The sequence below is a fragment of the Uloborus diversus genome, chromosome 3 (genome assembly GCF_026930045.1).
Source record: "Uloborus diversus isolate 005 chromosome 3, Udiv.v.3.1, whole genome shotgun sequence".
NCBI classification, from domain to species: Eukaryota; Metazoa; Arthropoda; class Arachnida; order Araneae; family Uloboridae; genus Uloborus; species Uloborus diversus.
The window spans coordinates 91,545,461-91,617,549 of NC_072733.1; positions in this window are offsets into that span (position 1 = coordinate 91,545,461).

Sequence of the window (72,089 nt, forward strand, 5' to 3'; positions counted from 1 at the left end):
TTCTCCTTTTTCATCACAGCTACTTCCATTAGAACCTCCTCCCACCTTCAATTCCTCAGAAATATTGGATAGATCTTTTAAATTGTTTATCTTGTTCGGCGGGAAGCTTTTTGCTCACCAAGCAACCACTTCACTTTGAAAAGCTTCCCGCCAAATAAGATAAACAATTTAAGAGATCTATCCATATTTCTGAGGAATTGAAGGTGGGAGGAGGTTCTAATGGAAGTTAGCTGTGATGAAAAAGGAGAAGAGGGAGGATGATAGTTTGGCAGATACTTGGCGGGCAAACTAGATATCATAACTTTTTATGGCTCAGGGTTTTTGGGTTTAGGATGCAGGTTTTCTTTTTTGTGCGGAAAAGTTAAAGGTTTTCTTGGCGGGGAAATTTTTACAACAGGGTTGTTTTTGATGAGATATCACATCTTTTTGCATTGATATTATTACTTTGTCTGTATTTTTAGAATTGAGAACTTCAAGTCAGAAAATTTTCAGTTGAAACAACGCTGTTTTGAGTTTTTAAAGAACAATAATGGCTAGCCTAATTTTACGTCAAGTTATTTTCTGACTATTAAGATTCTATGTTAATTTTGCGAGAACTGGACGGTTCAAATTTTATTGCAATCCTTGTATCCTCTCTGTTGCAAAGAAAACTTGTTGGATAATAAAATACTATATTTTAAATTATATTGTTTTCAAGTATTTTACAACTTCGCAATAAATTCTACTACAGTTTCTTTATTTGACAGATTATTCAAAATTTTCATGAAGGTTTCTTTAAATGTGTTACAGCTTGAGCGCTATTTTAATCTAGCTTTTCACTTTTTTGTTTAATTACATTTTTTCATAAATCGTGGATTATTTTACGTTTTATGGGATAATTTTAATTGTTTGGTGATTTATCTTTTTCTTGATAGAAGTCTTTGTCTTGTTTAATACATAGTTTTATTGAAAAGTTCATTTAAATAACGAAATAACGCATGTTATCACAAGCAAAAAAAAAAATAAGCCATTAAATATTTTAAATTTGAATGTGTCAGAAGATCTATACAACTTTACTCGATGTCAAATCGCGGATATCCCAAATTTGCCATAGCGAAAGCGCATGTTGTGCGCGGACTAAGCTCATTGAAAGTCTTGCTTAAATTAATTGCAAAAATTTTTTCAGCTAACAAATTACTGCAAAGCACGGATATCCACACACGTATTTCATATATTTTCAATTCATTATGTGTTATTTGTGAAAAATTCATTAATTTAGAAAATAAGCAAACCAATAAAAAAGTGCTATTTTTCGCTTTCAATTAAAAAGTTATATGTGCCGTATAAATATGCGTACAGTTTCATATAATTTGTCACGTAAAATATTGTAATGGTTTAACCCCAGTTTCGCGCCGACATTTAAAATTTCTTCCCTTCATAAATATATAAAAACTGAAAAACAGGGGGAAGGAAAATTCGTATCGGCAAAACTTTTTTTTTTGGGGGGGGGGGGTACAGCATTCTAATCTCATTCATTAATTTGTTTCTCTGCTTAAGTATAAACAAACAACATAGAATCTGAAAACAGAAAGCCCAAAGAGCTAAGTCTGCGAGCATGCGCAGTCGCTGTGGCAAATTTGTGATATCCGCGATTTAACGTCTAGTTGCAACTATTGGATATGTTTTAGTCTTGATTGAATTTCATTTCCTAAGACAACTTTGGAATAACTGTTAGATCTGTTCTAACCTTGCAATTGCAGTCCGAGATAAACAAACCCTATGAGCTGAGAGTAAGTACATGATAATTTAGGGAAAATTAGTGATTTTCAAACTTCAGTTACTCCGGCCCATGATGTCCCGGGATATTGAATTTTTGTATATGTACTCAATGGCCCCCCAAGAATATGTATAGAAAAAATCATTACCGTAGCCCCCCGGGGGCTGTGATAGAACCCCTGGAAGGTAAAATTTGGGGGTAAAAACGAGGGGGGAAGGGGAGGGGTGTCAAATGGCACAAAAGGCACATCAGTAGGGCACAAGGAATGTGTGTGCGAAATTTCAGCTTTTTTCCTTTTTTCGTCTGGGCTGTAGCCCTGTCAAAGAAAGCGAAAACTTTTTTGAACAGCGATTTTATAACTTTAATACCTCCTCCCCCTGAAGGTTCAGGGGATTGTATTTTGGTTTACGGCGTCAGGGGCCACTAGAGATTGAGTGTACCAAAAATCAACTCCGGGGGGTCCTAATGGGGCTGAGATACAGAGGGGTGAAAAACCCAAAAAACCTGAATTCGTTCTGTCGTGTAATCTTGTCTTGGTCGCTTTTATTTCCTTTCGTCTTTGGCGGTGGATTTGCTTCTGTTGGCTGCTGACGTTTGGTTTCCTTGGCGGGGCGGGGCGCTCCCGCGCCCCGTAATTCTCTGGTAGCATATATAAGTATTTCTGCCTTAGCCCTGGCTTTAGTGCGGTAACTTACTACAAAATACCTTAGCTTTGCCATCAATCTTTGAGTTGAACCGCACCATTGCTGCGGTCACTCATCTGGTTTGCTAATTTTGCATTAGCTACTAGTTCGTTTGGCTCTCTTGGCTCCCATAAGAGATGTTTCGCCTCCAGCTCATGTGATTCCTATTCCGGGCTGATGAGTGCTAAAAAGCACGAAGCTGCATTCCTCGGATGGAATAACTGAACTGGCAGTGTATTTTAAGTATTTCCTATTCCTATTCCTATTCAGAGTCACAACTGACTACAACTGTATTTATGTCGAGGACTGCATACTAAGTGCCTTGCCTCCATTATTTTATATATCGATAGATGGAGCACCATCACCGGATCGAACAGTTAATGAGAATTTAGAACTACCCCAGGAGCTAATAGCTACCTAGTACTAGCACCCCCAGAGGTATAGTTTCACTAGGAGGACATTGAGACCACGAGCATATTTAACGTCGCCCAGTCCCCTTTAATGACGACGATGGGTCTTCGACCGTCGAGGTTCGAACCCAGGACACTCCGGCCCCGAATCCGACACTCTACCGATCGGGCTACCACGGCCCCTTTTAGTATTTCTGCCTTAGCCCTGGCTTTAGGGCGGTAACTTACTACAAATTACCTTAGCTTTGCCATCAATCTTTGAGTTGAACCGCACCATTGCTGCGGTCGCTCATCTGATTTGCTAATTTTGCATTAGCTACCAGTTTGTTTGGCTCTCTTGGCTCCCTTAAGAGATTTTTCGCCTCCAGCTCATGTGATTCCTATTCCGGGCTGATGAGTGCTAAAAAGCACGAAACTACAGTCCTCGGATGGAATAACTGAGCTGGCGGTGTATTTTAAGTATTTCTGCCTTAGTTCTGGCTTTAGGGCGGTAACTTGCTACAAAATACCTTAGCTTTGCCATCCATCTTTAAGTTGAGCCGCACCATTGCTGCGGTCGCTCATCTGGTTTGCTAATTCTGCATTAGCTACCAGTTTGTTTGGCTCTCTTGGCTCCCTTAAGAGATTTTTTGCCTCCAGCTCATGTGATTCCTATTCCGGGCTGATGAGTGCTAAAAAGCACGAAACTGCAGTCCTCGGATGGAATAACTGAGCTGGCGGTGTATTTTAAGTATAGTGACATCTTGTTGTTATTAAACACAACATCTAAATGTCAACCTATGCATGCCGAAAAAAGTCTTCAAATTTCATTGATATGCTAGATTTAAAGTATTTCAAGAGAAAAACGTTAAAACTAGTTGCAGTAGCTCAAAACTGTTGATGTTATGGATGCGATCAGCTGTGTAAGAGCCCCGCTTGGAGGGGAGTTAAAAAGGAAGTAATAGCAAGTTGCTTTCATCGCGTTGAATTCAAAAAAGGATATGTCAAGAGTGAAATTTTGAGACAATGATGAATCCAAAAGTTTGCAGTCGTTAGCAGGGGTCAAGCAAGGTTCAGCAATGCAACTTGATGCATCATAACCTGATAAAATATATATATAATGTTGATTATCACATTTATATTTAGAAAACTAGTAACTTTAAAATTTATAACGCTGTTAAAGTGTATATTATAAAAATGTTGAAAGTGAAAAATAAATAATTTCAAATAAAATTGTAAAATTCCTCTCTTGCGGATACCCCTCTGTTACGGGTAAAAATGTTTGTCCCGTTAGTGTCCGTCCTATAAAGAAGTTTTTTGACTAATTTCTGAAATATATGTTTTCAAATTGCCCAAACAATTACTCACATCGTGCTAAATAGTCTCTTAATACTTTTACCGTCATTCACAATTTATAATGCAACAATGATAAGCAATGGGCTTGATTTGACAAGCTAAAAAAATTAAATACATTGTTAATATCTGGATATAAGAACAATTTGCTTACATGTATTTAATTTTTGAGAAAAATGTTTGTGTTTTAGCATTTTAAGCCAAATAAAGCGTTTCTTTCCTAATATATATTTATCCTAACTGGAGCATTGTTTATTTTTTCTTAAATTTTCACTTAAGAGAACAATATTTCGATATATACGTCATGTATTGTTTTCTGTTCATGCGCCATGGATGAACTAGTTGATCGGAATCGGAAGTCTTCGGGTTTGATGCCCGATAATGAAACATACCAGCCGTTAATTCCGAGAGTGGAAAATTATATGGTCAGTTGCCGGTAACTGACATGGGTGAAAAATTCCTAGAACTTGCCACCCTTTTAGAACTATGAATAAATTGCGGAAATGGGACTGCCATCAATCGAGGTCGCGTTGGTCTTCTCCCCTCTGGAGGCCTCGCTTTCTCATGAGCCGCTCCAATTCTGCCTTAATTCCTATTTTGATCTCTAAAGGGATAAGGACTCGAATCTCCCTGTGGAATCAGTAATAACAACGTTTCGCTGTGTGTGGAAATGGGAAATGCAGTTTGTCTTTGGGAGCATTTTAAGTGCCTTTCAGTTGTTTTTTCATGCTTTCAGATATTACAATCTTTGTTAAAATCGTTTCAAGCATTACGTATTTGCGAAAAAATATGCCATTGTAATTAAAAATAACATGCAGCTCTGCCTTTCTAATTTGTCAGATACAATTGATTGTTATGAGCACAAAATACTAAAATTTATTGATTTTGGTGTTATTATTCATTCACCAGAGTATACTTAAGCATTTATTTTCAATCAAACTATTAAGTCGTTTCTTATTTTTTTTTTTTTTTTTTTGGGGGGGGGGGGGGGTTACACAACACTACTTGTTCTGCTATAATTCCAAAGTACGTACGACGATTTTATTACTTACGACGATTATGAAATCGCAGCGTTTCTCAAAACTCATAAGATTCTATCAAGTTTACAATTAAAAAAATATCATATTTCTTACTGCGGTATTTGTATAACGGGGGATAATCGGCTAAAATTGAATTTCTTCTACCATTGGAAGAGTAGCATAACTTCTAAAGAAATTTCAGCTCAGCTGACGTAGCATAAAACTAAGTACCTAAGTTGACTACAGTCTAACTTGTTAACGAGCCCGGAATTAACGAGGAAATTAGAAATATTTGCTTTTAACAATGTTGAGTCTATAGGAGCAGAACTCGCTTTCAACGAGTAAAACCCTGATATAGCGATTAATACTTGTGTGATTCATTCATTTTCTGTTAAATTAATCCATTTAGCTCAGATAATCTTTTGGAAAAATTCCCTTTACATCCTGTAGACATCAGAAATGCAGGGATAAGATGTTTGTTTTTCAGCGCATGAATATTCTACAATGAATAATGACGCCAGAAAAAGACAATAAGACAGTTCGAAGCAAATTAACCAACAGCTTCGATACTGTACAAAAATTAAAAAACAAATAAACAAAAAATGAACGATTTTTTATAATTTCGTCATTAACTCGTTTTTTACGAGCCCTCGATTATAGCGAGCAAATATTGCAGTCCGTTCACGCTCGTTATAAACGAGTTCCAATGTATCAGCTACTAAAAGTTTTTTTTTTTTTTTTTTTTTAAGTAGCGATAATATCCAATCTTATAACAGAAACTATCAAAGATTATGAAGCCAAGTCGCGGTTGGCGATACGTTGGCGAGCGGTCTTTAATAGCTCGCGAACAAATTGAAGCCGAATCCAATCCGTAATAAACATATTATGCCGCTAAATACCATAAGAAAGAGAGAGAGGGGGGAAGTGATGGGCAGGCCGCACGCGGCCCGATTATCATTTCCGGTGGCCCACCCTTTGCGTGATTGCCGCACTATGAGCAGCACGAAAGGGCGCTCCTGTGGACAGGAAATTATTCATTCGGTTTCCCCCAGACCGTGCGAGAGTCATTTCCGAAGAAGGACGATTCGGCCAGACCCCAGTCGCTCCCTGAGCTACACCACCACCAATCCTCTTCTGACAGAGATCACCAAGTCAGAATCCAAAGCAAATGATTGTGGATGAGCTTGCGGATGGTTTCTGAGTCATTTAATACAAAATATCCAAGCATTGGTTGTTTTTAAATGAAAGCGTCATTTAATTGAAATCTTGAGATTTTAAGTGGTTGGAAAATCTAGCGAAGACTTATAGCAGATTTTTAGTCCGTCACATTTTTTTTTTTTTTTTTTTTGACTAATTCGTGCAATGTTTTATTCTTTTTGTGGAATGGTATTTGGAGACATCCTTAAACTGAGTGCCAGATATTTACTTTAAATTTGTTTCAGTTTCTTAATGCAAGTTTTACCATTGTCTAACATAACGCATTTGAGTCAACATATATGTACGTTAATAAATTACTGAACTTAAGTGTGTAGGGACTGGGACTAACACCCTTTCATCAGTAAGGCCCATTTCAACTCGATTGAACTCCTGTAATAAATGAACATTTCCCGATCTAAGAATCAGCTCTTTTATTAATTCAAGAAAAATGAATCATTTCTCTTTTTCTTTCTTCAACTCTTAAGCCAATTCGCATTGATTACTACACACGACTAAGTATTAAGAAATGAAGAAACCTCTTATTCCTTCAGCAGATGTAGTAGTAAAGGATAAAAGCCAATTTGTAACAATCCTTTAAAAATATCGGTTTTGGATTATACTAAATATTAAATTTTCACTTACTTTATTTTTGAGATTAAACTTGAACATTTTTCAATGCATTTATTATTTGCATTCTTATTTTGATATTATGATTTTCCAAAGTAATTGGTGTATTACGCTAAAAAAACTTATAACAGTAGTTGAAAAACATTGATACTCATTTTAAAAACACTAAATGAAAAATACAGATCAAATTTTCATTAAAATCAGTAAATTAGGGGATTAGAAAATGTACCTGGTTGCGGATGTCAATCTAAACTCAAAATACTTTCTATGACCCCTACTAAACATTTTTTGAAAAAAATTCTCCCCTCTCAAACTTTCCTACAGAAGTGCTACCAGATCCTGGATCAAAAAAAGAAAAAAAAAATTAAAAACGAGCTGATGTGTGCCTCAAATGACTTCCTTTTACTTCAATTTAATGTCATTTTCCCATCAATGGTAATTTTAATGTGATTCAATAGTTTACTCTCTAAATATCACCAACAATGGCCAAACTGAAACCAGATTTTTTTTAAAAAAAAACCGCCAAACTTGTCGCCAAGCTGGCGACAGAACTTGACGAAAGAAAGACTGGCGATATATCGCCAAGTGTCCGCTAAAATGAAACACCAATAGAGTTTACATCGAAATTAACAATGATTCCCCCCCCCCCAAAAAGGGGCAAAAGACCCCCTTAAAAACACCCGAATGCAACCAAAAGAGGAGGTGCACAACTTGATTCCACTAGGAGTCTACGTACAAATTTCAACTTTCTAGGACATACCGTTCTTGAGTTATGCGACATATATACGCACATATGCACATACGCACATACATACGTATATACAGACGTCACGAAAAAACTCGTTGTAACAAACTCGGGAATCGTCAAAATGGATATTTCGCGTGTCTACGGTCTTAGGCACTTATCCACGTGTGGTTGAGTCGAAAGAAACACTCAACATTCATTTGGGGGTGAGCAAAATGGAAATTAAGGTCGATTTTTGAGTGAATTTTTTTTTTTGGCGAATACAATATTTCCTTTTTTTGTGAAAGGAACTAAAAAAGAAGCGAAGCAATGTGAGAAATACTGTGGATACAAGTATGAAAAAAAGGCTTTTTTATGATAAATACTTTACTTCATTTAAAGCTTTATTCATTCTGTTTTTTTTTTTTTTTTTTTTTTTTCTCAATGCATAGAGGTAAAGTTTCCTAATTTTAGAACTCAATATAAGGTGGAAAACCCGAATTGTTCAGAAACTGGCGGAAAATGTGTTAGCTCCTCCTTCCCTCCGAAAAATACATAAAAGAGAAATATTAGAAATAATGAATCCGTAACTCTGTCAGGAAAAGTCACACAGACTGCTGGAGTCAATTTCTAGTGCATGTGTTATTATGAGAGACAGAGAGTAACATAGCTATACACTTACATAGACCATTACTGAAGGAAACGGTTGAAGTATATTCTTTTCAACCACCCCTGCAATGAAATTAGCCAGGGCGGATTTCCTGTGAGTGAAAATTCAAAAACGTTTTTGTTAAATGTTGTCAAAAATTATGTCGTGTTCTAATATTTAAAAAGATCGCATCTAAACTACCACTCTTACAATTCTGCAAGGAATACGTATTGAGTATATTATATATTCAAGAAATTTTCAAGACCATTTCTCAGTTTTATGTGTATGTATATATATATATATATATATATATATATATATATATATATATATATATATATATATATATATATATATATATATATATATATATATATATATATATATATATATATATATATATATATATATATGTATGTATGTATACTAAATTTTCTCGTGGTTTGTCCGTCCTCATAGTAACTGCAAATTGACCATCCCATGGAAAGCGATCCTTTTATCCCACACGTGACGACTCACATATTTCATTAAAATTAATGATTTAAAAGGACAATGGACAAAGTTTTGTTGCCTAACAAATTACAAACGTATGAATTCTGAAGCAAAACATTTTGTCATTATCATTTAAAATTATTACTTATACATGTACCGTCACGTGAAGAACAAACTGGCTACTTTTTCGTGGAATAATAGAATTCATAATGTTTTCAATGGTTTGAATTATTACTTCTCAAGATATGAAATATGTTTCCTTTACATTGGATCCTGAACTTTCAAAACTTACAATTTGTTTCTTTATTTCTACATTAATAGAGCAAAAATATTAACTACTTATATTACAAGAGGTTGACTTTGATCGACCATTATTAGAGGGCCATAGCAAGAGGTTTACTGAGGTATCCATTACAAGAAGTTGACTTTGAAAGTCCCGCACGTGACGCATACAAATGTATTGAATTTTAAATAATAAAACTATCTAATATAAATATAACTGCTTAAGGAAAACCGAGTCAAAAGTGACGATTAAAAAATGCGCTTACTACTGTTTAATTAAAATATTAAGATCTATAACAAAACGTTGGTCAAATTATCGAGTCTGATTGTCCCACACGTTATAGTAAAATTTGCCAAATTGTGTAGTGTTTTCGATTTTTCAAAGAAATAAAAACTACAAAGTCTCCATGGATATGCTTGTATATTTAAATACTCATAAATAGATAAGTGCATTTTTACTGTATGTGTTGTGTATCTGATTATTTTGCCTGTTAATTGCTCTTCTCCATTGGTTAACAAGTTTTTAATTATTTAAAACCAAAGTTTGGTAAATAAAGTATGATCAATTTAAAACTTAATCGTTTGCATTTACTGCACTCCGTAAAATAATATTTGACATTATTAATGCTTTTACTTTGGTGCATTTGTAAAATATTTCAACTCTCATTTCGAAGCATTTATTTTATTTGTTTGAGTAATTTTGATGTATTACGTTCAACTTCTTTACAACACAATAAACTGGTGGGTTTCAATTATTTTGTTGCACTTTTAAGACAATCCAGCAAGAATGACATACAAAGATAGAAACAACACAATTATGTTTCCATTGTGTGCCCCTGATAAGTTGAGCCATGACTTTGATATTGTTTACCTCTTTTTTGGGGTGATACGGAACGGTAAATAGAGCTGAGTTTAGTTGAGTTATTTTCGTGTGTTTTCGCAAAAGTATTTCAACTCAAACCCGCTGTTTCAATTTCAGGAAATTTTTATGGCAGATATTAGGGGAGACCGGGGTTAGTCGTAACAATTGTTTTTCAATATTTTTTACGCTAAACTATTTCAATTATTTACACGCGTGAAACTTTAAAATGCATTTAGATTGTTTAATATTCATAACATATTTTTTAAAAAATGATTAGAAGCCACTACTCCAAAATATTTCAAGTTTTTTGAATAGATGTAGATTGTAACAACTTACCCTACCAAGGGGCATGTTGTTACAGTAGGGTTAGTTGTTACATGAGGTATATTTTAGTAATAAAATGAATTTTACACATTTTGTAGTTTATTCTGTTAAATATTAAAAATTCTTAACCACGTTAAAAATCAAAAACTTTTTGGCTTTACAGATTTACTTCATTAATGACTTATTCTAATAAACTATCATCATCATTATCACTGTCCGCGAATTACAATTTTTCCAAGCATATAATCTATCAAACTTCGGGCACATCGGTCATGTGCCCATTTGTCACAATTACGACACTGAAGCCGTTTAGTTGGACTTATGGATTCTGAGTACGGTTTAGAGCAGTGCTTCTCAACCGGTGTGCCGCGTTATTTTTGGAGTTGTAAAATAAGGAAGAACATCTACTTTACTCGCGCATATAATGTTTTATATGTCACATATAATGTTTAAGGTTTCATCAATTATTGCTAGTTTCTTTAAATTAATACTAACGGTGTGAACATTTATTTTACCAACATGTAAAGAAATCGTACGGGACACGATAGGTTCCGATGCAATGAATGAAGTGGTCAAAGTGCTAATTCCAGATGCTGTTATCAGGCGACTAATTAATGACATGAAAGGAGACATTAAAAACAATGGTTGATAAACTATATATAAGTAGCTGTTTTATTTATTTATTTTTTTTTAATTTCAAATTGATGAATCAACTGATATAAAAGGTGCATTATTCTTGCTGATGAGGAGGCATTTAAGATCGTTTTATTTTCTGCAAAGAACTTCCTCATCATGCGACGGGTGATGAAATATTCTGCGTTACAGCTAAATTAATAAAAAGCAACGAGATTCAGTGTTACAACTGCACACGCGCATGCAGTGATGAATCAGTTGCAAAGATGTGAAATATTGAAGGGTTCATGTTGAATGTGAAAAATCAAAAATCTGGGTGTTCAAATCGGTTTCCTCCGTCATGAAACTCTTTTGGCAAACAATATGATATATGAGCTGAAGTTAGCCATGGTTGTGGCAGTAACAACCATCAACTTCATACAGTTAAGATCACTTAACTATCATATTCATTGTACTTTCGGAAGACGTGGGGTCAGATCATCACTCCCTGCTTCTTCACTCGGTGGTTCGCTATTGTTTGAAAAGCAAGTGTCTAGCTAACAATTTTTGAGTTGGGGGACGAGGTAAAAATTTCTGATGTTTTACGACGAAACGAAACATAAATAGTTTATTACAAGACAAATATTTTCTGAGAAAACAAGCGTACGCGGCTGATTTTATTTTTAGAATCTTAACGAACTGAATCGAAGAATTTATGGACGCGGTGAGTATTGTATTCGTATGTATGCACAAATAAACGGATTCAAACCAAAAATTCAGCAGTGGAGAGAGGACTTCGATCGTAGTCCACTGGACATGTTTAAACAGACCAACATAGTTGGGGCAAACCTAGCCTGACAGCATTAGGAAGGGCTAAGCAGATTCAAATTACAGCATTACGATGTTGGCATGCTAGGGTTGCCGCAACTATATATACACCTTGAAGGAAAATGTTCAGATGGTGGTAAAACATTTGGTCATGAATCAAAACAAAGTTTAAGCACTACTTCAAGTTAACTGGCATAGAACAATATGACTGGGTTAGTGATTCGTTGTCGTATCAGCAAAGAACTTTCTTCATAAGAAAAAATTATTTATCTCAGGAGTGACCGCTCCTTAAAATTGGGAATAAGTGCCTTTGGACGTATATTGACTGTCATTAAAAAGAGTATATATCAAAATTTCTGAACACCTTATTCATGAGCTGTTACTGTTACCATTATTCTTAGCATTGACACTTTTCAAGAACAAAATATTGTGGATAGATCCTCAATTTACAAACTTCCTGTAGATCTTCTCATCATAGAGCTAAGTAAGAAGCGTCACTTTCCCTCAAGACAGGCATAACTAACTTTCTCAGTCGTGTTAAGTGAAAGTTTGGGACTTGCTGGTCATAATAATCACTAAAATTCATGATGAACTTTAATGCAATTTCTAAAGAAACTGAATTATTTAAAAGATTAAATGTTAAATCCATATAGAAAAACTGCTTTTTTTCACTTCCTGACTTCGATTAGTGAATGATGAAAACATTGTCCATATTTATATATGAAATTTGGTTCAGTGTGCCGAAAGAATCGAACCAACTATCAAGTGTGCCGTAAAGTAAAAAAGGTTGAGAAGCTCTGGTTTAGAGCACTCTATGCAGAACTAGTCTTCATCATCTTCATCCGAAGAACGTACTGTTTGGACGCACCTTTTTGCTTTTTTTTTTCTTTTCTTTTTTTTTTTTTTTTTTTTTTTTTGCCTTTGTGTCTGTTGATTTCTTCTCTGTTAGACACAATTTCCTTTTCACAGATTTTTGTTTCCCAGCTTCGGCATTGCAAAACATTTTTTACTGGTGCATTTTTTAAAGTGGCGCTGACTGATAGTTTCCACTTGCGAACCGTATTCACTTCTGCACTGCCTAAAACGTTGGAGAAAGACCTACACTCGAATAATACATAATTTATTATTATTATCATTGTTGTAATTATTATTATTTATTCAACCATACATATTAACAATAAATTAAATCATAGAATCAAAGAGATCAGAATTATTATTATCATTATTATTATTATTATTATTATTATTATTATTATTATTATTATTATTATTATTATTATTATTACTATCGTCATCCAACTACAGTATTTTATATGAATTAAATCACGCAATAAAACAGATCAGAAATACTACTTACCACCACTAGCATTTTTCATCTTACTGCAGAATGTCTCTAGTGTCGTGAAATTCATCGGCTGCCTTTCGTAATGAACTACCTGCAATTACTTCTTAAGCCACATCCAGGTATGTTCCTTTAGGTGTTTTGCCTCTGTCCGTCTTGTTTTTATAGTCCCCCGCCATATCACATTTAAAAAGAAAACATAATATTAAATTAAAACTTGCATAGGGCAAGTTGTTACTCGTAACAACTAACTCCAACAAAATTGTAACAATTTGCTCCATATGACGCCACTTTAATTCTTGGCACATATTACTGGTATTATGTCTTTGTACAAAACTTTTAAATATGCTAGCACTTACCTGAAAATGTAGGCTTTCACATGGTATAGAAATAAATTCGTTATCTGCAACGACTTCGTCACAAATAGAAAAATAACAGCGAAAAGAAATAATATTTCCAGACTCAAAAAACAGTTTCCCTTGAGCACTCTTCCTGCTACTGACTGCAAGCACTCCAGTGATCGTCAGGGAATGCAGATGGGTGGGTGCTATACTGCACCCATCCATCTGCCATCGGGTGGAAAGTACTGCAAGGAAACAACTTAACTAACCCCGGTCTCCCCTACTGTAAAATGTAGTGTTTACAGTACAGAAAAAAATTACAGTAAGTTGCGCCGAAAAAATAAATGATTGCAGTGCAAATTGATACACCACGTAACTTGCAGTGCAAAGCAGATAACACTGTATTTCCATACTCGATGTACCGCGACTGGTATGGTGGCTACCAAAGCCGCCTGTCCATACGAAGGTCCTGAATTCGAACCTGTTGCTCGTAGTTTGCGTTTTTTAACTCTTGTTTCTTCTATCGTAAAATTTTACAGTAAAATATGATTTTACGGTAAAGGTTACTGGCAACATGGATGACAGTAACTTTTACCATAAAATTTCAAGATTTTATTTTAACAATGCGTGTCAATAATAACATCCCCTTTTCACTGAAATCCCAGAAAGGAATTAAAATTGTAAAATTATTCCGTCATTATTCCACCATAATAATAAAAGAGTAAAACCAACACGCTTGTATAGTCATCTAAAGTTTCGCAGATTTTCTTACGATGTATTTAAAATGTATCAGGTAATTCGCTTTTTAAGCAGTAAGTTACGGCCCCTAAGTGAGGGCTAAGGCAGAACTACAAGAAATATCCCATCCAGAGACTGCAGTATCGTCCTATGTGTTGCCACTCACAGCGTCATTTAGGTGACATCTGCCTCCAACTTAGTTATTCCCTATTCCAGACTGATGATTCCATAACGAAGACGAAACTACGATCTCCGGAAGGGATATCAGGGCTGTCGGTATATTGAATGTCATTCGTATTTTATTGTTTTTTCGTCTCTAACACATTTTCGATACCTTGATATGATGTTTTAGCTAATTTACATTATTTAATTGCTTACTTTCATTTGTAGCTTACAACTGGCACCCAGCTTAAATTCAACTATCAATCATTAATTACGCTGATTAATCTTTCCCATTTTTATTAAACATTCTCTCCCCAATTAACCCATTAAGCGCCGCAATATGAACCACATTGAAATTACTTAAGTTTTCATGTGTTTTGATATTCAATACACTCGCTAATCATATGTAGCTGAAATTTCGCAAAAATATTTATTAGGTTAGGAGATATGGTATGGTCCCAAAATGGGAGACTTGGCGTTTAATGGGGACAACATACATATCCTAGCCACTATGTTGATACTTGAATAATTTTTGGCTAAATCCAATTAGAAAGCCCTAAAATCGTTTTTATGTAATTAATATGGCTAGGTATTGGTACTTTATGTACATATTTTACATATTCAAGCTTTAAAATGTAAAACTTTTAAGTTTTCATGACACCCAAAGCTATACATTTTGGGGCCCCTTGCAACAAAGCCGTGGAGGCCAGCCGTAGAGGCTAGCAGTGTATATTTGCAACATTAATAAGTATTAGTATGCTAGTTATTTTCAATTTCTTGAGCCGTTGGGGCCTTTAAGAACGTCTCCCCCCCCCCTATGTCCTTACATCACTCCGCGTCTGGTTTTCATTCGTGTTGAATTCCTTTCTCTTATACATTTTTGTACAAAATGGAACTTTTCCCACACATTTTACTACCTTTTAGCAAAAAGCCTTAGGATTTTCATACACAAAAAGAGAAGAGGTAGCTTTTTTTCTATTAACCATGTAGGGGGATCGAGCAATGGTAAATGACAAGGACATGAAGCACTATATAAAATGTATCTTATAAAGTGGAACTAAGATATTTTTGGGCTCCCTGATGGTGTAATTGTGTTATTATAGGCAAGGGTTTTTTTGCAGTTAACATTTCGGTTGCTTCACAACATGTTTGATGACATGATTTATTCATTATCATAATGTTTTTAGAGATAAATGTCTAGCATGCTTCGCATTGAGGAATTATCAAAGGTCATAGTTTCTCCGATTTCATCCAACAAATTACGATAAATGGTAAAAATGTAGAGTGAGACAGTTATCGCATTATCTGTGATCTAAACGATTTCGATTAATGTTTTTTTTTCTCAACTATCTGAAAAGAATTTGGCGATTCACAAACAAATGATACTGCACTCATCTTCTTGTTTTAAACTAAAATATATTATTTTAATAGTGTTTGAAGCTCGTAGAAAAGTCAAAAGTTCTTACTACATTTTTGATTTCAAAAAAAAAAAAAAAAAAAAAAGGTGAAGAAATTTCTCTATTGAAATTCAACCTCCCTAATTGAAGGGGGAGCGCCCTCAAAGGGGAGGGGTGCATGGAGCTGACTGAGCTATAAAATTATTTTATGGTGGGGGGAGGAATAGTTTTAAAGGGAATTTGAACTTCTTTTACGGAAATCTCTTTCGTGATCTGTAGGAATTCAGAGAGATGCGTCATCCTCCTTAGGGAGTATTGGCACCCCTGTTTCTCCAGAACTTTCTTCTAAACGAATGAAATGTTACTTGTTTTGATAAAAGCACCTGCTCTTGACCTTGAACAATGAAAGAGTGTTTGCAATGAGAAACTACAAAGGGGGCTGTGGCTTCAACAGGAAAAAAGGGAGAGTTCATTCATGCAAAATGGGTGAAGACGATTTCTACTGGGCATGACTCGCTCTGCTAATCAGAACACGCCAAGTCTCCCTTTTTTGGGACTTCAGTAAATAAATACCTCTAAAACTACTTTAAATTATTTTTCTTGGGCCCTGTTTGTTGTGATTTGAAAAAAGGTCTATTGAACTTCATATTCCATGTTCCTAATTTCCTGCATTTGCATTTATTATTATTTTTAGGGAATTTTTTCCCCGTGTAATGCAAAAACAATAATTTTTTGCAAAATTTAAAAATTTTTCAAAAAAGAATTTACATTCCAAACCTTTTTGAAAAAATTACCAGTGAAGTTTGGTTCTCAGTCATTCATTTTAAAAAATTTCAAAATGATATCTTAATTACTTGATGAAGAAAAAAATCTTAATTGAAGGTTCCCAAAATGGGAGACTTGGCGCTTAATGGGTAAACTAGACACTTATTAAGCAAAAATGAAGAAATAATCGATTCCTTCCAATTATAATAATATTTTTAATATGAGGAAGCAATTTTCTCGTGCTCATTAACATAGCTATAAACACATTCATCTTTGGGTCTTCCACGTTCTTTTGCGTTGCGTTAGTATACTTTACAAAAGAAGCCAGGAAACTAGGCAAAGAAATCCGAACCTTGCATGATATGAAGCAGTTATGCTTATTCCACTTAAAAAGATAGCATTTCTTAACACATCCAACGTTTTAGATTCCCATCTATTGCATTAGAAGTTGCTGTTATGGTTCATTTCTATCATTTTCTGGCATTTTGTATTCCGTTATGGCTGTGTTCATTTTATTTCGTAGGATACATTAAATATCACGTAATAATACGTGACTAAAATTATTCAATACAGCAATACATTTATTTGAAAAAGCATACGAACACAAAATTGCAAAGTTGCAAGCTGATTATTGATTTACGAGGCTAATTCATTCGTGCATAAGCTTTACTGGGAAAAAATTCCATCGAGATCGTCCACTTGCTAGTCATTATGTTATTGATTGGAACGGACATATGTGACAGAAAATTAACTAATTGAACAATTACTTATTTAAAACTTATTAAGATTATATTTTTGGAAAATAAGCTGCTTCTAAAAATAAATTAACTTCTTTACTGTTGAAATAATTATCTGCTTTAGATTCTTGGCATTTTTATTTTCAGGTTACAGTTTTGGCATGAGCAGTGAAAGCTTGATCCGGATCGATTTTCTTAAAGACTGAAATATTAACTAGTCTATAATTTTTGCGCAAGTCTGCTTTTTTTCCCCTATTAAGTAGAGAGGATAAAATATAACATAAACCAGTTGGAATCTAATTTTTGTGCACTATATGCACTAATTTTTATAAGGAAACAACTTCACTCATAAATTGAAGAATATTGTCCTTTGAATAATTACGTTAGTGTAGTCTCATACGCAACGTATTAATTACGTGGAAGATTCGATTCCGTTAATTAAATTTCTAAAAGCACACTGTTTCTCAGTTTGGGGGTAAAAAAAGTATTCATTAGCAAAAAGAAAAAAAAATCAGTGTTAGTGTTTTTTTTGTCATGGCCCGGTTTTTTATTATCTTATAATTGTATTAGAGTCCGGAAATACTAGAATTTTTAATTGTAATATTTCTGGAAAGTTAGCTGTTTCTACAATTAAGCTGACTTATTTACCGTTGAAATAATTATCTTGACATTTTTATTTTTGGATTACTGTTTTAGTAACGTCTCTATAATTTCTACGTAGTTTCTTCTTTTCTCTTGGGTAGTTGGGGTTAAAATACAACCTACGACATTGGTATCTGTACAATATATGTACTATTTTTTGTACTTACTTCACTCATAAATTGAAAAACGTTGTCTATCGCATAATTTAATTAGTGTAGTCTCTTACGAAACGTATTAACTGCGTGAAAGATTCAATTCTGTCAATTAAGTTTGGTAAAGCACAACATTTTCAATCTGGGGATTGGATAAGTATTCATGGTCGGAAAGAAAAAAAACAATCAGTGAATGTGTTTTCAAGGCCCAGTTTTTAACAACTTATAATTGTATTAGAGTAAAGAAATATTATAATTTATAATTGTAATATTTCTGGAAAATTAACTGTTTTTTTTTTAAATAAGCTAAGTTCTTTAATGTTGAAGCAATTATCTGTTTTAGATTATTGGCCTTTTAATTTTTGGATTACAGTTTTAGCATAAGCAGTGAAAGCTTGGTAGTGTATCGATTTTCTTAAAGACTGGAACATTTTTGGGCCTATAATTACTGTGTAATCCTGCTTCTTTTCTCTTGGAGTGAGGGGATAAAATACAACCTGAGACATTGGTATCTGTACAATATATGCACGAACTTTTGTAGCAAAGCAACGTACTTCACGCATAAATTGAAGAATATTGTCCTTTGCTTAATTTATTTTGTGTAGTTTCATACGTAACGTATTAATGAGATCATTTTACCTGGTGAAACTTCCTGCTGAAAAATCTATCTCTACCGAAGATTTGCAAACATTAACTTCTCAGAGTTCTTCTACTTCAAAATATACTATAAAAAAGTTTGTGAAACGCAACAGCAGAGTGGAACTATATTGACATTTCCTTTCATGACTATATCTGTTCAAATCAAAGAAATTTCGGTGAGAAACCTGAAATACAATAAATGAATACCGGCTTCAGCTGTTGATAATTTTGTTTTGGGAAATTTTTTACAGACAAATAGTGCATACAGTTCATTTAAAAATAATTAACACTTCCGAAGACTGATTGTGAAGTTTTCTACTTGAAAGCATCTGGTCGAGAGAATTTTCTTTAGTTTCCATCTTTGAAAGCTGAAGCAAATATTTCGCCGTCTGGTTTTATTGTTAACTGTCTTCAATTTAAAGACAGAAGTGTCTTTCGTTTTTGAACCATCTTTCACGCAGGTGATTTTATTATTATTATTATTATTATTATTATTATTATTACCATGCAGTGTTGTGTGTTATCTGCGTGTCTAATTGTTTTAATATTTCCAAAACAACTGTTTTTGAAAATAAAATGCTTTATATTTTTATCATTTTAGAAAAATTTTGAACACTTGTTCAACGCGAAAACATTGAATAGATTTTCAGAATAAGACAAGCAAAAGAAATGAATACCCGAAGGCATGTTACCTGATATTTTTTGTGGAAGGTGACTCCCCTTCCAAGCAGTTACATCAGCTCTTTCAACGGTAACGACTTACTTCAGTACAAGAAAAGTGTAGTTGAATCTTTATACATTTCATGAAGAGTACTGTGTAAAGTAGTACACTGTTCAAAACAATTAGAGGAGCACATGGTTTTAACAAAATTACGCAAACATGTATACTAATAAGTAACATAAAATGAATAATCCATAATTTAAAGCCTACCAGGAAACGGAAGAAAAAAACTTTACTTGCAAATCAGTGTTCATGACGTCAAATCCAGAAAAAGGAAATTAGGGCAAAAATTGGGATGCTGCAGAAACGCCTGTTTTACTGCCGTAACTGTAAAATTCGATTGCATAGTATTTTTTCTTGAGACAAGGTTACTTGAGAATGTCTCAACAACGTGATTTACCGAAATCCATGATATGGCGTGTTATAGAAAGACTGGAATCCGGGCAAACATAACGTAGTGTCGCGGACGCTGTTGGAGCCTCCAAAAGTGTTGTTGCAAGGCAGTGAAATTGGTTCCAAGAGACAGGAAATGTTAGATGTCGACCAGGGCAAGGTCGGTCACACGCAATTACAACAACTGATGACCGGTATATATTGTTAACATCCCGTAGAAACAGAACTGAGAATGCTACGCAGCTGCAAAGACAGTTAGTTGCTCTTGGCGACAGGACGTAGGATGTCCAGTCAAACAGTACGTAATAAGCTTCATGAAGGAGGGTTCTATGCACGTAGGCCGTTGGTCTGCATTCCGTTGACTTTACGCCACCGCGCGGTTCGAAGAAGATGGGCTGCTGAACATCGAGATTGGGAGCAACAGGATTGGAGCCAAATGCTGTTTACAGATGAGTCCCAAATCAGTCTGGATTGTGACATCTGACGTGTTCTGGTATGGAAGGACAGGGGCACTCGAAAAAACCCCGCATTCATTCGTAAAAGGTTACAATACATATGAGTTGGTTGGATGGTATGGGGTGGAATCAGCATAGGCGAACGTACGGACCTGCATATCATTCGAAATATCACTTTGACGGGTCAAAGGTATGCAGACGAGATACTGCGATCTCATGTCATCCCTTACGCTGGAGCCATTGGAGATTCTTTTGTTTTCCCGGATGATATTGCCCGACCGCGTAGAGCTCGTCTGGAGGAGAACATGCTTGAAACTGAAACAATACAGCGTATGGAATGGCCAGCGTGCTCTCCTGACCTGAATCCAGTCGAGCATATTTGGGACATGCTCGGACGACGCATTGCTGCGTGACCAAGGCCGCCTAGACTTGGATATTGCACTTCGTGAGGAGTGGAACAGCCAGATTCCCCAAAGCCAGATCAATAACCTCATCTCACCCATGGCAAACAGGTGTGCAGCAGTCTTAGCTGTTCGAGGAGACCATACGCCCTATTAAAATTTATGCATTATGTCTAAACAGTACCTTTTTTCATCGTTTACACGTAACCAAATTGTTGCCCTAAATCATCTTGTCATGTTTTTTTTTTCCATATTTTCAAGGAATTAAAGCTTATTTCCAAATTTTTTTACGTCTTTTTTCTGTACTGCGCATTGATACGCGCGTACTATCCATTGTATGCCAATATGTGACTGTCTCGCACGGTTTTCTTTACTTTTTTGCTTGCTCCCCTAATTGTTTTGAGCAGTGTATTTCTTGGTTTTTATAGGTTTGAATAAGAAATCATCTGTTATCCGGAACGACTTAATCCAATTAATATTATATCTTATGCGAAAAATATTAATCGCCAGTCGCACAAATAACCATTTGAACTGCTTTCTAAAACGAATTCTGTGCGGATAGCGAGACTCTACTGTATATGAAAATATGTATGAATTTTAAAGAAAAAGAATAAAAAATGAATCAACTGGTTGTCTACCAAGGTTACATATTTTGCTTTATAATAAAGATTGGAATTATCGCTCAGTGTAAAAATTAATTTTAAATTTGGCATCCCCTTGTAACGATTGGCTCCTATTAGGCTAAGCGAACGACAATATTTTAAAAGTTATTCTTAAAGTTAGTAGTTCTTTGAAAAAAAAAAAGACTGAATATTTAGAAACATTTTCGAGAAAGGAAGATTTTTTTTTTTTTTTGATGAAAAAGAACAACAAGCTAGCAAAACTGATATTAATGTTCAAAATTTATAACCCTATCTTAGGAATTAGAACGAAAAAGGAGCTAAGAAGACATGATTTAAACAACAGCAACTTGGTCACACAAGAAAAATCTTGGAAAATTCGGCTGATGAAATTTCGTATATTTTTTATAAAAAAAATTAAGTTAGAATGTATAAAAGAAAATCACTTTAATGAGACTGTGAAATAAAGACAAGGTTGTGGCATATTTGACGTTATATCCCCAGTGTGCAACAGGAGGATGAGGCGTTTCACACTACACCCTTATCTTTGAAACGAGGCTTCTCGCTTGACCCCCAGTATGTTCCCCGCTAATCTAAGAAACATATAACTTTAGCTCAAGTAACAAAAATCGTGAGCACCGTGTAACTTTCACCAGGGAAAAGATTCTTGGCAAATCTTGGGAGAGTATTTTTACTTCCTTTTACACACACACACAAAAAAGTATTGTATTCACCAAAAAATGTTCACTTAAATATCGGTCTAAATTTCCATTTTACTCACCCCCGAACGAATGTTGTGTTGTTTTTTTCGGCCCGACCGTACGTGCACATGTACCAAAGAACGTATGGACGCCGAAATACCCATTTTGATTATCCCCGAATGAATAACCACCAGTTTTCTCATGACGTCTGTATGTGTGTATGTATGTATGTACGTATGATGAAGGTACGTATGTATGTGCGTATTTCGCATAACTCAAAACGGGTATGCCGTAGAAAGTTGAAATTTGGTAAATAGACTCCTGGTGGTTTATAATTGTGCACCTCCCATTTTGGTTGCATTCGGATGCTCCAAAAGGGGTCTTTTGCATCTTTTTGGAGGAACATCAGTGTAACTTCATTGCAAACTCAAGTTATGTTATAGTTTGGAGAACATTTAGCGATATATTGCCAAGCTTGGAATGGAGAAAGTCGCCACGTTTTGTCACCAAGTTGGTGACAAATTCGGCAAAAGAAATATTTTTGGAATTTGATTTCAACTTGGCGCAGTTGGCAATATTTAGAGAGTTATATATTGAATCACATTAAAATTGGAAACGTAATCTCTGTAAAACGCTTTTTTGCATCGTTTCACGACTAACTAGTTAATATTTGAAAGGTTTTTAGATTATTTTATGTGAATGACTACCCCGAATCAGGTAAGGTTATGGTGTTGGTGTTTTTCTAAAAGTATTGAATAAAAATCATTAAATTGGCGTAGAGGGAATCATGTGGTGCACACAACAGCTCGTTTCATCTTGTCTTTTCCTCTCTCAATCTACTTGTGTCTCTTCTTTTCGTCTTATGACTGGACATGACCGTCTGCAAGCACATGCACCTTGTATTAGACTTGTGGACTCTCCCTGCTGTATTTTGTGTGGTAGCGAGCATCTCTAGAACTACTCTGCTCTGAAAAAGCCCATAATAACTTTTTTTAAGACGCTCTCCCCCTCTAAAGCAACTTCATACAGTAAAACCTGTAAAGTTGACCACCCTTGTAAGTTGACAACCTGTCTAAGTTGACCATTATTGTCAGGTACAGAAATACGTAGTCCTGGTTCATAAATATCGATCTCCATAAGTTGACCACTAAAGTCATGCACCGCAGGTGGTCTACTTACACTGGTTTCACTATATTTCCATTGGACTGTAGGACTTATTATGTTCGAAAAAACAAATAGTTAATCTTTCTTTTTTAACTATTAAAGGACATAATTTTAAAAATGCACTTTAATGAAAAGTATTTGTTCTATCTGATGATGTACTAAATTCTTTGCAATATTTTTATTGAAAGCGGTAACAAAGCAAAAAATGCACGAAAATCTGGCGAAAAGAAGAGATAAAGTATTTTTTTAAAACATTCTGCTCTAAACTTTAAAACTAGGTTGAAATACCTGTGTATTGAATTCCATTTCTGAGTGCTATAGATTCGTTTAGCCAGTGCATAAAATCTGGTAAACCCTACTGAATGCTTTACTTAAGTAGAATTTCATTTTCCTAATTGATTTAGTTCTATATATTCCAAATTTATTTCTTGACTCCATTTATTTATATTCCATTATAAAATATGAATTGTAGAGCTTTATGTGCATAGAATTGAAATTTGATTATGTTTTGAAAAATACGTTTTTGGTTTACTCGAGCAAATATATTGCAATGATAATCATTTCATTACTTTTATATATTACGTTTGGTTTTTCAATGTCAAGCTCCATTACAAAAACTTCAAATGAAATTGTTGTTTTATTCACATAACACAAGATTCTGCGCTTGATTCAGACTTAATCGGAAAATTCAAGCTCTAAACGTTTTATGGATAAACTATTTTTATGGCATAGCGTTGACAAACAATTTTCCAGGGGGGGGGGGGTGCGCTATTAACCTTAGAAAATTTTACACCATTGTCTGCCAGAATCAATTTAGTTAACGCTTGTTTAGACTTAAACCAAATATTTTCTGCATTTTTTTTTTTTTTTTTGATTTTCGCTAAGGATATCTAAATGTAACTTATACTCTATTTTTCCAAATGCGCGCATTATATGTATATCAAAATATTTTACGTAATTAGTCTTAAGTTGTACTTAATAATTCATAAGCGAAAATATGCGTATTTTACTCATTGTTGTAGGACTTTTGGAAAATATATGCTACTACATACAACTGCTTCAAAACGTTTCTGTAATTTTTTATGAACCAATTGTAAAGGTGTTGCTTAAGTAAAATTTCAAGTTAACTCATATTGGAGGGAGCAATTTTTTTGTAAAATTTCAAATTACACGAAATCTTACAAACTGGTAAGTGAAAAACTTCATTTTAATAGAAAATATAATGCTATGATAGATATGATTTAAAACTTTTGATGTAGGGGAGAGTTGTATAAAACGGAGACTGCTAAATGAGGACATTCAATTTCGTATGTAGGGGAAAAGGGGGCACATGTGAACAATTTCTTTTCATTTCTTAATTTCTCAGAACATATTATGAATTTTTCATAGGAAAAGGGTCCCCTTTTCTTTTTGCCATGATTGAAAAAAAATATATTTCTTTGTTTATGAAATTTTTAAATAATGTCTTTTTTTCTTTTTACATATGAACAAGCTTGGGGCACATTTGAAACCGATTGAAAAATGCAGGAAGAGCATCATATTTCAACGAAAAACTCGTTTTAATGAAGCATATACGTATATACCAATTACATTCGAGGGTTTGTAACCTATACTGTGTCAGTTTGAATTGCACAGTAACTGTCATTAGGAAAATATATTTTCCGAATGATATAACTCTGCTCACTGTCAAATTTTAAAGTTTCATACCACTGGATCAACAAGAAAAAATCTTATGAGACTAAACACTACAAAGAATTTTTTTATTTTGCAAAGTTTTTTCTTGTGGTACATATGAACAAGCTTGGGGCACATTTGAAACCGATTGAAAAATGCAGGAAGAGCATCATATTTCAACGAAAAACTCGTTTTAATGAAGCATATACGTATATACCAATTACATTCGAGGGTTTGTAACCTATACTGTGTCAGTTTGAATTGCACAGTAACTGTCATTAGGAAAATATATTTTCCGAATGATATAACTCTGCTCACTGTCAAATTTTAAAGTTTCATACCACTGGATCAACAAGAAAAAATCTTATGAGACTAAACACTACAAAGAATTTTTTTATTTTGCAAAGTTTTTTCTTGTATAGTGCGTTTAAGATTCACACAGAATATGATGATGAATTTTAAACGTATTCTAAACTTCAGTTTTTATGTAAAGGAAAATATTTTGCTTTTTTTTTTCCTTGCAAACATTATGTAACACTAAATTTTTGGGCCAACTATTTGATAATTAAAGAATTAAAAAAAAAAATAAAAAACAATAAAATAAATAATTACTAATTATGAAAAATAATTAACAATAAATTTACAAATTGATTACAATGAAATAACAGTTATAAATCTTCACATCTCTTTAAACACTTATAATAAGCTTACACTAATATTTATATTGCGGAGAGGATATTGGAACTGTTCGCATGTGCCCCTACATGTTGTGTTCACAAGTGCCCCGTCATCTACCTTTTAGAACTAATTTTCAAAAATAAATAATTTTTAATTTAATTAAAAAATTTAAACACTGGCATTAATACACGTGAATGTTCATATAATTGTTTGCAATAATTAAATTTAGCATATTAAGTAGTTAAAAATATGTTTTTACACGATGAAGACAGTGATAAAAGTTCATCAGCATCCGCTAAAACAAAGAAGCTGTCCCCACAGGAACATAAACTGGCTTTGGTTCAGAAGTAGGGTTAGTACAGCCATTACTTGAGATTTTTTTACGATTTTTTGCTTGACGTTATCTTAGTAAAACATACCATGTTCACTTGTGCCCCGTGCTCATATGTGCCCCCTTTTCCCCTATTTACACTGCCATTACCGGTTATATCATTCTTTATCATCTAAGTACCACATGAAATCAGGTTGTTCACATTTTTAATAATTTGCTCTTTTGTAAAATGTCATCAAAGTTTTCCAGAGTTTTAGACAGATTTATTTACATCAGTTTAGCGACATTGCGCTCTCTGAAGCCAACATTTTTCTTCACATTAACCAATTTTGGTTAAAAAAAATACTGTATCATTTTTGCAAAATAAAAAGTGCATAGAGTTAAAGAACTCACCTATCAACTTAGATTAAAGTAAACAAATTTTCAAATTCAATAAATTGTTGAATTTAATAAATTGTCAAATACTTTATTGCATACAGGTGTAGCTCGTTGTTTTTTTTTTTTTTTTTTTTTTTTGTGAGAGATAGGAAAAAAAAAACAATTTTTTGTTTGCTGTGAAAAAAAAAAGCATGAGCGTAAAATAGTCGCTTCATATTTATCTTCCAGAAAACAAAACAACAAACCACCGTTTTAAGATTTGTAAAAAAAAATAATAATCTGCGAATAACATTATCATTTTACTTTATTTTGCTTAATTTTTTACTTCTGTTATTCAAAACATATTGAAACAGTAAGTTGCAAAAAATGAATTAAATCCTCTTTAATTGCTTTCTTTTAAAGACCCGTGCTTTTCCCAGAAACCGCTTTCGGCATTTGATAATTAGAGCGAGGTCATAAACATCAAAAATACAGTTAAGTTAATTTATGTATATTTTAATAATTCCAATTCAAATGGGCCTCTTGATACCAGAGTTGGAGAACGCAAATGAAAATTGCAGAAGCGTCTAATCATCTTAGCATTGAACTTGGAAAGAATTTGTTTCATTTTAGGCAAAAAAAAAAAAAAGGTAATTCATCATACAAAAAAAACTTTACTTTCTAGAGAAGGAAAGTATTTCACTTCATATATAATTTTTTTAGAATTTCACGAAGTCTGAAAAATGTTTTACTTCATATTTGTGAAACTCTACTCATGAACCAAGATCACGCGCAGAATATGTGCAGCATATTTGTTGCCATACAATATTTTAACTACTAATTTTTAATGTGTCAGTAAAATTAATTCAAATTATCATTTAAAAGGCTTTTTTAACATATGATTTCTTACATAAAATGACATTGCGATTTTCTAGTATCATTCAGATTTCAATTATTTCAAGAATAACTTACAGTTCTGTACATTTTATGTTTCTGTTGGAATTAGACATTTACTGAAGGGGGGAGAAAGTTTTGGGGGGAAAACCCCTACTATTCAGAGCAGTAAACCATAAGCAGTTAGGAGAACTTTCCGATCAGCTATTCAGTACACTGGCTTAAGAGAAAAAATTAACGCATCCACTAAATTACTATTGACAGCATATTAAGAGTAAAAATAATCATAACGGCACATTTGGTTTGTATTGTTTGTTTTTATAGTCTTCCTCCCTCCATGGAAGCAGCTGATTTTCTTACTCTTTATTTATTCGAGTAGCCTTAAACTAGCGAAGACCAGCATATTTTACTTTTAGTTAGATTGGAGACGTTCACATTGCACAGTGCATAGGAATATTGGTGCAATAAAATTGCATAATTTTTATTTCATGACACAACGCAGTACTTTATGCCACCCGACATCTGAGGGATAAGTTTGGGACAAAATATACAAGTTATACCACTTTTCTCATAGGTGTTAAATATAAGTAATCATCACCTACCTTCAGTTTCACTTACCCTGATAAAATAAAGGCTGCAAGAGTAACCAAAAGATATATCAATTAGACACCTTGTTCAATGGTTATAGAAGGCACCGAAAATGTTCCTTTACAATGAAATTTGTGTAGCTCTTTAAGAAAAAGTAAGGATTTTTTCTTTATTGGGATTTTTTGACTAAGTAAAGAATTCTGGAAATCTTTACTGAGTCAAAAAATCCCTTTATCAACTTTGGTTATAGATCTTTATTTGTAGAAGTATTTTTAGTAGTTCCAAAGAAATTTTAATATTGTTTGTATTTGTGATAACTTTCTTTGCACATTTTATTATATCTATATAGTTTTATAAATCTTGATTCCAGTCGAGTAAAACCTTTTTTATTGTCGACCCCACTTCACTTAAGAGAATAAAAAAATGTTTTTTTTAAAGGCGCTAAAAACGATGAGCTTGAAAACATAAATAAAGGGTCTCTTTTGTATCATTATGACAGAGTTATTTTTGAAGAAAGTTTAAATCTGTGAAAAAGAATTTCCATTCATTGAAAAAATGAAGAATGGAAAAAAACAAATCATCTTTAGTTACTTTCACGTTAAATTTAACTACCAACTCACACTTGACTGTGTCTCACGAACTTTTGCCACGAGATTTGAAGTAGGCATGTGTCAGTATTTTCTCCAATCAACTGACGAAAAAGGGATCCATCGACCAGCAATTCAGTTTCTATGGACATTGTCCGGTTCTTCTTCTTGATAATCAGTGCCCCTATAAAGATCGTTAGAAAAGAAAGATGTTTTTTATATTTTCGCTTGATTAAAGTCTACCATAGAGAAACTGTAGAACACCATTAATTTCAGCATTGCTATTTAGTCCAGTCAATAGGTAGAAAAAAACGGGCTTGCCTTACAAAAAATGGGGTCAAAGATTTTATTTTTTAAATTTGTGTATACTAGTGCCAATATGAAAAAACCAAGTTATCCAACACGAAAGACCTCGGGAGAAGTTTTGGGGGCCGAAATCCCCAAAAATTTGCGACTTTTTGTAGTATTTTCAAAATATCTCAAAAATGGTTAAAATTACAAAAAAAACTTCCAGTACAAATGTTAAAGGGGATTAAATTTCCTTCAACTTTTGCCATTACAACATTTTTGTAGCATGAAAAGCAAGCGAGTTACAGCTTCTTGAAAGTCACACTTTTTCTGAACCCCCCCCCCCCCCCCCCCAGCGAAGTGCTTGAAAGCGCATCGGATAACGGAGGAAAAAAGGAGAAACGCCGGCAGTCTGACCTTGGAAATCATTTGTCTTTCACAGTTGAGGGTAAATTCCTCCGTTCCCTTTAACTTAAACAAAACATCCCCATTCCATCCCCCCCCCCTTTTTTTTCTCCATATGAGATGAATCGACTCAATAGCTTACTCATGTTGGTCACTTCAGGGTTTGAGCGAGAGTATGTTTTATCAATTTGTGTGTTCTGTATTACAATTTTTTTCCCTAGAAATGATTACGCCTGACCAAGGTGTTTTTTTTTTTTAATTATTATTATTATTATTTGCGAAATCAGTTTGCATGAATGCGAAATAAAGATTGTGAAGGAGAAGGGAATAGAAAATCTTCAAAGATGCAGCGCAAAAACGGCAAAATGAAGAATATCAGCGTTTTTTTTTTTTTTTTTTTTTTGAAGTTCTTAAAAGAAGTGACAATTCACACTGCCTGTCACAAATGCTATATCAATGAGCAATCAATCTCTTGAAGTAATGGTTGAACCTAACATGTTAACTAAATTCCTCAAGAAAGATTACTGGCAAATTGTAACAACAAGAATTGTCTTATTCAACTTCTTGAGACATATTTCGAAGAGTGGCATTGAAGTCAGGCAGACTCAAGATGACGCCGACTTACTTAGTGCTCTTTCAGAGGCAAAAGAAATTGAAAAGATTGTTATAGTGGGCGAGAGGACATAGATCTGTTGGTGCTGATGACAGCTTTAGGACAGCCTTTCAGCAACTTGTTCTTTTTAAAACCTGGAAGAGGGAATGCTTGTGATTTGTTTTTTTCCCCACTATATCTTTTAAGTTTGACCCCAGCAATATTCTTTTCATCCATGCATTTAGTGGGTGTGATACGATTTCGGCAATCTTTGGCCAAGGCAAAATTAAGTTGTACAAAATAATCAAAAAAAAAAAAAAAACTCCTGAAATTAAGGAAGCTATTGAAGTATTTATGGACCCAATCTGTCATCATGATGCCTTAGCTGCAGCTGGAGAAAACATTTTGCGAATATTATACACAGGTGACGTAAAGTATTTGAACCTATCTTTGGATACTTTGCAATTTATTCTTTTTATGAAACTAGTATACAGGGCTAAGATAAATCTTGCATAGCTACCCCCAACGTGTGGGGAAGGGGGGAGGATGCTGGACGTTATCACTCATATCGGTTCTACCACCAAATTCAAAGTTGGTTGGGCAACATAATTGAACCAGAGAAATGGGGTTGGGAAGGCAGAAAGCAAGGTCTAATGCATGTTGACACGAAAAGAGATTCAGTTACTCAGAATCTTTCGAAGATTGTGCCTTGTACCTGCAAGAAAAATTGTACTGGAGCCTGTTCTTGTCACAAGGCAGGTTTAAAATGCTCCAGCACATGCAAACACTGCAGTGGCACAAATTGTGAAAATGTTGCAGAAATTTCATCTTTGGATGAGACTGCTGAAGAAGATTTGTTCCAGGAGCTTTTGGAATTACCGCAACAAGGAGATGAACAATTAAAGGACCACAGCTTCTTTCTACCCCCTATAGATTTTGAACCGAGAGAACCTGGACCTTCAAAACGGCTTCGAAGAAGATACACAGCGTATTCTGTTGTCCTTTCTCTATTTGCTTTAAGGTCGAATGAATCTCTCTGTAAGTTTACGCTAGTTTGCAGTATGGTTTCAGGAAAGGTAAATCCTTTACTACTAATTTATTGCATTTCTACGACAAGGTTACCTCAGCTTTAGATAACAAAAAATGTGTGGATGTTGTTTATATTGATTTTCAAAAAGCTTTTGACAAGGTACCGCATGTTGCTCTTCTCAGCAAGTTAGCTGATTTTGGAATAGGAGGAAAAACTTTACTTTGGGTTAGAAATTGGCTTACTGGTAGGAAGCAAAGAGTAGTTGTGAGAGGAAATCATTCTAATTGGAGTGATGTTTTAAGTGGGGTTCCTCAGGGATCAGTTTTAGGGCCTCTTTTGTTTATTATATTTATGAATGACATCAATGAAAATATTTCTGGAAGCATGAATTGTTTTGCTGACGATGTAAAAGTTATGGGGATTGTCGAAAATGAAGAACAAGTAAAACAGCTGCAAGAGGATTTAGATCATATTACTAAGTGGGCAGATAAATGGGGTATGGCAGTTAATGTAGGAAAATGTCAAGTGCTACACTTAGGTCATGGAAATAAGCGTATGAGATATCGTTTACAGGGTTCAGTCATAAATCAAGCAGAAAATGTTATGGATCTGGGTGTCTTTATAAATCATGACTTCAAATTTAGTCAACAGTGCAGTATTGCTAGTAACAAAGCCAACAAAATGCTTGGGTTCATCAATAGATCTATTTCAAACAAATCTAAGAAAGTTCTTCTGCCTTTATATAGGAGTTTAGTAAGACCTCATTTGGAGTATGCTGTTCAGTTTTGGTCGCCTTATCTGAAGAAAGATATTTTTGTATTGGAAAGGGTTCAAAGAAGGGTAACTAAATTAGTAAGGGGACTCTCAGATTTAGATTATGATACCAGACTTAATAGGCTTAACATGTATAGCCTGGAGCAAAGGAGAGTCAGAGGGGACATGATTCAGTTATTTAAATTTATCAAAATGAAAGACGTAAATGGATTAAATTTTTGCGGGGAAAGCAGGACAAGGGGTCATTGTTTTAAGCTATTTAAATCTCAGGCTAACTTGGAAATCAGGAAAAACTACTACTTTAGCAGGGTCGTGGGCACTTGGAATAGCTTACCGGAAGAGGCGGTAATGAGCAAGGGAGTGGATAGCTTTAAGAGGGCCATTGATCTTCATTGGGGACTAATTAATTGACTAGGACCAGCCTAGCTGGGCCCAGAGCCTGTTGCTGGTCGTCACATTTGTATTTGTATTTGTATTTGTATTTGTAATTTAGATCTGTATTATTCTGTCTGTAATTAATCTATATTAAGCTTCTACAGTTTGATTTTCATTTTGAAAGGTAATTCTTTTGAGTTTTTCATGCCTCAAAAAGTCAGTTTCTGCAGAATTTTTTCAAAGTGTTCATTACGTATTACTATTATACCTTTATTTACGCATTATTATGTCTATTGTTTGCTTGTTATCACCCTAATATTTATTCATTCATATTTATATTCGAATATTGCATTTTCGCTTGTAATAGATGGTACGAATTATGTGCTTTAAATGAATGAGAAGATTATGTAATTCAATTACAAACTGCAATATAAATCATATGGTATTGGAGTATGGAGTCTGACTGAAGACTACCTCTGTTAGACTAGAAATATTAGTTCGTGAGCAGTGGGGGAGGGTTTATTATTATTATTGTATCAGAGCATAGGATGCATGACTGTGTTGATTGTTTGCTTATTAGCTGCATAATATTCATTCCGTCACATTAATATTCAAAAATCGCATCTCTGTTTGCAATACTTAGATTAGAATGTACGAATTATATCCCTCAAATGAATGTATAGATTGTGTAATTCAGTTACAAATAGCAATATATCATCTATTATTGGAGTCTGATGAACACTACCTCTGTCAGGTCAGAAAAGTTAGTTCGTGAGCAGTGGGAAAGGTTTTTTTTTATTATTATTATTGCATCGTCGTATGTGCTTTAAATGAATGTGTATATATGTATTTCAGTTTCATAATACATCGTTTGTTTTTGGAGTCTAGTGGGAACTAATCTGTCAGCCAGAATTGCTACTCTGTGTACAGCGGGGGGGGGGGGAGCAAGACACTCAAACTACTCTAACTGTCAATAAACTCTCTGAAACTAAAGTTTCTATTCAAGGTCTAATAGTTATGACGCCTTGCTTTCGGTGTGAAAGCTTTTTTTTTTCCGGAGTGGAGGAAAACTGCCTATTTTCAAAGAGCTATAGCAAGCTTGTTATTTGTGCTACAAAAATATTGTAAATGCAAAAGTTGTAGGAAATTTTATGTTCTTTAAACTTTGCATTTAAAACTTTTTTCTAAGTTGAACCATTTAGGAGATATTTTGGAAAAAACAAAAAAAGTCATAAATTTTTGTGGTTTTTCGGCCCCCAAAAGTTCTCTCGGAATCTTTCGTGTTGGATAACTTGGTTTTTCCATATCGGCACCAATGTGTACAAATTAAAAAAATAAAATCTTTGACCCCATTTTTTGCAAGGTAAAATGTATCTATTGACTGGACTAATTGTTGGAGGCAAGAAGTGAGAATCGGTCTTGTGAAGGCAGACAATGAAACGGAGTGATGTTGAGAAACAGCTTTTCTTCTGACCTGCAGGCCATGACCAGGATTTGCCAGGATTTGACCAGGGAGGGGTTCTGAAGAATTTTCCATCCTTGGTGACAATGTCGATTAAATAAACAAAGTAAAAAACTATGAAAAAAATAAAGGAATAGTAAATCTAATTTTAATTTAAATTAAAAGTTACAGTGAAACCTGTATTTTACGTTTCCCAAGGGACTGGGTGTATAAAACGTAAAACACGGGAACACTTAAAATGCGGGAAATACTTAGAAAGAAAAACTAAGAAACTAAAGGTAGTAAAGATGATTTTTTTTTCAAAAGGTATAATATCTATTTTTTACGAAAATAACAATATAATGAAACATTAAATATCTGGCCGTTTAGGTTGAAAATATTACGCAAGAGTGGATTATTTTTTAGTCATTGATTTCAATGTAAATGCAGTATCTGATCTGCCAAGATTGAAAAAATTTGCAAGTTTTTTCCTGGTCTTCATGAAAAAGAAAATAGTCTTTCACTATTTGTCAGCTCTTCTATGCACAACTGAAAGAAGGGGCAGTCTATGCTTCCGCTTCTTCTCTAATTGGCGGACGAAAGGTTCATTAGGTCGACAAGGGTAGAACAGTAGTATTTGTTTTTAGATTAGCTTTCAACAACATGAATTAGCTTTAAAAAAGCACAAAAGTAAACATATTGCGTGTTTTAGTACACCTTTTCTTTTTTTTTTTTTTACTTCCCAGGAAAAACGGAAAGTACGGGAAATACGTAAAAAATAAACTTTTCATCTGGGATAAATTGACACCTAATGAAAAAAGTGAAATATGGGAAAACCGTAGATACGGGGGACGTAAAATCTGGGTTTTACTGTATTTATTTTTGAATTAGGGATTTCATCCCTAAAATTCCCTCTATGAGCACGGCCTTGCAGACAAGGCTAAATGACTAAGCTCAAGTGTTAAATTATCATTATATTGCGACTTATACAGGGTGTCCAGCAAAGGACTCCCTGATTTCAAAATTAGATAATTCGAAAACGAAGGACGATATTGAAATAAAATAAACGATATGTTTATTGTGAAACCCATAAAAATCATGCACAGGAACTCGGAAATTAATTTTAAAAAATGCCAACAGGTGGCGCTGCACAATGTAATTGCAATAGTCTCAATAAATAGTGCTGCGAAGAGGTTAATTGTTTCAGCAGTAGTTTATTCTCTCAGATATGCTTTCATATACGCTACAAATTATCGTTCAATCTCTTCGCAACACTATTTATGGAGACTTTTATTGCAATTACAGCGTGCAGTGCCACCTGTTGGAACTTTTTAAAACTAATTTACAAGTTCCTGTGTATGATTTTTATATGTTTCACAATAAACATAGCGTTTATTTTATTCCAATATCGTCTTTTGTTTTCGAGATATTTAATTTTGAAACCAGGGAGTCCTTTGCTGGACACCCTGTATCTACACGTATTATTTTATTTAAACTAATATCGAGATAACATTTTTACTAAAATTATATCTCTGAAATAAATATTTCTGAAAAAGTTGATTTTTATTGCCAGTATTCCTTTTTTTTTTTTTTGCCGAATGTTTGATATTTGAAACGGAAGCGATATAGATTTGGAGGATGTTTTCTCAATTTGCTGTGAACTAACAGGTTTAAGTAAAAAAGTCAAATCAGAAAATTAAAAAAAAAAAAAAAACACGAGTCTTCTAATACTGATTACAGTTCTATTTACTTAGTGTTTTCTTAATTATGCATTATTTGTGGTGAAACGATACCCAAAGCAGGCTAAGTTTCTAAAAATGATAAAAAAAACCTTTGTGCTAGAATATGAATAAAACGCAAAAACAACGTTGATAAGGCACAAATTTTCAATAAAAATATATCATATAGCTATTTTAAGACTACAGAGAAGCCTTTTCATCAGTACAAATACTCACCAATTAAGAGGAAAATCAAGACAAAACTGAACGCCACCACGTGGGCACCAGAATATATACGAAATTGGTCATTCAATAGAAATTCACGACAATGAACGACAACTACCGGTCAGTGCCGGAGCTCACAGCAAAGGAGGGAGAGACAACCAATCAGAAACCAGGAAACAAAACGAACAACCCGGAAATACAATTATAAATTTGAGTCCTAATATCAGGGAAAAAAAGTATCACATGACTTCCTTTTACTCCAAGTTAATGTCATTTCCCCATTACTGGCATTTTTAATGTGATTCAATAGTTTACTTTCTAAATATCACCAACAGTGGACAAATTGAAACCAAAAAAAAAAAAAATCGCCAAATTTGTCGCTAAGTTGGCGACAAAATTTGGCGACCAAAATACTGGCGATACATATCGCCAATTGTCCGCCAAATTATAACAACACTTGAGTTTACATCGAAATTAACAATGATTTCCCCCAAAAAAGGGGCAAAAGACCCCTTTAGAAACACCAGAATGCAACCAAAAGGGGAGGTGCACAACTAGACCTAACTAGGAGTCTACGTACCAAATTTAAATTTTCTAGGACATACCGTTCTTGAGTTATGCGACATGCATACGCACATACATACATACGTACATACAGACGTCACGAGAAAACTCGTTGTTATTAACTCAGGAATCGTCAAAATGGATATTTCGCGTGTATATATGTTCTTAGGCACTTATTCACGTGTGGTCGAATCGAAAAAAAAAACTCAACATTCATTCGGGGTGAGTAAAATGGAAATAAAGGTCGATTTTTGAGTGAAAATTTTTTCGCGAATACAATACTTCCTTTTTTGTAAAAGGAAGTAAAAAAACTATGAAACTCATTAACTAGAGAATGAGAAATTTTCCAAGTATAAAGAGCTTCCGAAAAATCGAAGTCATAGACTGAAAAACATATGAAGCAATGAGAAGCAAAGGGAAGTAAGAAGCAAAATTAAAAATTTGGAGATAACCAGTACAAATGGTATTGAATCTCACCTCTGTCTTGGGTTAAGAGATAGTACTAGTAGCTCTAGTAGGTGCAACTGTACAGAATGATTTTTTAAAAAAATCATTGGAAGCCTATCAAGGAAGTTATCTTTAAATGCGTTTTACTCAAACCTTTAAAATGTCTACTTACATCCCTTTGCTTCGCACTGCCTCGTATACAAATAATTCTGGCCGATGAAAAATCTAAAATGTGTTTTTTTGAATTGATGAAGAGGTTCCACTGTAGCCTTAAAATAGCTATATGCAGTATTTTGCGTGAAAATTTGCTTTTTCTACGTTGGCTTTTCACTTTATTGAGCAATCACGATTGCTTATTGCTTTCATTTGACTGTTTTGATGTGCTATCATTTTATTTTCCCACCAGCACCCTCTGCAGCATCACCGTCGACCGGCTCCTCACGATGCTGCTCCTCTAGCAAAAACCGTCTCCAGGTTGCGTCAATATCCTACACTTACACGCATACATACACGCACGTACACAAACACATACACACCATACATACACCTACACACATACACAAACACATAAACACACAACTACCCACACACTCAAGCCTGCACACAGACACAAACACATATGCCTACACACACATACACATTCCCCCTTACACACACATAAACATACACGCCTACATACACACACACGTGATTGCGAAAAACATAATTTGAATTCAAGAGGTTAAAATTCAAATTATTATTATTTATTTTTTTTTTCTGATTGAGTTCATTTTACACTTTCCTCATGGAAAGTAACTCTCTTACCAAACAAAAACCGTTTCATGTTTGGTGAGTGGACTCTCAGAGCAGTTTTCATGTTCCTCCAAATAACAACCAAAGTTTAGTAGAAAAAACTTTTAAATATTAAACATTTTATAGAAATTTTTAAGACTCTAAAAATGAATTTTAAACACTTTGTCAAATCCTTAATTACAATTGGAAAAATAAAATATATTTTCTTCTTTTAATATCACTGTAACCAAACCAGTTTTTAAGGGCCTTAAACTCTTGCACATGAAAGTTTTGCCATAGCTACATACGATTAAACCATATATATTTCCCTCAGTGTCACTATTAGATTATCTGACCATTACGTTTAGAATTGAAAAGCAGAAAACATAGTAATTACAAGTTTTATTGTCGTTCAATAAAACTTTCAAAAATAGGATATTATGTGGAACTTAAAACTACAATTGTCTATTCAATTTTTAAAGTCTTGATTATTCTATAATTCAATGAGAAGTTTGCAGCTTTAAGCAAGATCAGGACAAAAATTAAAATCTACTTTTCACCAATCTGAAATTTACAAAATCCAGTGTAGACAGAGAGTGAAAAACGTTCCATTCATTAACGCAGAAACACGAATGAACGAACGTTAATGTTGCCCCAAGTGGCCACAAGATTGACTTTAGAGCTTTATCGATTGACTGAAAGTCAAAATATGTGCAAAGTGTACATTCCTGAATCGCTTTTCTGTCCTTTGATTCGCATTTGAATAGATCGCATGTCGAAGGGAGAAAAGGGAATTAAAGCACGAAGATTGAGTTTCAACATTAGAGGAAGGGATATATATTCATTCTTTTCTCCTAATGTAGTTAGAGCGTTGGTGTCTTTCGAACATTCTGTCATTATGACAAAAACAAACTAGGAAAAGGTTTTGAAGAAACAGATACTTTGATGTTCTAAAAAAACTCATATTTCGGCAACTGTTTTACTTGTCTCGGTTTATTTCCAATACTGCAAAATATATGATGATAGTAAAATTTGATTGAATGAATGTGTATTTAGCAATTTTTTTCTTAATTAACAGAATTGTTGTCTCACAATGAAAGGAAAATGGCTATATTCTGATTAATGAATTTTAACAAAATGAAAGCCGCCTGCCTTGTCTAGTGGGCAGAAGAATCTGACTGCGACAGGAAGGTCTGGGTTCGAATTCAGGCTCGGGCATGAACGTACTTTCTCCCTCCTGTCCTTGTCCTTTCTTTGTGTGAATGTGTTGTTATGCTGTGAATGGCTGCCTACACTATAAACGGGTCCTTACGGAAGGTGTGTACTGTAGAATTCGGGCTTCATACCAAATTAAGGTACAGTTGGAAAAGTGAAGCAGCGCACCCCAAATTGCCAGCCTGGCTGGCACACGCCAACAACAACAACAAAATAAAAGCTTCATATTTCTTTTTAAGTGATTCACGATCGTAATTGTAGAAGGAGGCTCTTGTTTTAAGACTTAAGAGTTCAATTTTGTATTTTATTTCTATAGCAATCATGCCATCTTGTATTTTACCGCTTAGGAATCAGGAAGCAGGAGCATGCGAGTATACTAAATAGCACTCTCGTTGTCGTAAAGAACAGTATTACTACATTAATTTTGTAGTTCACACTTGAAAACAGCAGTAAGAACCTTAAAAATATTTTTACAGGAAACGAATGGACAATATCTGTAAGGATCTCGGTATTAAAGTACTTGTTTCTGCATATCCAAATGACATTTCGAAAAAATCTAGTTGTTTTTAAACAATAATGAATTTGATGATGTATTATAATATTTTAAGCTGTCGATGAGAAGTGGTAACGAATCAATTAATGAGATCATTCTCGTAAATACTATTAACAGAAGGTTGTGATAGAAAAAAATGAATTCAGCTGCAAAATAGATAGTTTATAAAACAGGGGAAATGTATATGAAATATATAAGTACCATAAAATATTTTAGTGAACTATTTAGGTAAACGTTTTTGACTAAGACTGAAGAAATTAATTCAATGACTAAATGCGTCAAAACAAGAGAGAAAGAGTAGATTTGATGAATGCAACATGTTTTTCGTACTTTACATGCTTTGAAGACTCACTTATTTTTTAAAAAAGCATCAAATTTCATACAAAAATTCATGCGCATACTTGCATAATATAGCTTAAAAAACATATTTCAGATTTTTTCCCCTGAAAACTCTAACTTTACTAATTTTAACTTAACTCATTAATATCAAACTCAACTGCACTTTTGATTCTTTATAGGTATCTTTAACCACTCCAATTACCTAAAATTTGAAATTTGATAGCATATTATGTGCTAGAAAATGTTTAATCACTATTAGTTAAAATAATCTGGATATCAAGGGCAAAATGCAAAGGAGTACAGTATATAGTTTATCGAAATATGAGTAATCCATATCAAACAAAATAACAACACAAAAGGTTTAATCAATTTAAAACCAGGAAATCGTAATAATACTTCAAAATAGAAGGATCATAGTGACTTTTTTCTTTAATATACACTTTTTGAGTCCACTTTATACAGTTCAAATGGCGACTCATTGAAGATATTTTCAAACAGCGATAAGAAAATTTCTCATTAACGAGGCAGAAACCGTACAGCTCGTAATAAGCCAACAGTGCACGCGTCGGGAAATCGCCTGTTTTTCCCGATCTCACTCCCTTCCGAAGAGCTGGTAATAAGCCCCGGACAGTTGAAGATTGAATATAAAAGGGTTCTATCCAAGTTCCATATGTTGTCCCGCTTTTAGCCGGCCCACTGCAATTCATTTTCAAAATCTCTTTTTAGTCAAAATAAAGAAGAAAACAGGCATACGAAATGACAAATAGCCAAAGCAGTTCAAGTTAAATGTGGTTACTTTAACAACTTTTATTAAGCACAAAATTATTGCTAAACATTCCTTCGCAGTGTGTGTGCAGGTTCGTAATTCAAAATTATTTATCATGAAATAAATCCTAAATAAAATTAGTTTCATCTTGACGAAATGAGAAATCAATTTGTTTAATGACGGCATCGTTAACTTTCTTCTTTACAAGTGTATGTCCAGTACTATAATATCTCATATTACACATTCCTATTTGGCTTTCGTTCAAAGCATGTAAGAATTTTAGTAACCGTGTGTTTACTTTTAATGCAATAAAGGTTAATGATACTCCTCAACCTTAACGTTAAATTTCTTGCTGTGCGGGCAACTTTCTTCTTTTATTTCGGTGTAATCGTATTTGTCTGCAAATTTCATGTAAATGAGTACGAGCGTCTCTGCTATGTTAAGTAATTTTAAAACTGTCGATTGAAATCGAGTATACTACTATCATTATTAGTGCTAAAACATTTTATGTGGGGATTAAGTTAGCATTATACTGAACATCCTAACTTAGGAGAGTAACGTATCTGTTCAGTACTTTTATAATCTCAACTTTTCGGCAGTAAAATTTTTATTATTAAAAAAAAATGTTAAGTTATCTAATTCAATTGACTTCCATTTATACTTACCTTCCTGTGCATAAAAGCTTGGAATTTAAATGATTGCTGTAGCCGTGAGTTTCAAGGGAAATTTGCTGACTAGGAGTTCATAGTTTGTCATAAGATCTATACAGCTCAAATAAATCTGAACTTTACGAGGTTTCCCGCCATCAATTACTAAACAGATATCTCATTTCTCATTACTGAAGCTGCCATTGATTTCCTAAACAATGTTCGCAATGGATTTTTCGCTTTCTAATTAATATTGCTTGGGGGGATTTATCGAAGCCATCAAGTCTTGAGTAAAAGGCACTCAGCTGGCCACTCCAGCTTCGGATCTTTCCAAAATTGACTCCGTACACCATTCTCGCTCGCATTGAATGAATTGTGGCCAGGGGCTTGAGCTGCCGATCAAAGAAAAAGAACCAAGTAAAGGGAGTAGGCAGGAACCTCAGTTCTCCAGCTCTGTCATTAAAACGGCGTGATGGCCCATGAACTATGAGGTAGTCGTGGCGGTTACCTGGCAACAGACTCCTGGCAAGGTAGAAAAGGGTAAAAAGGGATACGAATCAGAAGGATGGGGGAGCTGGAAGAATCTCTGGGCTCCAAACTCAGACCCATCAATTATGGATAGTTTCGAGGTCCAAACAATCAGTTAGTCGGCGTGCTATCTTGTTCGTAATGGGTACCCATTAGGAACCAGGCTTGTTGCATAAATGATGCCTACACTGGAGATTGTAGCTATGATTGTATCCCTTTCCATTCTGCAGAAATCTTATCGCCTCAAGTATTGTATCATATACTAATGAAAGAAGCGACATAAGTTTTTGTGTGGAAGACCAAAATTGTTGACTTCTCTTCCTATACTATCAACAAAGGAAGGAAAAGCTATCAAATTGGATCAGAAACCCAGAAAATTAAAGGATTCTTTATGTATTTCTCCTGCTTCGATCGTTCGCGGAAAAAAATTTGCAAAAATAACATAAAAACAAGTCATAAATAAATTGTTATTATTTAGGCATTAGTAATTATTTTGAGTGGCCAAATGTTTGGGAAGCTATAAAATTGTTGAAATTTTAAAAATCTGACTGTTCTGTGATAGAACAAAAATCATAATAATCATAGCAGACGCAAACACATAAACAAGTTAGCACGTTGTGCTTCCAACATAAATATAAGTAATGAAAAGTTTACTTTATTTTTTTAATAAACCAAATAATCAGATTTATATCAGTATTCGAGGTTCACACTTTTCATTACTATTTTTTTTCCCCATGAGAACAAAAACAAAGAATTTGAATTGGCCAAAAAGAATTTTTATCGCATAACTGTAATATATATAGTATCATATAAGTTGTTTCTGAAAAAAAAAAAGTTGTAAAGAATTTGTGTCAACTCCTGGAAAGTATCGGTGTTAAATGCTAGAGAAAGAGATGGTGCACACTTTGGAGATTGGGAGAGCTTTAGTGATGTCAAATTAAAATTAAAGCCCTTTTCCGAGTGTACTCAAAATAGTACTAAACAGATCCCCCCCCCCCTTTAAACTTTACTTTCTCCGGTGGGAGGTGGCATAAGCCGAGACAGTAATATCAAATACTAGTAAAATGTTTAAACTCTCTAAAATTAGCCAGTTTTCCATGTACATAAGTACCCTGGAAGCAGAGCAAACCTGCCTACAAAAATATAATCTTGTGCTAACTCGCTTTCTATTTTTACAAATGTAGGGTAATGTGAGGCAGAGTGGCGGGGTAAAGCAAAATAGGGAAATAATTACTTTGTTTTAGCACCATTTTTCCGGTAATAGTTCAACCATGTAGTGCCACATGTAGTCTATTCCACCTAGGAGTAAAGTTATCTCTGAAGATCAAAGCATATGATAATACAAGCAGGTTGTAATATTTTCATAGTTAGTCAAACATTGATTTGTTATTATAAAATGACAAAATTCTTGCTATTAACTAATTGAGGCCTACTAATATTCAGGCAGTACTTATTTATTTAATATTAAGATTATTTTTATTTTGAACATTTTGTACAATTAGTCAAGTGCATGCGGGGAAAAGTGAAATAATTCATTTCGTTTAAGGGGTGTAAGGACCCTTAACTTTCAAAATTTTCGACTTTCTGGAAAAAATATATGTTATGCATATTTTAATTCTGAACAATTTGATACCTTATTTTTTACCATACGCCAAAAACTTTTCAAGTTATTGTAAAAATGCGTAAACTTTCCCCATAGAGATTTATGTTAACAGCAGCTGTTTAAGCCTCTTTTTCTCAGGTGCCGGTTTCCTCGGTTTTCTCGTTTTGCGCGCATAATATCTCAGAAAGTTTCTTAAATATTTCCGTAAAAATTTTCATACTTTTATTTTTGGAAATTTTACAAGTCATAATCAAAATTTTCCAAAATTTTGGGCAAAAAAATATATATTTTTTAATATTACCTTTCATTTTTAGTTAAAATTTAGGTTCAGTTCAGATCATAAATATATACCAGAAAAACACGTATAAAAAGTTTTACGGAAATATATAAGAAACTTTCTGAGATATCATGCGCGCAAAACGAGAAAACCGAAGAAACCCGTACCTGAGAAAAAGAGGCTTAAACAGCTGCTATTAACATAAATCTCTATGGGGAAAGTTAACGCATTTTTACGATAACTTGAAAAGTTTTTGGCGTATGGTAAAAAATAAGGTATCAAATTGTTCAGAATCAAATTATGCATAACATATATTTTTTTCCAGAAAGTCGAAAATTTTGAAGGTTAAGGGTCCTTAGACCCCTTAACTATTCAGTCATTTATTAAATCTCTTACGTATTCATTTATCAATTACTTTGTTTACATTCCTTCAGTTAATGAATCACTTATTTGTTCATGCATTAAACTATTTACTTATTGCTTCGCTATTTTATTCCGTTCTTTATATTTTATCATATATTGATTAATTAATTTATTCTATTGTTCTTTTATTGATTCACTTCCGCATTTATTATTTTATTTACTCATAAATTTGATCAAAAGTATTTACTTATCAAATAAAAACAAATTATTAGAAAAGGGGTCTAATAGGATCCTGACTAATAAGGGTTTACTGTGTTCTTAAAAAACTACGAATACTTTTTGTTTTCTCAGTTCTGACGCAGTGATGTCCCAACAAAAGCTTCTAATGTGGTCCACATTTTATTTTCAGTAAGTTAATTCCAAATAGTTGCAGCTATATTTTCTCTACTGCGAGAAAGCAATTAACATCACTTGACGAGCCCTTTCGCAGGCACTTATTTGCTTGTAAAATAGATTACAAAAAATCACCTAAATACAGTGCTTTATTTGCGAAAAAAAATTAATGGAGAGGGGGACTCACCTTGGGCTTTGGGGTTCTTAAGAAAAGAAAAGGTGATTTTAAACCAATTAACATTACATTTGCATTAAAATAATAAACCAAATACTTCAGGGAGTGGCATCTTATTGCGTCCCCCACAACTATAGCACTGCTTGTATCGTTTGTTTAGTAGAAGATCTAGTTTAGTACATGCTATTTGATTTTATTATCTTTCAATCAAATGCAAGCGATTGAATAGTTGACCGTTTTGAGCTATTTTTAAGACACCACGTGAAGTCGCTCCGTTGTGAAGATAACGCAAACTAAAATCCGAAACTCCTAACGTTACGAACATTGCACCTATTACCATAAAAAATATGCCAGCGAGTTATTTGAAAGTATACTTTCAATCAAATGCAAGCGATTACAAAGTTGATCGTTTTGCGCTATTTTTAATGAACCATGTGGAGTCGCTCCGTTGGGAAGATAACGCAAATTGAAAACCGAAACTCCTGACGTTACGAACATTGCACCTATTACCGTAAAAAATTTGCTAGTGAGTTATTTGAAAGTATACTTTAGTGCGTATTTGATATTGCTCAGTTTGCTGTGGTGCATAAAACTTTATTTTTTCTGTTAAATTTAAAGAAAAACATAATTTTGTTAAAAAATGGGACAATTTACACCCTCTGACAGGCCATTCAAAATTATAGCTATGACCCAATTTCTGGTTCAAAAAAAAAAAAAAAAAAAGTAGGGGGTGACACATTAGAGGAAACGAAAATGAAAAATAAGGACCACCCTAATATATAGTACATTATCAGGGTTCGACAAACAGTGGACGTCCAGTCAACAGAAAGATTTAAAGGGCACCGTGGCGACCGTTCTTTTCAGAATATATTTACGCTGAATTTTCCCATAAACTTTGAGAAATAATTTGTCTGGCGACTTCTCCGGCAAATGTTTTTGACACCTGAGTTCAACGATGGCACAAATGTGTGCGAATTCCTGTTACTGTTATGAACTGTAGTTTATTGTAGATGAAAGTTCGGGCAATGATCTGTATTACCTTCTGTTACTATAAATTCATTTTTATAATACAGAATGCATTCCTTTTTGATTCCCCCCATGAAACAAATTTACTGGTAGAAAAAACCATTAATTTCTACAAAATGAAACCATTGCTACTTTTCAACACAATCCCCATCAACATTTATCGTGATGACTCTCAATAATTCTTAGTCTTGATGTCAGAGCAATTTTCGCACAAATTTCTTGATATTCTTATTATCCTGAAACTTCTTTCCCCGAAATCCCTGCTTCAGCGGACCAAACAAATATGAATCAGAGGAAGTTAAATCGGGGCTAAGAGGGATGAGGCAGTACCTCCCAGCCATTTTTATCAATGGTTTCACGGTTTAATTGAGCAACGTGTGGACGTGCGTTGTGTTTTGCTGGAGAATCATACCTTTCCTCTGTAAACCACGACGTTTCTCTCCCATGGCTGGCTTCACCTTCTTCAAAGGCACATCTAAGTAATATTATCTGTTATTTGTTATCTACAATTCGAGTTTGGAGTGAGGAAGTTGAAACTTCAATAGATCGACCCGAACGGTGTTCGTCGGATACTGTTCTCAATTTCTTTTGAACTGTTCTACCCAGGCCCGCGCCAAGCCTGATCGGCGCCGTCGTGCAAATGTCTTTTGAGCGCCTTTATGCATTAAGGTTCAAGCAAAATATAGTTAATGCCTGGGTTGAGGTTTTGTAGACAAATGTAATATGAAAAAAAAAAAATACGCTCAGCATTCAATTTATAAAAGAAAAACAATCTATAAATTTTTAATTTTGGAGCACAGTACGTTTTTACTTCATATCTCGAAGTTATTTCGAGTAAGGGTGGACGTAAGGGAAGGGCGATCAAAATTCACTTTTTCTCTTGGAAAGTTTGCATTGAGCTGCTGTTAAAAGAGAGATGTCCAGTTTCAGTGAATCAAAGCATTTTACCCCAACAATTAAAAAAAAGAAAATCTTGGTATTGCTTATTAAAATAGGCAATCATAAGTCTAATAAGTACTTCAAAAAAAAGGGGGGGGGAAACGGCTATTACGCAACTTAAATTTCTAATGTTTGATATACTGTGCAGAAAGCAAGATGTCTATTTCTGGACTTCGTACTGATCAATATTTAGTTTGTTTCTGAAAAAAAAAAAGTTTCAAAATGTAGAAAATTGCGAAAAACCCACTTTATTGAGGTAGTGGGTTTTTTCATGCACGCCTGCCCGAGAAAAAACGTGCTGGGCCCGATTTGACGAACCCTGCTTTTATAGCCTCTAATCCGTTTTTGGAAAAAGAAAATATCTTTAAATATCAAAGTTAGCACCGCTCTAAATATCTCTCTAAACTCTAATTGATAAATAATCATTCAAAGTTTTGCATGTCAAAACTTGGTAACATAATACTGAATAGATTTCTAAATTGATGTAGAAGATATTCCCGCTTAAAATCTGAAACTGAAATAATTTCCAGTAAAATCAAAAATTCTAAAATATTGAAACGTTACAAAAGGCATACGAAGCATTTAATATTCTACAACAAATACATTGTCTCTCCAAAGCTTTTTTTTTTTTTAAATTAATTCCACAAATAGTTAAAGAAATAAAAGAGGGTTGGCAGGAGAATCGAGGAATTATGGTCAAGTCGTTACTCTTCGGAACTGAAAAGTAAACCTAAATTTTTGCCTACTATTTCTAAATATTACGCACATCTAAATAATATGCAAATGTGGTTCTCGTATTTTTTTATGCATGATAACACGAAGTAACAGAATTAATACGAATTAAAAATCACAAAAAAAATATAATTGCACAAATTCTTTTACAAGATATTCACCGCAAGAACCAAAATAGGGATAAGCACATTTTTTGCTCCTCGTATATGCTTAATCTTGGGTAATGCAGACATAGCTTTTGAATAGCATGTTTAGACCTAAGTCAATATATATTTTTTTTTCCTTTTTAAATTCTCAGCGAGACACATTAATTGTTTTCATGAGCAGTATAATTCCGCCGCCGCTATTAGGTATGAGGAAGAATTACATCTTACTTTTTTGGTTTGAGTTCCCCCCCCCCTTCATTTGGAGCATTTTTGATCGGTAGAGCTAGGCGCCTTTTTGGCTCTGGCGCCGTCGTGCGTCGAACGACCTTGCACGTAGGGACGGCGCGGCCCTGGTTCTACCCACTTGTAAAACTTTACACGGTTCATACTAGTCATTCTGAAGCATACATTAGCTGTTTTTTTTTTTTTTTTTTTGCCTTCAACAACCAAGAAACGAATAACAGAACGTTGTTCAACCAATGTGGAATTTTCAAGAACATCCGACAACGTTTATTTTTGCTCTGAGGTTTAAAACAGAGCAATGTTAATCAATCTGATTAGAACTCATCCCAGTGATGCCTACTTAAGCTATCAAATGTATTAAACTTATTCTACCGACGGTCTTTTTTTTTTCTTCTCACCAATTTGTCTCTTTAACTATTGAATGCTTCTCTAGTCTACACTGCTGCGGGTAGGTAAAAGGCAGTATCTACAGAATGAGTCCTCGAGATATTTGAGCAAACGCGTTTTTTTATTCTATACTAACAATAGGGGAATGTTGAAACTCGATATTTTTCCGCTTTTTTTTTCCAACGGAAACTAAATAAACAAGCTTGTACAATAAATCTACCGATTATAATAGATGACAAAAATGAAAAAAAAAATGTAAAATTTAAAAATGTGCAGTTACAATTTACTGCCCTTTACCTATACATAATTGCAGGTAAAGTTAAAATATATATACATATATATATCTGTGTATATATATATATATATATATATATATATATATATATATATATATATATATATATATATATATATATATATATATATATATATATATATATATATATATATATATATACATATATATATAAAACAAATTTTTGTGGTGATTTTAAGTTAATATTGCAAAAGAAAGAGCAAAAGTCTGCATTCTGATAGTTCTGGCCTGAGCATTCATGCTGCACTTGTTAGTCATTAACAGGAATTGAAATGACAGATGTGATTGTGTTCGCGAAAGTAAGGGAGAACATATCACGAATAAATGAGATAGTGCAGCACGTATGTCTTTCTTTATTTTTACCTACTCCACCCAGTCACAATCAAAAATCGGACTTAACCTCATTAGCAAACAAAATTTCAATCGTCGATCTTTCTCGGCTCCTTGCTCAAATCCTACACAGAAACTTCTAATCGCCACTTAAATGCATGAAAAAAAAAACTCGAGAGACCCTTCAGAGCTGAAAATCAAGCCGCGATAAATCGCTCTCCGCGTACGGAACGTTAGCTTAATCTCACACTAAACGAAGGAGAATGCTAACTACGCACTTGATTGAACGTATTTAAAAAGACGAACAGTGGCTCCCTCTAGCGAGCGTTCCTCGGGGCTGACAGCACCTACTTAATGGGCCGCTGGCGTGAGATCCGGAGATTTGTCTTCGAACCCACCCTAATGAATAATTCCCTTCTCTTTGCCTGCATTGCAATGAAGCGGATAGATTTAATACGCGAAGAAAGGTATCTGCTCTTTTCAATGCACTGATTATGTAGCAGCGCGGGAAAAACTTAGGCGCGCGAATCTTTGGAAACTTTGGATTCCCACTCCCGTTTTCCCTCTATTTTTACCAAAAGTTGGAAGTAATTAGATAGCTTGAGAAAACCGGCTCTCTGATCAAATGTTATTAGACTGTCGACACAAATTCTTAGTTCTGACTTGGAAAGTTTTTTTTAATGCTTAGTTTCGTTTTACTTTTTTGTTTTGGTAACTTTATGCATATTGCAGTCAAAAATTTTGATATTAATTATTAATTACTTTCTAATTATTAATTAGTTTTGACCATCCATAAGGTGTCATCAATTTCAATAAATGCTTTTCTTAACCACAAAACAGTTAAAACCGTTTTTACTCTCAAAAATACCGCTTACAAAGTTCGCTATAAGTGATTTTTTTTGTAACATAAGTAATAAGGTGAGTTGTAAGTAAACCTCAACATTATATTTGTTTTGTACTCCACAAAATTTAGCAACATTAATTTCAAAAACCTTCCCATAACTTTTGTATTATTTATTTATACAGGGTGATCCATTTTAACCTGCAAGACCTCTATTTTCGCAACCGTTAGTCCTAGATGCAGGCATCCAGTTGCAAAATGTTCAAAATCAGATGCAGAGTTCAGATATTGAAAGTTTGAAGTAAAAATAAGAATAAGTAAAAAATACAAAATGTAACTTTTTATACGGGCCTCAGGTCCCCTACCTTACATTTAGGGAAATAATTTCCATTGAAATATAATCCCAATACAAAAAGTTTGAAATTAGTACGACCGATTTTCACCGAGATATGAAAAGCAGCGTTTTGTGACTTACACCACTTTTCACTCGTCGTCAATAGCCCCTTTTGCGGGAAAATATAACGGTTAACAAGGGTTTTAAATTATATGTGTGCATATAGTGTGATTTTTCAAATTGTTCGAAGTTTTGTAAAGTGTGTTTTTTTGCTTATCACGGCGTAACATCTGCATTTATTTTTGAAGAGCAATGAAAAGTATAAATTCTTAGTTTTTTGTTTCCTTTTATAAAAAAGGAAGTATTGTATTCTCCAAAAAATTTTCACTCAAAAATCAACCTTAATTTCCATTTTACTCACCCCCGAATGAATGATGGTTTTTTTTTTTTTTCGACTCGAACACACGTGGATAAGTGCCTAAGAACGTATAGACACGCGAAATATCCATTTTGACGATTCCCGAGTTCTTTACAACGAGTTTTCTCGTGACGTCTGTATGTATGTGCGTATGTGCGGATGTACGTATGTGCGTACGTGTGTCGCATAACTCAAGAACGGTGTGTCCTAGAAAGTTAAAATTTGGTACGCAGACTCCTAGTGGGGTCTAGTTGTGCACCTCCCCTTTTGGTTGCATTCCGGTGTTTCTAAAGGAGTTGTTTGCCCCTTTTTTAGGGGAAATCATTATTTATTTCAATGTAAACTCAAAGTGGTGTTGTAATTTGGCGGACACTTGGCGATATATCGCCAGTCTTTTGGCCGCCAAGTTTTGTCGCCAATTTGGCGACGAATTCGGCGTTTTTTTTTTTTTTTTTTTTTTTTTAAATCTGGTTTCAATTTGGCCACAGTTGGTGATATTTAAAGAGCAAACTATTGAATCAATTTTAAATTGCCAGTAATCTGGAAATGACGTTAAATTGAAGTAAAAGGAAGTCATGTGATGCACACATCAGTTCGTTTACTTTGACAACCTGTCATTCTTCTCAAAGGGCGATAAGTTCCAATCTCATCTTTTGTATGGTCCCTTAAAACTTTGAATTGGAATATCTAATTGAGTTTTGGTTGCACAAATGTCAAGCTTTTTGTGTCAGTAATAGTTTTCAATGGAGATAATTTCCCTAAATGTAAGTTAGGGGACCTGGGGCACGTATAAAAAGTTAAATTTTATATTTTTGGATTCATTTTTGTTTTCGCATCAAACTTTCAATATCCTAACATTTTTGCAATTGGAAGCATGCATCTATGACTAACGTTTGTGAAAATAGAGGGTTTGCAGGTTAAAACAGAACACCCTGTGTAAATACTATTGTAATGGTACCGTATGTGACAGAAATACTCAGTGTGTGCCACAATTCCCCTCCCAAATGTCGATACATGAACGTTTCTTGATGCGACAGAAATCGAGTCTAATTCTTGTTTCACTCGCTGTAACATGCCACGATCAATGGTAGCAAATGTGATTGTTATTCTTTGGAGCAAATCTTGTAACCCACGTGATATAAAAGCCAAGAATACACGATCTTTGATGTAACCCCATAAAAATCGCATGGAGTAAGGTCTGGAGAGGGCTGTAAAAACGAAAGAAAACGAGTGCCGTCGTTAGAACCTCGTCCAGTTCAATGACCAAGAAGCTCGATATTAAGGAAATGTGGAGCACGATCCTTTTATGCAACACCATACACGATCTTTTATGTAACACCATAAGAAAATGGCGAGGAGTGAGGTCTGGAGAGCGCCGTAGCCACAGAAAAAGGTGAGTGCCATCATCAGAACCTCGTCCAATCAACGATCAGGAAGCTGGTTATTGAGAAAATGGCGAACGTGTGTCAGATAACGAAGGGAAAATGATCTACCTGTTTCTTTCTCTAGTTCAGTCAACGTTGTTGTTGTGCTGGTAATATGCTTGTTTTAACAAGCCTTTCAATCAGTGAAGGGAATTATGACATATCACCACATGCAGTTAGCTCTCGATAATTCGAAGTCCCAAGGGACCGGTTGATATCTTCGAGTAATCCGTAGTTCTGGTTATCGGAAGTTCGTTTCCCAACCTTATCAAGAATAATTTTTATTTTCTTTTTCAGGTATAGTGCATAGTAGACAGACTACAACACTTATAGTTTGGATAAAAAAAATCATTAGTACTGCGTAAAAATACACAAAACGTCAACGTCCAGATAACTAGTTCTAACATTCACTTCATTTTCATGCATGTGTAAAAAAATAAATAAATAAATAAATAAAAAATAAAGGTATTCCCACGTCAGGAGGTACTGTTGTATTGATCGACTTTTTTTCTACTAAAAAGGAAATGAAACCCTGTTAAACTTCATTCAAATGATTAAATTAAATAAAAAGCACAAGAAGACAATGTTGTCAGTGGTGTCAATCATTTCCAGAACTTTTCGATGGAGCATACGTCCTGATACCGGACTTCTGTGCCAAAGGTGTTGGAATTTTAACTAATATTTTTTTTTTCTGATTTAAAAACTTCTGAAAATACTAAAAATTACCGAGTGATGAGTTGGTGATTTTAATCATTAAAAAACATTTCAAAAAGAAGGTGATGAACAGGTTAAAATCCAAAAAAACTGCTATTCATTTTCTTCGACATTGATTCGCATAAAAAGTTAATGAGAGAGTAGAATTGTTAGACAGGAGAGAGACGAAGTTGAATGTGCCGTAAATGTCGGTGTGATGAATGGAGAAATGCGTCAAAATTAAACATACTAATTCAAAACTTAAGTTGTAGATTTTAAAAAAAGTTCAATATATAACTGAGTACTAAACAACTTCTATAAAAATAACTTAAGATAATAAATTAAAACGGAATTTATTTTATACACGCTGGTATGCGTCTACTTAATTGCCTATAGTAATTAATAAGGCCAAATATTACGGCTACTTTCCTATACCAAAGACAAATAATCTGAACAGTTTTACACACCAAACTAAAACATAGAAAAAGTTACGGTCTGCAAAACAGAGAAATGGCTTTACATGCAATATAATATTTTAATCTAAAAACAGCTTGTAACTAAGTCACCTAATCAATCACACTCTCAATATTTTGATTTCTCTCTTTCTTTCTCTTTTTGTTTTAACCAGAGTTATTCTTATGATCTACTATGGGTTTACTGATATTTTACTTCTTTTTCCCTACATAGTAATTCTTCTTTCTTTGAAATACGCGGTACGGGGCAAACTACTTTAGTTCTACTAAGTTTAAGATCATTTAATAAAAATTCGTAACTATTTACAGAATAATATAAAATTTGGTTCAAAATTTAATAATTAAAAGAACATCTCTATAAATGTAGTGAAATCTTGTTACAACGAATACCAATACAACGAAATTTCCGTTTCAACGAAATGAATTTTGAGTCCCAATGTTATTGCTGTTACATTGCTTGAATTTCATTACAACGAAATTCCCGTTACAGCGAACAAAATATATGGTCAATTAAAGTTCGTTATAACGGGATTTTACTTTTTTATTTTTTGTTTGCGAACAGTTCAAGAAGGAAAATTGATTGATAATGAGATAGGCCCCGCGGATTTCATCTACTTTGCTTTTACTTTCACAGGATGCTGTTTCGAACAAATGCTGTGACTGCAACAGCACACGGCTGTAAATTATACAAAGTGCTTTTTCCGTTAAAGCTGTGAATATTACAGCACATCCGTAAATGAACCAAAAAAAAAAAATTCTAGCATTTCGTCTCCGCTACATAGGGTAATGTCAATATTGTTTATACAGATTTACATGAAAGATTTTACAGACAAAAAAAAGGTGAGTTTATATGGAGCGAGGGTGGGAGTCGAACCTACTGCCTCCAATGTATCAAGCCATTGTAATGATCTTTCTCGGCCACTGTGGCATCTCGATCGTATTGTTATGCAACCAAAAGCCATACATCGCAGCTTAAGTTGCGACACTTCCGCCATCTTGGAGCTAAATGCGCTTACTTCCCATGTCTGCTGTAATGAAGAAGCGTGTTTTGCTTCTTGATTGTGGATTAACATGGAGTTAATGAGAAACCACAATCAAGAAGCAAAACTCGCTACTTCACCATAGAACTGCTATGGTGAAGTAGCGAGTTTTGCTTCTTGATCTGTTTTCTCTGTCTGCTATGATAGCAGACATAGGAAGAAAGCATCATGCAGCCCCAAGGTGGTGGACGTGTCGCTACCTATTCTTCGATTCACGGCTTTAATTCCACCAGTGTTGCCGTTGTTTGGTTCCACAAAAACTTAGATTTTGATTACATGGTTCACAGGAGAAAACAGTTTTATATCACTGCACGAAGTAGAAGGCTATAGTGGCAGTGATTGGGAAAATACAGAAAAGTATCTATAAAAATTGACTGATACAATATAATATCTGAAACACCCTATACGAACGTTGGAAAAAAGATATAAAAATTTAATTTTCTGTACAAAACGATTTCTTGCGAGTAACTCTCTCAAAAATGAAGTTAGTTCTCTCGCGTACGGAGGTCAAATAAGCATAACTAGGATGCTTCTTCATAACATGCTCAGTTCTTGGAACATACACACGTGATAGTTATAGCCCTTGTATCAGCTTAACCCAGTATCAACTGCAACGAGTCTCCCCTAAATATTACCCTTCGCGAAATACAGAAAAGGGAATTCTTTGAAACTTTACACAAAAGATAAATCACCTTAAACATTAAATTACTGCAGAAATTCATTCAAACAACACTATGGAGACAAATCATTCTACATATTTTCATTTTTGAATCCTCAAAAAAAAAAAAAAAAATCTGCTTTGTATCTTTTTCGTCCCATTTCCTTAATTTTCAAATCACTCGCTCTACATATAGTTTTGTTTTTGAATCTTCACAAGAAATAATTCTGCTTCATATATTTTTCGTCCCATTTCCTTAATTTACAAATCCCTCGTTCTACATATTTTCCTTTTTGAATACTCGCAACAATAATTCTGCTTCATGTATTTTTCATCTCATTTCCTTAATTTACAGATTTCTCGCTCAGCATATTTTCCTTCTTGAATACTCACAAAAATAATCGTGCTTCATGTATTTTTCGTCCCATTTTCTTAATTTACGAATTAGTCGCTCTTCATATTTTCCTTTTTGAATGCTCACAAAAATAATTCTGTTTAATGTATTTTTCGTCCCATTTCCTTAATTTACTAAGTAACATGTTTTTTGTACAACTAAAAATGAATAAAAATGCTTCTATGTAACATTTTCTCTTACCTGAAGAAATCTGAGAATTTATCGTGTTTCATGGCTCCTGTTGTGATTGAAAATGGAAAACCTTTTACGCAATCATTCACTGTACATGTATATATATATTGAGGATATCAATACCAACTTATGTATGATCGTTGAAATCTTACGTATGCATTCTTTTACTTTTGGAAACAGAAAGATGTTTAGAAAAATATTCTTACAGAAATAGTTTCAAAAAAATGATAATTTGACATACTTCTGTACTGTTCACTTTGTAAAAAAAAGCGGCATACAAAAATATAAATATCAAAATAATTTCATTCATTGAAACCATATGCAATAGAAACTTCATTAATAAACATGAATAATATGGTGGAAAACTATATGGCATTATAAGCTGAAATCATGTAGGGGACAGGGGGGCAAATGTGAACATGGTATGTTTTACTACGATAACGTCAAGCAAAAAATCGTGGAAAATTCTCAAGTAATGGAAGTCCTGTAGTACTTCTTGGCCAAACTATTAGAGCAATGAGACAGTTTATGTTTAGTAAGAAGTGGCAACTTCTTTGTTTTAGCAGATGTTGATGTAATTTTATCGCTCATTGGAAAACATATTTTAAACTAGCTAAAAAACTAAACTTAATTATTGTAAACCATTATATGAGTATTGAAGTAAATTAATGATAATGTTTAACTTTTTTAATTAAATCAAGAATTCTTTATTTTTGAAAATTAGTTCTAAGGTCATGACGGGGCACTTATGAACACATCATGTGGGGGCTAATATGAACAGTTCCCAAATCCGTTCTATAATATAAATGTAAGTGTAGGGTTAATATAAGTGTTAAAACATGTGTAAAGGTTTATAATTATTATTTTATTACCGTCAGTTTATGTATTGTTAATTATAATTACATTATTATTAATTATTAATTAATTTCTTTTTCTCCTTTTTTAATTATTTTGTTACTAAATTGTTGGCCAACTATTTAGTGTTGCATAATATTTACAAGGAGAAAAAATATATTTTCCCTTAACAAAAACAAAAGTTTTAAATATTTTTAAAACTCATCATCACATTCTGTATGAATCTTCAATGCACTATATAACAAGGATAAACTTTACTTCATTAAATATTCTTTGTATTGTTCAGTATTATAAATTTTTTCTTGTCCATCAAGTGATTGTCCAACCTGTTATGAAATTTTAAATTTTGACAGTAAGCAGAGTTATATAATTCGGAAAGATGTTTTTCGTGTTGACACTTACTTACAGTGCAATTTAAACTGTCACAATATATGTTACAAACTCTTCAATGTAATTAGTATAAATAAATATATTGCATATTATAGAGTTTTCCGTTGAAATATGACGCTTGTCTGGCATTTTTCAATCGTGTTCATATGTGCCCCAGTCTTAGTTCAATCGAACAATTGAAGACATTTTTAAACAATTCCATAAAGTAAAGAAATGTCTTTTTTTTAATCTGAAAAAAAATTTTTGCTATGAGAAATTAATAATATTTTTTGAGAAATAAATAAACAAAAAACAATTTTTCACATAAGCATCTCTTTCTCCTAATCTAAGCCAATCTAGCACGAAACGATTTATTTATAAAAAAAATAAGGATAATCAAAAATATAACTCATTTCAAACATTAACTATTTACTTACCGTGAATAAAGAAGAATATATTTTCCTTGAGATCAATCAAGTCTGAATGCTCAGTACCGATTATTTAGAAATAACCTTCCATATTTATCATTAAGGAATCGAAAGGCATACTCTAATACACAGAAAATGGAAGTGAGATAATTTTTCGAACACTAATTTTCTTCCACAAACTAGCTGTATTGAAGAGATATTATGCATATTTACAGCTGCACAACTTTTATAATTTTAGGACTTGACTACGCAAGAGCACTTAATCATAACAACAACAACAACAATAATAATAATAATCATAATAATAATTTATAACAACAACAATAATAAAATAATAATAATAATAATAATAATAATAATAATAATAATAATAATAATAATAATAATAATAATAATAATAATAAAATTAAAAAAATATTAATAATAGTGATTATTATTATTATTATAAATAACAATAATAATAATAATGATGATGATAATAATAACAATAATAATAAAATTGTTAATAGCAAAAATAATAATATAATAATATTAATAATAAATTAATAATACTATTACTACTACCAATAATAATAATAAGAAGAAGAAGATTATTTGGGGGTGGATGTCCTCCCCCCCCCTCCAGTTAGCAGTTAATATAAAGCTCCTTTAACCTCCAAAAAAAAAAAAATTGCTCTGAAAATAAGGAAAATTTTAAAAAAACTTGGGGGAGGGGGGCTTTTAAAAAAATTGGTGCGTATAGGGGAAAACGGAGGTCATATTCAGATTCAGAGGGAGGTCATTTTACGTAAGAATTCAGTCGACAAAATGTCAGAAGCATTTTGATGGTGTTTTTTTTTTCCGCCGCACAGTGGAGTATTTGACTGAAAATCCTGGCCAAAACTAGTTTGAAATTTTCACCCTTCTGAAGGCGACATCCTTGTGTGCGTTTGTGCGCTGTACGGCGAAGCTATCCCACTTATAGACATGAAACTTGGTATACAAGTTGTCTGAAATGTCTAATGTTACAATTTGAAACTCGATTTTTAAAATTTGAATTAGAAAGTGAAATATTTAATATTTTATCCACGGTTTAGACTTTTGCATGTTTACGACCGTAAAAACGATCCTAGTTCTTTCACTGATTTATAATGAATTTTTTTTTCAATGAGTTGAAATAAAAATTTTCAATAATTTTCACTCGATCCGAAATGAATGCCACGGTTGGCTCTTTGCCAATAATGCTTAGACAAGTGATAAGTAAACATGTTCGATGCGAATTGCTGTTTTCCTTTGAAGATATGTAATTAAGAGAGGGGGGAAAAAAGCAAAAATCGGTTAAAAAAATCCTAGTATTCTGTACAAAACACTAATTTGAAACCAAAAACATAATCAATTTTATTCTTTTCGTTTGGTTTCAATTATTAAAACCCTGAGTTAATCATGCACAAAAAGAATTAAAGACAAGGGTTTCGGGGTTACAAAGAACCTTTTTTCTATTGAAAATAAATAAATAAATAAATAAATGAACTAGGATATTATAACTGTAAAAACACTCGAAAATGGATATTCAAAAGCTCTTTGTCTTTGAATTGTATATAATGTACTCGTACCTTGGGTCGATCCTTAGTTTTACATCGTGTGATGTGTCCCGCTAAAAATTGTACGAACAAATTTGGAACTAAAATTTTATCTAACTTTAATTTCACAATGAGTAGGTAAAATGTCTTAAATATGGATAGCTCGCTAGCGTAGGAACGTTAGGAGACAATTACAATTGTCTCCTAACGCTAGCAAGTGTGTGTGTGGGGGGGGGTATTTCCCCCCTTTTGCTACGTATAAGGGGGAAAGACCCCCTCCCCCGGCACATTATTTGCCGCAATGAGCTGAAAAAATATAAATATTTATTTATTTTATCTAAAATCTATCTCAATTTTAAGGAAGAGCAAATTTTCTTAGCGAGATCACAAAATAATTTAATTTATTAACTCATTAACGTACATGAGAAAATTAACATAACTAAACGCAAACACATGTTTTAGGGGTGCAGTGAATCTCTTTAGCGATGCATAAAGGTAAGCGTTTTCGAAATTAATTGGATGATTATCATTCCATAACTTACATCTTTACACATTGATGAAGCGGTTTCTCATAACCATGAAACTCGTGTCTGAAATTTTATTGTTGTTTGTGCGCTCAAATATGTCGATCGTTTCATTCAGTAGTACTTATGATAACTTTTTTGCAAATTTATTAAATCTTTGTAGGTAAATTCAGTTTAAAATCAGGACTTGTCACAAAAAGATGGGATTATGCGCTTTTTTTTAAAAAAAAATTCATTTAAAAAAAGGGCAGTTGTAGACGGAAGATTTTTTTGCTGAAATTAGCACTAGAGACTTTGCCAAATACGATGCAACTTTCAAAACAGCCTGACCAAGCCCGACACCCATTTAAAAATCTTTCTCTAGTTATAAATTAAGGCGAAAAGCCTTTAAAAATCTCACGTACCAAGTTTTCTTTATTTTTTTCACTAAAAGAAAATAATATTTACTTTGATTTATAATTAGCACTAAGCCCTGACATTTCTTTATACCGTAAAATTGGTTTGGTTCAATTCCATTCATTTGGAAAGCCACAAAAAAATCTACATTGAAACGTAATAATTAAGCTGAAACGTAACAAAAAAGCGAAAATTCTTATAGAAATCTCATTTTTCACTGAGGCTATGAGCAATTGTATGTGACTCAAGTTTCCAAAACAGGTGCCGATCGATGCACCAGTTAGTCAACTATTATGGAATAAATTTTCATAAAAATCGGGTAAATTTTTAATTTTGGACTTTTGGCCAGGATTTTCAGTCAAATACTCCACTGTGCGCCGCACAGAATTATCTGAACAATGGTTCTCTGTGCTGAAATAAAGAAATGTCGAATATTAGAGAAACATAAGACATTATTGCCGGCCCCTTTCTTTGGTACAGTCGTTTTACAGACACTGTATATACAAATTCACTAAAAATAAAACAATAGTTACTTTAAATCGAAATCTCAAATGTTTCACTGAATCCCAGCACATTGTATGAACATAGAATTACTTTATCGGTAAAAATTTTTATATCTTCAGGCATTAAAAATTCTAATTCAATTTTAAAAAATAGCTAAAATTTAATTTAAAAAAAACAGTCAAAATGTACCTTAAAGTTTAAAGTTATCTAGTAATTTTTTTTTACACTGGAATGTTAAATTGAAAAATTCGGTAAATCAAGCCATTTATTGAATTTTGACTTATTACTTTTCGACAAAACTTATCATAAGCATAATCAAGTATAGTTTTCATATACTTTGAATATTTAAATTAACTGAAAATTAAACTATAGTCCTTATTTTCCCCATGATTTTTGAATATATAAATTTAAAGTTCTTTAGTTATACATTCTTTGAAAGTCAAAATTAAACTTAGGATTCTCAGTATATGATTTAATTTTCTTGCAGCTGAATAGTTTCATGTTAAGTGTAAAACTGATGTCGGTTTTGTGATGTAAACTTAGAAGAATTGGAACTACGAGAGAAAATTAGCTAATTTTCGCGATAAGCTCCATTTCCTGCATTTCTTGCGCAGGTTGCAATGCAAGACTTAAAAGGTTATTATTTTCGTTTCCTTGTAACTTCGAAACCGTGCAAACATGATTAACTTATTTTTCTATTTAGGGCAATTAACGTTTTTTTTTTTTTTCCAAGGTATTTAGCTGGCACACAAATAGCTTTTTCTTCCAATTTGAATACCTACATATTTGACAGAAAATAATTTTTCAAGTTAGCAATCAAATCATTCTTATTTCTCCAGAAATATTTAAGGAGCTGTGAGCTAGTTCAATTGCTTAACTGGTGAGCAGAGTGTTACTTTAAACAAGAATATCCTTTAACTCTGAACTTCATTCGTACTAATCACCAAAGTCTTAGATTATAGCTGCATACACTTGTTTTGGTGTATACCTCCATTCCCCCGAAATAACGAAGGACACCACCCTCGGTGGTGTACTTCTGGAGCTTCACCCCCTTCTTCCCGCCTGAAACGACTTAAAATAACATAAGAATATTAATTGACATTTTCTTACATTCCTTCAAAAGAAATAATGCATGATGCAATATAATGTGTTGCATAAGAACACCTTTTACCTAACCCGCTTTCGACGAACCAGGAATCAATAGCAAGCCTCCTAGTCCCCGGTCAATTTAGACAATGGAAATAACAAAAATTCCGGGAAAGCTAAATTTTTGTAGAGACCTTGGGTTTAGCATTGCAAATAAAGTGCCAAAAGTCCTCGTCGATCCCATGTGAACTAAAAAAGTTATTCGGGGTCAAAGGTCAAAATTATAGGCTTTTTGGATTTTTCTCAAAAAAGGGTAAGTTTTATCGAAATGCACCTCAGACCAGAGTTGTAAATATCAAAATTCTCTATAAAAATGGTCCTTATAATTTTTTCTCTAAGACCAAACCATTTCCCAGATATTGCATACTCTCCAAAGACAGCCAGTCATTTACAGAACCCCCCCCCCCTACTTGCATGTCCTTGAATAACATTTGACTATTCTAGTCCGTGTGGCGTCGTTCACATACCCAGGGGTGCCCAACACAATAAGAGCAAAGGCGCACCCCCCCCCCATTATCGCGGAGATCCCCCAAAAGCAAGTCTCCCCCCAAATGAAAAAATACCCCTCAAAACAATCCCCCTAAAAATTTCGATGATGTAGTCTGGGCCATAATCCCTTCTAGGTGGCACTCCCCTGACGTACCTGCTTCTTTAAGAGCTAAACGTGCAGTTCGAGCGAATAAACGTATTTATTACAAGCGTCTATTGTTTGTGCTGATCAATATTTAAGAAAAATGTCACAATTTTGCTTTATTTGCAATAAACTTTTGACTAAAGGTGATACTGTTATGCTGGGCAGTCGTGGAATACTAACTTTAATTGATGCACGTGTCAGGAGAAGTTATAAGAATGCTGATTGTTTAAAAAGTCAAAAGTCCGTTACAATTCGCGTGGATTACAGAAAATCAGACACCCGGAAAGTTCAATCTCTGCAGCAACGTGAGGATGAACAGGCCAGTACTTCAAAAGTAAGTTCTCCTCGTACTGTAGCGCGATTAAGTGAATTTGAATCCAACTTTTGTTTTTAAAACCACTGTTTATTTTGTGGCTGTAAAGCGGATGTGGAGGCTGAGAAGAGGAAAGCGCAGAGTTATCGCAGAAAAATTCATAAAGCAGCGACTAAATCATACTCAAAATTAAAACGTGCAAGGGCTGCTTTTGACACACCTCAGAACGATCTTAAGCTAATTTTAAAAGGGATTCTTTGAATGCACGTGAAGAAAATTTATGAATTTTTCTGTGATAATTCTGCGTTTTGTTCTTCTCACCCTCTTCATCCGCTTCCTCGCCACAAAATAAGCAGTGTTTTTTTACAACAAAAGCTGGATTCAGATTCACTTAATCCCGCTCTAGTACGAGGTGGACTTCCTTTAAAGTCCTGGCCATGTTCATTAGGGTGGATTGAAAGAAATCATAATCTGCGAAACGCTAAGTAATAGCCCGGAAAAGTTGCCTTTTGTAGAGATATTTGGTTATGCAAAAGGATTTCGACCGGAAAAAAATATCTTGAGGTGTTGCTCGCGCATTGAAGTTGACCATAAATGCTTAAAAAAAGGAAAAAGTTACAATAATTTCATCAAATATCAAAATTTGATAAATTTGATGTTATCGCTCTTAAGAGCAGGCTTTTTGTGTAGCTTACACATTGCATAAGATCATTTTAATAATAAACTGTATTTTAAAGTTCCACACATGCGTTGAATCTTGAATATGACCAATATAGTGTCAGAATTGAATAACATCATGTTGCTCCGCATTTAAAGAAAAAATATTGGAAGTTGTGATTTGTAAAAGTTTGCTTTCATATTAATTAATTCTTACATAGATACGGAAAAAAATATGTAATAAAAGCATTTCTTATCTAGTTAAAAAAAAATGTTAATTCTTCACTTAGCCCATAACTTTGGCTCAAAATATTACGGGACGCGGGAGCGTCCCGCCCCGCCAAGGAAACCAAACGTCAGCAGCCAACAGACGGGAGTTTTTCACCCCTCTGTATCTCAGCCCCATGACGACACCCGGAGTTGATTTTTGGTACACTCAATCTCTAGTGGCCCCTGACGCCGTAAACCAAAATACAATCCCCTGGACCATCAGGGGGAGGAGGTATTAAAGTTATAAAATCGCTGTTCAAAAAAGTTTTCGCTTTCTTTGACAGGGCTACAGCCCAGACGAAAAAAGGAATCAAGCTGAAATTTCGCACACACATTCCTTGTGCCCTACTGATGTGCCTTTTGTGCCGTTTGACCCCCCTCCCCTTTCCCTCTCGTTTATACCCCCCAAATTGTACCTTCCCGGGGTTCTATCACAGTCCCCCGGGGGGCTACGGTAATGATTTTTTGTATACATATTCTTGGGGGGCCATTGAGTACATATACAAAAATTCAACCCCCAGGGGCATCATGGGCCGGAGTAACTGAAGTTTGCAAATCACTAATTTTCCCTAAATTATTATGTACTTACTCTCAGCTCTAGGACTCGACCGATGCATCGGCCTGGCCGATGCATCGGCGCCGATGGTTCAACAATTTAGCCATCGGCATCGGCATCGGCGGCCGATGCTAACTTGCAGGAAACATCGGCCCATCGGCCTTAGAAACATCGAAAAGCCGATGGAATTGGCCGATGTTTTTGAAAAAAAGGACCTTTGTTGTTTTACTTTGTAATACAAAATAAAAGGAGTTATTGTTTTCATACAAAATTGTTTACTTAAATTTTAGTATGAATTTCTATTTTAGTCACCCCTGAAAGAGATTTTAATACTGCATTCAGGTACCAAACAAGTTAATTATTGCGTTGTTTCTTGCGGCTGGATGTACGTATGTATCTCTCATAAGTCATCACTCAAAAATAGTAAGCTGTAGAAGGCTAAATTTTCACATGTTGGATGTGCGCACGCTCCAGTTATGCACTTCCCTTTTTGTTTTTGATCGGGTGTTCTAAAAAGCCTACTAACTGATTTTTTGTGGCTATTAATTACTTATTTCAATGCAAAACTAACAGCGTCTCAGACTGACGTTCATTTGGTGATGTATTGCAGAAATGGAGACCATGGAAACAAATATGAATGGCGAAACCGGTTTTGTTTCATTTTGTAAGATTCCCGTTGAACCGACGATAATTTTTAATATTTCGATATTTGTAATATGAACCACAGTAATGCAGTCTTTTCTGTATCGCTTCGGCGGAGCTACAAGTTTAGGGTCCATCGAAATACATTTTGGGGCCCTATTTCTCTATCACAGAAGTTGTAAACATTTATTATAAGCATTTATTTGTAACTCCTGCGGTGCCCCTATGGTTATGGGGCCTCTCGCGCAATTGCAACTTATGCTATACTTTAAATCCGCCACTGCACGTCAAAACAAACTCGGGTGCAAGTTTTAAAAGGGTTTTTCTGCTGAATGTTTATGATTATTTTGAACTCTATTTTTTACGACTATTTTTTGTATGTCCGAGAACACTTGCGTGCCCCTCCTCCCACTCCCTCAATTTCTGAAATTAAACTCTAGTTGTACTTCTGAGTTGTTTAAAACTAACACCATTCATAAAATTAGAAATTTTTTTTTTCAAGCTTTATCTATTGTTTAGGAAGAATTTAGAGCATTAACGTAAGAAATTGATTAAAGACGTTTTGAATGGTGACATAATTCGGAAAACAAAGGAAGTTTTGAATTTTTTTCTTCGGAAGTGCTGAAGTAGATTCAGAAACTCTTCCAAGGCGTTGGTGGTAGCGGTTCTGTACTAAAAAAATTAAGCCGAAGTTGGGGCCGAAGTTTAACGTTGTGAGTTACTCCAAAATCAGAGGGTGACCCCCCCCCTAACCCCCTCTCGTCGTTTCAAGCATTTCTTAAACATTCAGCGATTCTTTACCTTTTTTGTTTAATTTGATGACTAAAAAATGTCTACGTGCAATCTTTCCACTTTAATTGCGTAATTTGTTGACGGTTTCATAGTTTTATTCTTAATTTTTTTTTTGGAATGATTAAACAACATAATTTAATATTTTTTAACTATGTTTAGTTTATCTAAATCCATACATTATTACAATATTACTGAAATCTTAGTTATATGTTCAATTTAAAAAAAAATCAATTGTTTATTAAACAGTCTCTTTGTTTTTCTTCCTTTTTTTGGCTGTTGTTCTTTGTCTTCCATCATACAGCAGTCAAAAAAGGAGGAGGATAACTACACCCTATACATATTGTACGTAGTACGATCCAAAAGTTCGGGGGACAAGCAGTATAAAACCTTACCCCAAATAGATCACATTACCGAAGCACATCCACCTTCAAAAGGTCATTTTGAGGGACTATGTACTTCTGCCTGTGTTCGTATAACTTTTGGGAACACTCCTGGAAGCCATTTTTCGCTAACTTCTGTGATGCAGCTTTATCTTCTCCTGACGGAAGAAAGCGGAGTCCATGCAAATGTTTTTTTTTTTTTGCTGGGAACAGGTAAAAGTCACACGGAGCTAAGTCCGACGAACGTTATGTTATTTGTTTGTCTTATCAGAGTATTGACCAATTGAACCGTGCATCCTCAACATGAAAGTCGCCTTCTTCCCCACGATGAAGTTAAAGCAGCAGCACAAGAGGCCTTACAGGAGGTTGCGAAAAATGTCTTCCAGGAGTCCTTCTAAAAGCTATACGAACGTTGGCAGAAGTGCATAGTAGTTCAAGGTGACTATTTTGTAGATAGATGTACTTCGGTAATGTGAACTATTCACGGTAAATTTTTATGCAACTTGTCCTCAAACTTTTAGATCATACTACGTACGTATGAGTTTTCAACTTACTATTTCATAACGTTTTTGAGTGACGTAAGTTGACGCGCATGAAGACATCACAAGAGAATTTGCGATAATTTACTAAGGAGACGTTCAAAATGGATATTTTGGTCATCTATGTGTTCTTAGGTACATATGCATGTACATGTGCGCCGAAAAAACTTGTGAAGTTTAAATTGGATGATCGTAAAATAAAAATTTGGGTCGAAATCTGATTTTTTTGGGGGGGAGGGGGATTACAATTCCTTATTCGTTGAAAGGAAGTAAAGTGAAATGAATCAATGATCCTTTAAATCCCTGACAATCTTACCAATTTTTTTCTGTTAGATTTTTTTTTTGCCATCGGCCAACAGCATCGGCCATCGGCCATCGGCCATTTGGAAGAAAACAATCGGCCATCGGCCATCGGCCACCTTTGAAAAATCGGCCAACAATCGGCATCGGCCCATCGGCCAAAAAATGCCATCGGTCGAGCCCTACTCAGCTCATAGGGTTTGTTTATCTCAGACTGCAAATGCAAGGTTAGAACAGATCTAATAGTTATTCCAAAGTTGTCTTAGGAAATGAAATTCAATCAAGACTAAAACATATCCAACAGTTGCAACTAGACTTTAAATCGCGGATATCACAATTTTGCCACAGCGACTGCGCATGCGCGCAGACTTAGCTCATTGGGCTTTCTGTTTTCAGATTCTATGTTGTTTGTTTATACTTAAGCAGAGAAACAAATTAATGAATGAGTTTCGAATTCTGTCCCCCCCCCCCCCAAAGTTTTGCCAATACGAAATTTCCTTCCCCCTGTTTTTCAGTTTTTATATATTTATGGAGGGAAGAAATTTTAAATGTCGGCGCGAAACTGGGGTTAAACCATTACAATATTTGACAAATTATATGAAACTGTAAGCATATGAATACGGCACATATAACTTTTTAATTGAAAGCGAAAAATAGCACATTTTTATTGGTTTGCTTATTTTCTAAGTTAATGGATATTTCACAAACAACACATAGTGAATTGAAAATATATGAAATACGTGTGTGGATATCCGTGTTTTGCAGTAATTTGTTAGCTAAAAGAATTTTGCAATTAATTTAAGCAAGACTTTTAATGAGCTTAGTCCGCGCGCAACATGCGCATTCGCTATGGCAAATTTGGGATATCGGCGATTTGACATCGAGTAAAGTTGTATAGATCTTCTGACACATTCAAATTTAAAATATTTAATGGATTACTTTTTTTTTTGCTTCGTGATAATATGCGTTATTTCGCTTTTTAAATGAACTTTTAAACAAAACTAGGTATTAAACAAGACAAAGACTTCTATCAAGAAAAAGATGCATCACCAAACAATTAAAATTATCCCATTAAAAGTAAAATAATCCGCGATTTAAGAAAAAATGTAATTAAACAAAAAAGTGAAAAGCTAGATTAAAATAGCCCTCAAGCTGTAAAACATTAAAAAAAAACCTTCATGAAAATGTTGAATAATCTGTCAAATAAAGAAACTGTAGTAGAAACTATGTAGAATTTATTGCGAAGCTGTAAAATACTCGAAAACAATATAATTTAAAATATAGTATTTTATTATCCAAGAAGTTTTCTTTGCAACAGAGAGGATACAAGAATTGCAATAAAATTTTAACCGTCCAATTCTCGCAAAATGAACATAGAATCTTAATAGTCAGAAAATAACTTGACGTAAAATTAGGCTAGCCATTATTGTTCCTTAAAAACACAAAACAGCGTTGTTTCAATTGAAAATTTTCTGACTTGAAGTTCTCAATTCTAAAAATACAGACAAAGTAATAATATCAATGCAAAAAGATGTGATATCTCATCAAAAACAACCCTGTTGTAAAAATTTCCCCGCCAAGAAAACCTTTAACATTTCCGCACAAAAAAGAAAACCTGCATCCTAAACCCAAAATCCCTCAGCCATAAAAAGTTATGATATCTAGTTTGCCCGCCAAGTATCCGCCAAACTATCATCCTCCCTCTTCTCCTTTTTCATCACAGCTACTTCCATTAGAACATCCTCCCACCTTCAACTCCTCAGAAATATGGATAGATCTTTTAAATTGTTTATCTTGTTTGGAGGGAAGCTTTTTGCTCACCAAGCAACCACTTCACTTTGAAAAGCTTCCCGCCAAACAAGATAAACAATTTAAAAGATCTGTCCATATTTCTGAGGAGTTGAAGGTGGGAGGAGGTTCTAATGGAAGTAGCTGTGATGAAAAAGGAGAAGAGCGAGGATGATAGTTTGGCAGATACTTGGCGGGCAAACTAGATATCATAACTTTTTATGGCTGAGGGTTTTTGAGTTTAGGATGCAGGTTTTCTTTTTTGTGCGGAAAAGTTAAAGGTTTTCTTGGCGGGGAAATTTTTACAACATGGTTGTTTTTGATGAGATCAAATTTACCTATGATAGAGAACTCAGGTTAAGTATAAAAATTTTAAAATATAAATGTGGCTTGCAACAGCCCACATAAGTCATCCTTTGAAACGAAAGACGTTGCTAAAAAAAATTTAATGGGTTTTGAGCCCTCAATCTGTAACCACATTAATTACAATAAAACATAAGTTTGAAGTGCGAGTTGAACGATTTTACTTCTCCTAATTTCCAGTCTTGATTGAAATTTTGACTTGATGGTATTGCGGCTTAATATTTCTAGATTCTAATTTGACTCGAATAAATTCATCCCTTTTGGTTATACAACAAACTGTACCTGACACTTCTTTTTCTTATTTTACCTATCGTCTCACTGCTTTAGTATGGCGTGTGAGGTTTTGAGTACCTGACACTTCTTTCGCTTATTTTACCTATCGTCTCGCTGCTTTAGTATTACATGTGAGCTTTTGAAAACAATACTACTCAGTAGGTACGCCATCAAGCAATTTCTTTCAAAGTTTTATCGGAGGTCCCCATTTTGAAAGAGGGAGCTGCCGAGTTTTACCAGTTCTGCTTATCGTTGAGCTCATAGTAGTCTCGCAGCTTCAAAATTGAAATCTGGAATTATAAATGTTCGTTGTCCATCTTCTAACTGGTCATCGTAAGTAGAGGGAAAAGGACAGTTCTGGGCCAGGAGGAAGTGTGAAGTGGAACCACTTCCTCCCCACCCCCTGCCGACTCCCCCTCCACCTCCTCCCGACCTTGGGGTTGACCTTGGGTTGCGCCTGAATCTTGAAGAAGATGACGGGGTTTTCCCGAGATTTCGCTCTTCCTCGCTTCCGCTCGACTACGTTTTCGCCCTTCCTCGTTTTCGCTCGGCTACATTTTCGCTCGAGTTTTTGCTCTTCCTCGTTTTTGCTCGCGTTTTTACCGTGAAAGGTTACAGGGATATTTTTAGACTTTGTCGTTTTTAACGTGAAAAGTTTTTGGACTTAGAATATTTTTCCGTAACCTTATACGATGGTTTTCGAGTGCCAACCTGTTTAGGGTATGACAAAACGTCACAATTGTTGTCATAAGAATGTGTGATACTTTTTGTCATGCCATCCTCATGAAGTTGTACAGAGCTATTTCCAGTGTTTTTTTTTTTTTTTTTTTTACAAACATACTGGACTTTGTCGTTTCTTTTTTTTACCGTGAAAGATTTTCCCTACGTTTCTGAACTTTGTTACAAAATAAATTTATGTTTTAAGTTGACGGTGCATACAAATGCAGATCAATTTTGAAGATTTTTCACAAGTTAGATCAATCAGCTTTAATATTCAATATGATTTATACATTTTCATGAGTTATGTTTTAATCGCGTTATTAATCGTTTACACTGTCATTTTATTATTTTCATGCATTTATTATACTTGTAAAAATAAATCCCAACTCTGTTATATTTATCATTCTTTCGGTGATTCTTTTTTTTTTCGGACTTTGAATAATTTCGACGAATGGTTTTCAAGACAACCAAAGTTTCGCGAATTTAATTATTTTTATTTTACAGAGTGTCGGGAATCGAACACCCAAACTTTGAGTTAGCAAAAACGTATGCTAACCACTATGCTATATTTTCCATTACACTCTCAGTCTTAATGTGAATCTGTACCATGACAACGAATATTACAATTAAATTAATTTTAAAACCATCAGTTAATTCACTCTTTAGTACTAATCATGGCATATCATTAACTGTATTTCAGCTCATAATTGAAACTATCATCATTATTATTATTTTTCATAATAACAAAGTTTTCACTTAAGTAAAGATTTATTTAAATACAACCCATTCGAGATTTTAGATTTGGTTCAATGCTTTGTGGACTTGAAATATATTTTAAACTTTGATTTTTTTTTTCATGCATTTCAAACTTTATCATTTTTATTTTTTCTAACTTGTTAAATTTTCTTAACTAATTTCTTTTTTCTTTGTCAAATTGACAAATATTTTTTCTAACTTGTAAAAATTTCGAAGAAATAATTTTCTTAACTAATTTTTTTTTTGACTTTCATACAACAAAATTTTTTTTCTTACTTGTTAAATTTTCGAAGAAATAATTAACTTAAATATTCTTTCACACATTTTGAACTTTAACGTTTTTTCCTGTCATTTAGCACTTTGATTTTTTTTTCACTATTTTAGCGTTTTTCAATTATTTTCAGTCTTTAACTATTTTCTTAACTTTTTAGTCTTTAACTAATTTCAAGCATTTCAGACTTAGATTATTTTTTCGTGATTTCGATTTTTTTTTAGTATATTTTAGAGTTTGATCATTTTCTCGCTTGTTTTTACTTTATCGTTTTTTTCCGATATTTTTAAACTTAGAAATTTTTCACAAGTAGTGACAGGAATCGAACCTTCAAATTTTTCAAAACGTTATCATGTCTTCAATTTTTGCAATCATGTCAAACTTGCAATCAGTTCACTCGTAGTAGTAATTAACACTTATCATTAACAAATTTTCTCAGATTTTAAAAAATCAACTTAATTAATTTTTTCCAGTAAGCAAATTGCGCACTCAAGTTACATTCCAACACTGCATATACGTTTCAAGAGTTTCATTGAATTTATCACATTCCATTTAATTAACTCTAATAATTACTTTTTCATTAATACTTAACTTAATCATTTTATCATACATTTATTCCAGTTACAAAATTATGCTTAAAAGTTATTTATTTTTCTTAGCACAAGAGATTTTAACATGTTCCTACTAAAATGCTTTTCACTCTAGTTTGAGTTTACTAAAATAGCAACTCATTTACGATTTAGATTCATTTAATCGTCTTTGATTCTTTTTCATTGTTAATATTTTAAATTATCACATACGTTATTATTTTTATACATTTATCCATTTAATTTTCCAAAATCTACAATCAATTTACTTTTCGTATTAATTAACACTTATCACTATCAAATATTTTCATGAATTTTAAAAATTATCTTCTTAAATAATTTTTTACTGTAACCAAATTTCCCACTCAAGTTATATTTTATCACTACATATGCTTTTCATGAGTTTCACTTAATTTATCGCATTTCATTTAATTAACTCTAATAATTATTTTTTATCATCGATATTTAAGTTAATCATATTTTCCTTTCTTTATTTTTTTTTTCATGCAAACACTCTTGATGGAATAAAACAAAATTTTCAACTTTCATGAATTAAATCCCCTCTGAATATTTTATTTTACTTTACCATACTTTACTATTTTACTTACTGCGTTTTACTATTTATCATTCATTACAGCTTTTCCAAAATATTACTTTACAACCAACCAATTTCATTAACAGAATTTTCATTACAATTTATAAATTTCACTTTTATTTAATTATTTTTACCTACGGTAAAATAAAACACATAACACAAAAATGTTAAACATCAATGAAGTACCCAAGAAATGTTAAAATTATAAGTCGAGTATCAAAACTTCATGTCAGCAAATTTTAAAAATAGACTTACCGAAAAATAACTTCTACTGAAATTCATTTCAAAACTTGGAATCAATTTACTCTTAGCATTAATAAACACTTATCATTAAGAAATTTTCATGGATTTTAAAAATCAACTTATTTAATTTTTTTCCAGTAAGCAAATTTCGCACTCAAGTTACATTTTATCACTACATATGCTTTTCAAGAGTTTTATTGAATTTATCACATTTTATTTAATTATTTTTTGATTAGTATTAAACTTAGTCATTTTATCGCTTAGTATTTAACTTAATCATTTTCTTGCTTGTTTTTACTTTATCGTTTTTTTTCCCCGTTATTTTTAAACTTAGAAATTTTTCACAATTAGTAACAGGAATCGAACACACAAATTTTTCGAAACATTATCAAGTCTACAATTTTCATCCAACTAAGTTAATTTAAAAACTTGCAATCAATTTACTCTTAGTAGTAATTAACACTTATCATTAACAAATTTTCACGATTTTAAAAAAATCAACTTATTTAATTTTTTTTCCAGTAAGCAAATTTCGCACTCAAGTTACATTTCATCACTTTATATGCTTTTCAAGAGTTTCATTTAATTTATCACATTTTATTTAATCAACTCTATTAATTATTTTTTGATTAGTATTTCACTTAGTCATTTTATCGCATAGTGGTTTACTTTATTATTATTTTTTTTTCATACAAGCACTCTTGTTAGAATAAAACAAAATTTTCAACCTTCATGAATTAGAATCACTTTGACTATTTCATTTTCCCAATAATATTTTACTTTAACAACTAATTTTTTTAACAAAATCGATATCATTTATTTTAGTCTTTATCCTTTTCGAACGATACATTCAAATGGACAGCTATACGTTAGATTAAGAAACTTAATCTAAAATTTGACAAATTAAGTTAAAGCTAAATACTGACTAAAATTAAGTACAAAAGACTAACCTTTTTGGGGTGAAATCTCTCAAGTACCAGCTATCGCGAAGTTATTTAAAAACAGTGAATGAAATTGTAATAAGTGGATTGTTAATTATAACTCAATCTCACAAATTACAACTACACGCATGTTTTATTTGAAATCGCTGCATACGGCTGTTTGCCCATCGTCGATTTGCAGAAGGCATGCCGTAAAATCGCAAATCAACTCGGCTGTTGAAAAAAACTACCGTAATCCTACAGCACTTCGGATGGTCCACACACATTGGTGCGAATTGAGGAAATGACTTTATCAATATTTCTATCTACCCTTTACCGATAACAGATAACAAACCCC